At 40.1% G+C, this 72089-nt stretch overlaps 2 protein-coding genes and 8 non-coding genes across 12 annotated transcripts in view; 1 reads left to right on the top strand and 9 right to left on the bottom strand.

Annotated features, from left to right (window-relative positions):
- The window catches only part of LOC123501875 (V-type proton ATPase 116 kDa subunit a1-like), a 31184-nt gene extending 24430 nt beyond the window's left edge, over positions 1 to 6754 (bottom strand). For all 3 annotated transcript variants that reach the window (XM_045250915.1, XM_045250916.1, XM_045250917.1), the window contains exons 1-4: positions 6599 to 6754; positions 3642 to 3792; positions 2822 to 2998; positions 1 to 19 (exon numbers count right to left, since the gene is read on the bottom strand). The exon at positions 1 to 19 is cut by the window's left edge and continues 110 nt beyond it. In XM_045250915.1, coding sequence (XP_045106850.1) covers positions 1 to 19; positions 2822 to 2998; positions 3642 to 3758 — 313 coding nt within the window. In that variant the 5' untranslated portion in view covers positions 3759 to 3792; positions 6599 to 6754. The remainder of the gene's footprint in view (positions 20 to 2821; positions 2999 to 3641; positions 3793 to 6598) is intronic.
- Positions 6755 to 8202: 1448 nt separating this feature from the next.
- LOC123502231 lies at positions 8203 to 8364 on the bottom strand. Its single transcript, XR_006673830.1, has one exon. It is a non-coding gene; the product is annotated as a U1 spliceosomal RNA (small nuclear RNA).
- A 2061-nt stretch (positions 8365 to 10425) lies between these two features.
- Positions 10426 to 10541, bottom strand: LOC123502225. Its single transcript, XR_006673824.1, has one exon. It is a non-coding gene; the product is annotated as a U5 spliceosomal RNA (small nuclear RNA).
- A 1391-nt stretch (positions 10542 to 11932) lies between these two features.
- Positions 11933 to 12094, bottom strand: LOC123502230. The gene has a single exon (XR_006673829.1). It is a non-coding gene; the product is annotated as a U1 spliceosomal RNA (small nuclear RNA).
- A 2047-nt stretch (positions 12095 to 14141) lies between these two features.
- LOC123502226 lies at positions 14142 to 14255 on the bottom strand. The gene has a single exon (XR_006673825.1). It is a non-coding gene; the product is annotated as a U5 spliceosomal RNA (small nuclear RNA).
- A 1388-nt stretch (positions 14256 to 15643) lies between these two features.
- On the bottom strand, positions 15644 to 15805 carry LOC123502229. The gene has a single exon (XR_006673828.1). It is a non-coding gene; the product is annotated as a U1 spliceosomal RNA (small nuclear RNA).
- Positions 15806 to 17854: 2049 nt separating this feature from the next.
- On the bottom strand, positions 17855 to 17970 carry LOC123502224. Its single transcript, XR_006673823.1, has one exon. It is a non-coding gene; the product is annotated as a U5 spliceosomal RNA (small nuclear RNA).
- A 1394-nt stretch (positions 17971 to 19364) lies between these two features.
- Positions 19365 to 19524, bottom strand: LOC123502218. The gene has a single exon (XR_006673819.1). It is a non-coding gene; the product is annotated as a U1 spliceosomal RNA (small nuclear RNA).
- A 1789-nt stretch (positions 19525 to 21313) lies between these two features.
- Positions 21314 to 21506, bottom strand: LOC123502221. The gene has a single exon (XR_006673820.1). It is a non-coding gene; the product is annotated as a U2 spliceosomal RNA (small nuclear RNA).
- An 8570-nt stretch (positions 21507 to 30076) lies between these two features.
- Positions 30077 to 64184, top strand: LOC123502050 (uncharacterized PE-PGRS family protein PE_PGRS20-like). The gene is made up of 13 exons (XM_045251202.1): positions 30077 to 30218; positions 37570 to 37707; positions 38406 to 38584; positions 39320 to 39436; positions 40001 to 40151; positions 41775 to 41954; positions 42495 to 42602; positions 44533 to 44667; positions 57956 to 58058; positions 58594 to 58950; positions 60110 to 60161; positions 60507 to 60712; positions 63818 to 64184. The coding sequence occupies exons 1-13, from the start codon at positions 30161 to 30163 to the stop codon at positions 64182 to 64184; spliced, it is 2151 nt and encodes a 716-aa protein (XP_045107137.1). The 5' UTR covers positions 30077 to 30160.
- The last annotated feature ends 7905 nt before the right edge of the window (positions 64185 to 72089 follow it).

Below are 72089 nucleotides of genomic sequence, written 5' to 3'. Positions count from 1 at the left end.
CCAGCTTCTCAAAGGTGGCCTGTGTGTGGCAATGGTGATGTGGTGATGGGATTTTGTTGTTAAAGTTGTTTTATACCTGAATCTGTCTCACTGGTTCATGTGTACGTAAAGCCTCATGGTGCTTTAAAATATAAGAACAAAAAGAAAATTTGGTAATGTACATAAAGCAGTGAGTCTTACATGTGACACTGCTTGTTTTATGATGCTAGTAAGATTAGTTGATTATTGTTCTGTACTAGTGTAAGGTCACTCCAGCTACTTATTCTGAACACAACTCTAGTTTATTGCTAAGTAAAGCATTAGAAAAAGGGACAAAAGTAATGCTATACCTTATTTACCATATGTGATAAATTATATTTCCTGTAAGATTCATGCATCACACCCAACCTTATGCATAATTAATCTATCTTTCTATCTATCTATCAATCTACACCCAGCCTTATGTATAATTAATCTATCTATCAATACATGCATCTATCATTCCTCACACACTATTGCCTGCATGTTGCAAGAGGTGACCATAAGGGTTAGAGTGCAGTGTCTCATGAACAGACAAAACAGATAATACTATAGGAGTCTTGTATAAGGTTCGTGCATTACACTTGCCCTTAGGAATACATGAGGGAAAAGAAAATGTTTTGCTTAGGTTCATATGTAAGACCAGCCTTATGAAGAAATAATACCTAAGCATGTGTTTTATATAAGGGTCAGTCATCAGAACCTGCCAAACAAAAAATGGAAAATGAAAGACATTAATCTTGTTAACCCTGTCAATCCAGTAGCATTTGTATATAACCTTATTTCAGGTACATCTACATACAAGACTACTCTCCTGAAATCAGTGAATTACATAATGAATCAAGTATAACAATCACCTTAAAAGTCTCTTGTTTCATGTAATTCTTACTTGCAATGGACTGTTTCATCAAGTTCCAAGAGATTCTCCAGATTGCAAAATGCTGAATATTTCCATACATCATATATGTACTTAACTAAATAATAAATAAAAAGGTGAGATATTTGCACACTAAGTGATTCACCACAAGTGTCTTAAATTAATAGACATATGATATACCTATCTGTTTTAAATGGAATATATTTCAGCAATATGTACATGCAGTGAGTGTAAGATATGTTACGTAATTTTCAGTGCTGGCCAAGGCTGCACCACCTGTGCGGGACACAACTCAAGTGGCCTGGTTGTATGAATCATCTACTACATGTGCAATAGAAAGTGAGGCATACATAACCTTGTGTGGTGTTATCCTTTCTCTAACTCTTGGCTTGTCTTTTCATCGCACAGAAAACACACACACACACACACACACACACACACACACACACACACACACACACACACCCGGCTGGGGAATCGAACCCCGGTCCTCTGGCTGGCTTCACAAGCCAGAGGACCAGGGTTCAATTCCCCGGCTGGGTGGAGATATTTGGGTGTGTCTCCTTTCACGTGTAGCCCCTGTTCACCTAGCAGTGAGTAGGTACAGGATGTAAATTGAGGAGTTGTGACCTTGTTGTCCAGGTGTGTGGTGTGTGCCTGGTCTCAGGCCTATCTGAAGATCAGAAATAATGAGCTCGGAGCTCGTTCCGTAGGGTAACGTCTGGCTGTCTCGTCAGAGACTGCAGCAGATCATACAGTAAAACAAACAGTGAAACACACACACACACACACACACACACACACACACACACACACACACACACACACACACACACACACACACACTTTCAGAAAAATTTGGATAAAATTAGATGTGGAGACAGATGACTATGAGCCCTGTTTGAACCCTGTAATATACAACTAGGTAAATACACACAATATAAAAAGTTTAACCCTAGGCAAGACTTCTGATCTTAAGATTTCTGATAAGGGAAGAGAAAACTTAGTAGTGTTCAATGCCTCAAAACTTCAATTCCTCCACATATCAACTCAACACAACCTTCCAGACAACTATCCCCTCTTCTTTAATGACACTCCATTGTCCCCCTCCTCTATGCTGAATATCATCAGTTTGTCCTTTACTCATAATATAAACTGAAAACTTCACATCTCATCTCTTGCTAAAATAGCTTCTGTGAAGTTGGGTGTTCTAAGGCATCTCTGCCAGTTTTTCTCATCCTCTCAGCTGCAAAAATTGTACAAGAGCCTTATCTGCCCATATATTGAGTACTCTTTGCATGTATAGGGGCTTCTACTCACACAGTTTTATTACATTGGGCAAAATCAAAAACTTTTTGTCTTATCAGTTTCTCTCCTCTGACTGACTGACTGTCTTAAACTTCTTTCTCACTGCCAGAATGTTGCATCTCTTGCTATCTTCTATTGCTATTTTCATGCTAACTGCTCTTCTGATCTTGCTAACTACATGCCTCCCCTCCTTCCAGCATCACTGCACAAGACTTTCTTCTTTCTCTTAACCCTATTCTGTCCAACTCTCTAATGCAAGAGTTAACCAGTGCTCTTAATCATTCATCCCTTTCTATGGTAAATTCTGGAGCTCCCTGCCAGCTTCTGTATTTCCACATTCCTATAACTCGAACTCTTTCAAGGAGGTTTCAGAAAAAATCCTGAGATTTTTGACAACTGCTTTTGGCTCTTTTTATATAGTAATGGCACTTGACCAGTGTCCTTCCTATATAAAAAAAAAAAAAGAGAGAAAAGAAAAGTGGAAATAAGTAGGCACATTTAATACAGGGACTGCAATTTGTAGACTAGGTGGCTTCTTGCAACTACCCTTAATTTCTTGCATTATTGAAAAGAATGACCACTGGAATGGCTACCCTGCCACCACCAAGCCAGGCTCACCTCCAGATCAATCATCTCTCTGGGCTGAGGTGCAGCAGGGTTCTCTCCAGTGTCAATGATCTGCAGCTTGTCCTTGAGTATCTCCTTCTCCAGGTACCTCAGCTTGCGGTCCATCTCATCACACCGCCGCACCTCGTGGACAAACTTGCGTTGGAAGGCATTCACATCAGGGTTGAGCTGTGGGACGAGGATAAGAATTAGTAACTGATCCTTTCCTGCACTCCTTTGTGTATATTCATAAGAGTAGTACTGCAGATACTTCTACAAGGGCTTATATATTAAACTTTTTTCACAGAATGATAGGCATAACAATAGAAAAACAATAATGTATATAAAAGGATATGAATATAGCTAGGATAAAATACTAATACTAATTATTAATTAATCAATGATAATTTATGTGGTTTATAATAAGGCCTTAGTAGGAGTGAAGTGTTTTATTTAAACACAGAGCATAAAGTAGGCTCACTTCATTTTATCTATTCCTTATCTTATTTCTCTATCAACACCATCTTAACTTTGTCCTACTATTGCCATCTTCATCCACACTATTCTTCACTACATTTCTCATATAGACTTTATCTTTTGATATAACCCTCTAAATTCACCATTCCTCATCTCATACTTTTATTGATACCACATCAAGCTTTTTCCTGCTGGAGCTATTTTCAACCATTCCCTGCATTACAATTTCACAACCCCACTTAATTTGACCTATTCCTCATTACATACTCAATTATAACCATCTCAACTTTCCCTATTCCTTCCACCTTCCCTCACACTTCACTGACGTCATCTCTTCACACCATACACTACTCACATCTCTGAACTGCACCAGGCCGACCTCGCCAATCTCAGACACACAGTTGTAGGCCGCCTCACTGGAGAGGAACAGCTGGCACAGGGCCATCTCCTCACTCCGGAATATGGACCCCATGGTGAACTGACCCACACCTGGGCTGCCTCACACACTGTGGGGGAAGACAGACAGGTGGTAAGCTGTGTGTGTGTGTGTGTGTGTGTGTGTGTGTGTGTGTGTGTGTGTGTGTGTGTGTGTGTGTGTGTGTGTGTGTGTGTGTGTGTGTGTGTGTGTGTGTGTGTGTGTGTGCGTGCGTGCGTGTGTATTTACCTAATTGTAACATACGGGAAAAGAGCTATGCTCGTGTTGTCCCGTCTCCATATCTATTAATGTCCAGCTTTTTCTTAAAATCATGAATATTCCTTGCGTTGACCACTTCCACGTCTAAACTATTCCATGCTTCCACCCTTCTGTGAGGGAAGCTGTGTGTGTGTGTGTGTGTGTGTGTGTGTGTGTGTGTGTGTGTGTGTGTGTGTGTGTGTGTGTGTGTGTGTGTGTGTGTGCTTGCATGGATGGGATATGACAGAGGTATGTAAGAGAAAAAAATGACAACGCTCACTCCTGAAAAGTATACATGTAGTATAAGGAATAATACACATGGGTAGACCAATTTAGTTGCTAGTGTCTCGCTGCTCCTCTCTTGAAGCAATGTTGTGGCCAGGAGTAACAGAGGCCCCCTAGGTTATCTTGTGAAGTGTCTGCACAATAGTACGACCATTTTCTTTTTTTTCTCTAATTTTTTTTTTTTTTTTTTTTATTGAAATATATATTTAAGCATTTGCTGAACTGTCACCTTGTAGTAGTGTTGGCCAACAGCCTACCTGTCTTGCACTTCTGAGCTTGCCCTCCCTAACCCAATCTTGTCTGGACACGGGATTCCAAAATGTCCATCTTATTAATGTAAGATTTAACTAGACTCTTCATTTTTTTTTATCTCTTTTACTGGTAGGCAATGCAATTGTCTTCCTATTTCATTATTTTCATCACTTGACTTGAACATTGTGGGTGACCCTTTTCTATGTAAAAATGTTTGTGCTCTTGGCCAGTCTCTCTAATGCAGAGTGTGTGTCAAAATTCCCTTTACAAACTAAATTCTATAAAAATGTTCCAGGATGAGAGCAGCCTACTCAAAGGATCCAAGGAAGCAGCCACTCTGCTCATTACACCACACGACACGAGCAGTCTCATGGACATCTCTGGTCAATGTATCTGTATCTCTCCTGACTAGATTGGTGGTGCACTTTTCCCTGTCCTACTATCTACCTTGCAGAAGTGTTTGTAAATTTTATGGAATTAAAAAAGGTCAGCACCGCAGCACACTCACTAATACAGTATTGCCACTTATTTTATTCACTGAGCATTTCTTCTTTTTGTGCCATGGAGTTTGTTTCCCATACAGTGAAAAGGTGAGCCTCAGACAGTGAAAAATTAAACCCACAAGGTGAAGAGGTGAGATCCACAGGGCATAGAGGTGACCCCCAGAGTGAAAAGTTAAACACCACAAGGTGAAGAGGAGAGATCCACAGGGTGAAGAGGTGAGCCCCACACAATGAAAAGTTAAACCAAAAGGTGAAGAGGAGAGATCCACAGGGTGAAGAGGTGAGCCCAACACAGTGAAAAGTTAAACCCACAGGGTGAAGAGGAAAGCCCCACACAGAGAAAAGTTAAACCCACAGGGTGAAGAGGAGAGCCCCACAGGGTGAAGAGGTGAGTTAGGAAGCTAAGAAAGCTTAACATGTAAAAGAAAAAAAAAATTAAATAAATGAAATGATAATAACAATAATAATAATAATAAATAGGTATTTTATTTATTCCTTATTTGTTGTGTGTGTAACCTTTTTTATAATGAAAACTTAAAAAAATAAATCTCATATGTGGAATTAAGAGTTTTTACTAGGCAGGCTATCAAACTTTAAAAAATACAATAAAAGCATTTACTACAAATAATAATTAAAGAAACAAAATGGACCGTGTCAACATAGATGAGTGGGAATTGTTGCAGTTTCAACCAATACACCAAACATAACTATACACATTCTCACAGTCACTTTTGTGAGCATTTCTAACCCCATTTTACCCTATCAGAAATTAATAATAACTTCAGGACAAAATTTCTAAGATTTACCTCAATTTTAGCTCTGGATCCTTCCACAGCAGTCAGTCAGAGGCTACTGAGTGTGTTTGTTATTAATATTGTGCAGGTGCTGTAGCAGTCTGTCAGTCAGGTTAGGTTTTGAGTTTCCCCACCCTAAAAACCCCACTTTCCCAGGAGGCCCCCAAGACATAGGGAGGAAAAAGTATAAAATAGGGTATATTGGTTGAAACTGCAAATTTACCACCGAGTGTAAATATTGTCCACAAATACAAGGTGTAACACTTCCCAGTATCAAAGCAAGAATACCACCACTAGCACTGCAAACCCGTGGCTCCTCACTGTCCCGTGACACGTTTTTAAGCCTTGTCAAATTAAAGAGACAGATTTCAAGACTTTCAGCCCATTCTTTTGGCTAACTCTCTCAGACCTGCACAGGGACTAGCATATAAGTGGGCTTTTTTTTTTTTTTTTTTTACTTTCTGTTGCGATAAGCCAGCTTTTCCCTTATAAAAAAAATTAAAATAAACAAACACGTAAATAAAATACTAAAAGCAAATACAACAAACTAGAGTACAATGTTATGAATAATAGAGACAAACTTGAGAGATGAACCCCTACAGCAACAGATCATGGAAATACAAAGCCTGCCTCAATATACTCTGGCAATCAAATAATACAATAGTAGATACTTATTTTATACTAAAGTCTCACAAATATATATTCCCTGTATTCATCTATGTCTATATATCTATTCACCAATGTCTATCTTCCTGGCTCTCTTTCTCTACCTATCTATCTTACATACACTAAATCTAATACTTACAATAATAAAATGAAACACAATCAAAGAGCAACAGTCCTTTCTGCGTGCTCTCCCTGTCAGCCCTAAACAGTACACAGTGTGTCGCGGGTGATGGAGCGGTCCACAGATGCACTGAGCCAACCAGAAAGCAGCATGTGGGGCGTGAGGAGAGTCATGCTGTATTCTGATTGGTTAGTGTGATCCCCGCTGAGGCTACGCAAACCTCCAGAGATCAGTCATATGACGACCAGCTGACCGCCAGCAGCGCCACCTATGAAGTTCGATTTTAGGTTTTGACTCTATATTTCCCCTTCAAATACTATTCTAAGATCAATGTTGTACATCTAAGCGGTACATTACAGCATGGTTTATGTACAAAATGGTACGAAACAATGTTAAGGTGACTGAAAAATTAATCATTTATTGCGCAATGGATTTCCATGAAGCTTAAGTCAGAATAAGTTCCGAATAAATGGTGGGAGTTTAAAATCTAACTAGTTGAGTTAAGCTGTCGAGTTCTAACACCTGTTGCTAAGTTTATCTCGAAAGGGAGAACCATATACAGTATATATATATATATATATATATATATATATATATATATATATATATATATATATATATATATATATATATATATATATATATATATATATATACCGACTTCATAATGATATAATAATACTTTTACCGACAAGCGCATATTCTGAAAGTGTTACATTTTAGATCTAGTGAGTGAAGTATTTCAAAAGAGAAGACAGTTCCGAATCTCTCTCTCTCTCTCTCTCTCTCTCTCTCTCTCTCTCTCTCTCTCATTTCCTTTCGTAGGTGTAAATATATCTTTGAACCTTTCTCTCACGACTGTTATGCCAATCTGCTGTGTTGTGAATCGGCACTGGCCAACACAAGACACAGATGTTCAAAGTTCAAAGTGTGTGTGAGAGGGAAAGGGGACGCACGATGGCCGCAACTATTCTAATTACTCTTATCATCGCGCCCTCCCAGATTATGTCAGCTGTGCTCATCAAACTGAAGACCGAAGACATCAAGGTCGATCGTCTGATTTGGAACTGAATTATGAAACACTTTTTGCTGAACCGCCACTATCATAAGACTAGTTTATTTATTAATCTAGTTTTTGAGAGCTTTTATTCTATGGTTTTAATAACAGGCTGACAAGACTTCTATACTACTAACAGGATAAACACATTAGAAAAGACGTCTGATCTTCTCAAGTCCTTTGAAAACACGATGACAATGTTTCTGAACACGGGCCAAGGTAATTCTGCCTAGCAGGTTTTAAAACAAAAATTACATAAGTTGCAATTCACGAAATGAGCTATACAAGAAGGAACACAACTGGTGAACGTTATCTTTTTAGTCACTGTACTTATTTGTTGTCCACAGTGTGTGTATGCGTGGTGTGGTTGGTTGGATGTCCTCCATGATAGTTGTGTGTGCCCCTTGACGGCCACAGCGCTCCTCGTGCCGCTCACAAATTCCACAGCAAGGTTAATGACCTTTAGTTTCCGTTCAGATTTCCCTAGTAATCGCTAATGGAACACAACACAGCCACGCAATCACGGTTATATATATTGAAGCACTATTACTACATTAAGATTATTGAGGGGGATGCGCGAACGCAATCCCCGCTAACAAAAATTTCGCACTCGAGTTAACCACATTTGAGTTAATCGCAAGGGTCAGCACCGCCGGAGTGCAATGGCAGGCCTCGCCCTGGGAAAACCGCCTTTATGATCACGGTATCTCCTGTGCCAGGTAAGTATGCTTTTCTATGTCATTTCCGCACCCCAGTCCTGCTACACTCAACACAACACCACACTCACAAAACGATATGGAACTGTTGTATGCAAAGCAAAGCGTTATAAATGTTGTCTTCATCATTCCCTCTGAATATTAATTCAGCAATACACACGCTAGTCATATAAGACACAGATCATGGCCCAATCCTTTTACATCAAGAAATAGCTGCTGCTGCTGCATTTTCAGGTACGCAGGCTTGAGTCCTTGACGAGGGACCAGCTCAGTATGGCTGCGCCTGGGACATCAAAATCCCTCTCGTGGTTCAACCGGTTACATCAACACACCAGTGTTTCAAATTAAGAAGAATTACTCCCACAAATATAATCCCAAGGACTATAACACGTTAGTCTGCAAGTATTCCATTATACATATAGCCTATGTAAATGGGTCCAGCGTGACCTACATGGCACATGCACTGAACCAGGAATGTCAACAAAAATACACTCAAGTGACTGAAGACATGGCATTATCAAAACCATCATTCTAGCCTGGAAAATTCATTTGTCTCATTTAACAAGTATTTATCTGTTTCAGCGTAGACTTCAAAAAGTGTGAAGGAGCACAGACTGATGAAAAATCAATGAATGCTACTGGCACATGCACATAACAGTTCAACAATGCTGCTGCATGATCATTCCCCTATCAGTAACCGGAGCATCCTGCTATAAAACGACTCATGCACAGGCATCCTTGTGATATCCCTAGAATGCAACACGTGCCCACGACAGAAACAAACGATCTGGCTGGGGCTTCTTCGATCGTGTCTTGCAATACACCGACTCAATACACACACTGATGTCTTTCATGTCTTGCCAGTTGATTGTTTTGTAAGCCTGGTGAGGAATGATATTTAGGATCAATTGAATAGTATTGTATTCTAGCAATAACGATAAGATGAAACGCTCTCTCCTACCCCTGTCACATGCGTTCTCTCCTACATGTGGTGTTTTCAATAGTCACCGACACGTTTTGCTCGCAAGGCATACGCAAAAAAATGCGCCCAGGATATCTAGCCGATTTTCTAATAAGTCTCCGCATTCTAATGGATCCTCAATCTCTCTCACACACTACTATGAAGATTAAAAGCGTAATTTTAACGGATTCTGTTAATCCTAGTGTTGCAACGCATTAGAGCCGAACATTCCATTGCCAGAGCGGAAGCATGAGTGTACTATGTAGAACATAACCCTAGGAATATTTTACAGACGAGTGTTGTACCTCCACATGGAGAAAAGGAACTGCTCGTGCGCAAAGGTGCAGTAACTTAAGCCTTTCTTCTGTCATTGTTTCACTGAAAATGATGAGCCTGACATTATCCCTGGAGATGATCACTGATTCATGATACATAAAGCCCCACACAGGTACCCGTCCCAGCGTTATTTATTTATCCTTTTTTTTTTGTGTGTGTGTGAACCTAGAGTTACCAATGTTGCTTCTAACACTACTATTGTATTTCAAGCTACGGCTCTCTTGGATAATGTGGAATGAAAAGCTTTTCGTCATGTGGACTCTTCTTTGATTGTCTTTTAGCCTAGCTATTTCTCACTGTCGTAAAGTTGCATCTCTTGTTATCTTCTACCGCTATTTTCATACCAACTGCTCTTCTCATCTTGCTAACTGCATGTCTCCTCTCCTCCCGCGGCCTCGCTGCACAAGACTTTCCTCTTTCACTCTTATTCTGTCCACCTCTAACGCAATAGTTAATTAATAATCTCAATCACTCATTCCATTTTCTGAAAAAACTCTTGGAACTCCCTGCTTGCTAATCAATTTCTATCTACTTATGATTTGAATTTATTTTAAGATCAGTTTCAAGACATTTACCCCATTCTTGTAGCTAATTGAATATTTTATTTATTTGTTCGTTATTTTTGTCCTTGGTCAGATTTCCCCCCTCTCATAACTTAAAAAGATATGTAAATAAAATACAATAGATAAAGTGATAAAAGAATATCAGTCTACCACTAATATGTGACTGCTTGATGCGAAACAGTATTCACGATTCACAATGTTCGGTTAAAGTTTTGGCCCATAAAGGGCCATTAAAAAATAGCCTTAAGACTCATTGAGTTGCTCCCCTCCACGGAAATCTTTAGTAAAAGGCGAAAGATTTATGCGTTTTGAAGGGAAACCAGAGCTACGAGAAGAATCACAATTTTTAGACAATATCTTTTGAACCAAACACCTACAAAGGCATTACCTCCGGCCAAGAAAATAACACGTTCTGTCAACCTAGAGTAAATATATGCTCCATGTGGTCTACTTTTCAACTGCGTCATGTTTCTCTGTAAACTTATCATATGTATATACAAATTAATGATTTTCTCACAAGTGTAGTGATGAACGCGTCAAATATGTGATGTTGTATTATCCAACGTGTCCTTCTTACCTGGAAAGTCTTCAACTTAAAGATGATTTTCAAAGTATTAGTGAACTCAATATTTGTGCAATTCTTCAATAGCATTTACTATTTTATTTTCATATTTCAAGTTACTAACGACGGTTTCGTTTTATAATTTGTTATAGCTAAGGTTAAAGGTAAATTGACATTTCCAATAGATTACCCAACAATCACTCGAAGAATGTGTCTTACACCAAATAACACAAAATTTGTACACAGGAAATAAATACACTTACTTTAGCGTGACAAAACAATTTCCAAGTGTTAATATATATTTAGTCCAACAAGAAAACAAAAACTTTGAAGACAAAAGGCAGTTTTTTTTTTTTTCTTGTTTTAGGGGGAGGGCGGGAACTTTGAAATCCAAACACCTCAAGGGAATGGAAATGCTCGAAAATTCATACAATACTAAATCTAACAGACCGCCAAGCTGAACAAATAAGTAGCTTCTTTAATTAACAAAATAATTTGTAACTGTCATTCATTTTTATATAACTTGTTAACTTTTGTGATATGAAATATTAAATAAACGTATCTTGTTTCCGCTCCTCATCTCCACCATAACCATTACGTATTTTGATCATTAATTTCAGCCGTTAGTAAGAAGCTGGCCACTTCAACAAGCCGTTAATACCACTATAACGGATGTATGATTCGTTTCACAGTCTGCTTTACGACAAATTTCACGCAAATCTGTTTGAAAACTTACCCATGCTTTGGCAACAACATCTAAAAACAAATGGCATCTTTGATCCTTTTCCTTCAAATCAATAATGTTACGTATATGTATACAGTATCTTCAAATGTGTCGAATGTGATCACGTGATATAGATGTGTGAATGCACTGTCTCAGTCAGAGAATGCGATCAACCATATCAGATGCGGATCTGTTGGTTCAATACCTGAGCAATATTTGGTAGCAGGAAGAGGACAAGAAAGGCAAGACTTACTCATTATTGATGAAGAAAAGCAAGAATACCAATCACTTGGTACTTCTTTCGATGGAGACCAGAGGCAGAGGGGCTGAGAGCAGCAAGGTCACTCGCCGACTTTATTCTGGTTGGAACACAGCCAGGCGAGCCCAATCACTCATGTCCTACGGGAGAACGAATACATTACACTCAGATTATTGAGGGGATGCGCGAACGCAATCCCCGCTAACAAAAATTTCGCACTCGAGTTAACCACATTTGGGTTAATCGCAAGGGTCAGCACCGCCGGAGTGCAATGGCAGGCCTCGCCCTGGGAAAACCGCCTTTATGATCACGGTATCTCCTGTGCCAGGTAAGTATGCCTTTCAATGTCATTTCCGCACCCCAGTCCTGCTACACTCAACACAACACCACACTCACAAAACGATATGGAACTGTTGTATGCAAAGCAAAGCGTTATACATGTTGTCTTCATCATTCCCTCTGAATATTAATTCAGCAATACACTCGCTAGTTATATAAGACACAGATCATGGCCCAATCCTTTTACATCAAGAAATAGCTGCTGCTGCTGCACTTTCAGGTACGCAGGCTTGACGAGGGACCAGCTCAGTATGGCTGCGCCTGGGACATCAAAATCCCTCTCGTGGTTCAACCGGTTACATCAACACACCAGTGTTTCAAATTAAGAAGAATTACTCCCACAAATATAATCCCAAGGACTATAACACGTTAGTCTGCAAGTATTCCATTATACATATAGCCTATGTAAATGGGTCCAGCGTGACCTACATGGCACATGCACTGAACCAGGAATGTCAACAAAAATACACTCAAGTGACTGAAGACATGGCATTATCAAAACCATCATTCTAGCCTGGAAAATTCATTTGTCTCATTTAACAAGTATTTATCTGTTTCAGCGTAGACTTCAAAAGTGTGAAGGAGCACAGACTGATGAAAATCAATGAATGCTACTGGCACATGCACATAACAGTTCAACAATGCTGCTGCATGATCATTCCCCTATCAGTAACCGGAGCATCCTGCTATAAAACGACTCATGCACAGGCATCCTTGTGATATCCCTAGAATGCAACACGTGCCCACGACAGAAACAAACGATCTGGCTGGGGCTTCTTCGATCGTGTCTTGCAATACACCGACTCAATACACACACTGATGTCTTTCATGTCTTGCCAGTTGATTGTTTTGTAAGCCTGGTGAGGAATGATATTTAGGATCAATTGAATAGTATTGTATTCTAGCAATAACGATAAGATGAAACGCTCTCTCCTACCCCTGTCACATGCGTTCTCTCCTACATGTGGTGTTTTCAATAGTCACCGACACGTTTTGCTCGCAAGGCATACGCAAAAAAATGCGCCCAGGATATCTAGCCGATTTTCTAATAAGTCTCCGCATTCTAATGGATCCCTCAATCTCTCTCACACACTACTATGAAGATTAAAAGCGTAATTTTAACGGATTCTGTTAATCCTAGTGTTGCAACGCATTAGAGCCGAACATTCCATTGCCAGAGCGGAAGCATGAGTGTACTATGTAGAACATAACCCTAGGAATATTTTACAGACGAGTGTTGTACCTCCACATGGAGAAAAGGAACTGCTCGTGCGCAAAGGTGCAGTAACTTAAGCCTTTCTTCTGTCATTGTTTCACTGAAAATGATGAGCCTGACATTATCCCTGGAGATGATCACTGATTCATGATACATAAAGCCCCACACAGGTACCCGTCCCAGCGTTATTTATTTATCCTTTTTTTTTGTGTGTGTGTGAACCTAGAGTTACCAATGTTGCTTCTAACACTACTATTGTATTTCAAGCTACGGCTCTCTTGGATAATGTGGAATGAAAAGCTTTTCGTCATGTGGACTCTTCTTTGATTGTCTTTTAGCCTAGCTATTTCTCACTGTCGTAAAGTTGCATCTCTTGTTATCTTCTACCGCTATTTTCATACCAACTGCTCTTCTCATCTTGCTAACTGCATGTCTCCTCTCCTCCCGCGGCCTCGCTGCACAAGACTTTCCTCTTTCACTCTTATTCTGTCCACCTCTAACGCAATAGTTAATTAATAATCTCAATCACTCATTCCATTTTCTGAAAAACTCTTGGAACTCCCTGCTTGCTAATCAATTTCTATCTACTTATGATTTGAATTTATTTTAAGATCAGTTTCAAGACATTTACCCCATTCTTGTAGCTAATTGAATATTTTATTTATTTGTTCGTTATTTTTGTCCTTGGTCAGATTTCCCCTCTCATAACTTAAAAGATATGTAAATAAAATACAATAGATAAAGTGATAAAAGAATATCAGTCTACCACTAATATGTGACTGCTTGATGCGAAACAGTATTCACGATTCACAATGTTCGGTTAAAGTTTTGGCCCATAAAGGGCCATTAAAAAATAGCCTTAAGACTCATTGAGTTGCTCCTCCACGGAAATCTTTAGTAAAAGGCGAAAGATTTATGCGTTTTGAAGGGAAACCAGAGCTACGAGAAGAATCACAATTTTTAGACAATATCTTTTGAGCCAAACACCTACAAAGGCATTACCTCCGGCCAAGAAAATAACACGTTCTGTCAACCTAGAGTAAATATATGCTCCATGTGGTCTACTTTTCAACTGCGTCATGTTTCTCTGTAAACTTATCATATGTATATACAAATTAATGATTTTCTCACAAGTGTAGTGATGAACGCGTCAAATATGTGATGTTGTATTATCCAACGTGTCCTTCTTACCTGGAAAGTCTTCAACTTAAAGATGATTTTCAAAGTATTAGTGAACTCAATATTTGTGCAATTCTTCAATAGCATTTACTATTTTATTTTCATATTTCAAGTTACTAACGACGGTTTCGTTTTATAATTTGTTATAGCTAAGGTTAAAGGTAAATTGACATTTCCAATAGATTACCCAACAATCACTCGAAGAATGTGTCTTACACCAAATAACACAAAATTTGTACACAGGAAATAAATACACTTACTTTAGCGTGACAAAACAATTTCCAAGTGTTAATATATATTTAGTCCAACAAGAAAACAAAAACTTTGAAGACAAAAGGCAGTTTTTTTTTTTTTTGTTTTAGGGGAGGGCGGGAACTTTGAAATCCAAACACCTCAAGGGAATGGAAATGCTCGAAAATTCATACAATACTAAATCTAACAGACCGCCAAGCTGAACAAATAAGTAGCTTCTTTAATTAACAAAATAATTTGTAACTGTCATTCATTTTTATATAACTTGTTAACTTTTGTGATATGAAATATTAAATAAACGTATCTTGTTTCCGCTCCTCATCTCCACCATAACCATTACGTATTTTGATCATTAATTTCAGCCGTTAGTAAGAAGCTGGCCACTTCAACAAGCCGTTAATACCACTATAACGGATGTATGATTCGTTTCACAGTCTGCTTTACGACAAATTTCACGCAAATCTGTTTGAAAACTTACCCATGCTTTGGCAACAACATCTAAAAACAAATGGCATCTTTGATCCTTTTCCTTCAAATCAATAATGTTACGTATATGTATACAGTATCTTCAAATGTGTCGAATGTGATCACGTGATATAGATGTGTGAATGCACTGTCTCAGTCAGAGAATGCGATCAACCATATCAGATGCGGATCTGTTGGTTCAATACCTGAGCAATATTTGGTAGCAGGAAGAGGACAAGAAAGGCAAGACTTACTCATTATTGATGAAGAAAAGCAAGAATACCAATCACTTGGTACTTCTTTCGATGGAGACCAGAGGCAGAGGGGCTGAGAGCAGCAAGGTCACTCGCCGACTTTATTCTGGTTGGAACACAGCCAGGCGAGCCCAATCACTCATGTCCTACGGGAGAACGAATACATTACACTCAGATTATTGAGGGGATGCGCGAACGCAATCCCCGCTAACAAAAATTTCGCACTCGAGTTAACCACATTTGGGTTAATCGCAAGGGTCAGCACCGCCGGAGTGCAATGGCAGGCCTCGCCCTGGGAAAACCGCCTTTATGATCACGGTATCTCCTGTGCCAGGTAAGTATGCCTTTCAATGTCATTTCCGCACCCCAGTCCTGCTACACTCAACACAACACCACACTCACAAAACGATATGGAACTGTTGTATGCAAAGCAAAGCGTTATACATGTTGTCTTCATCATTCCCTCTGAATATTAATTCAGCAATACACTCGCTAGTTATATAAGACACAGATCATGGCCCAATCCTTTTACATCAAGAAATAGCTGCTGCTGCTGCACTTTCAGGTACGCAGGCTTGACGAGGGACCAGCTCAGTATGGCTGCGCCTGGGACATCAAAATCCCTCTCGTGGTTCAACCGGTTACATCAACACAACAGTGTTTCAAATTAAGAAGAATTACTCCCACAAATATAATCCCAAGGACTATAACACGTTAGTCTGCAAGTATTCCATTATACATATAGCCTATGTAAATGGGTCCAGCGTGACCTACATGGCACATGCACTGAACCAGGAATGTCAACAAAAATACACTCAAGTGACTGAAGACATGGCATTATCAAAACCATCATTCTAGCCTGGAAAATTCATTTGTCTCATTTAACAAGTATTTATCTGTTTCAGCGTAGACTTCAAAAAGTGTGAAGGAGCACAGACTGATGAAAAATCAATGAATGCTACTGGCACATGCACATAACAGTTCAACAATGCTGCTGCATGATCATTCCCCTATCAGTAACCGGAGCATCCTGCTATAAAACGACTCATGCACAGGCATCCTTGTGATATCCCTAGAATGCAACACGTGCCCACGACAGAAACAAACGATCTGGCTGGGGCTTCTTCGATCGTGTCTTGCAATACACCGACTCAATACACACACTGATATGTCTTTCATGTCTTGCCAGTTGATTGTTTTGTAAGCCTGGTGAGGAATGATATTTAGGATCAATTGAATAGTATTGTATTCTAGCAATAACGATAAGATGAAACGCTCTCTCCTACCCCTGTCACACGCGTTCTCTCCTACATGTGGTGTTTTCAATAGTCACCGACACGTTTTGCTCGCAAGGCATACGCAAAAAAATGCGCCCAGGATATCTAGCCGATTTTCTAATAAGTCTCCGCATTCTAATGGATCCTCAATCTCTCTCACACACTACTATGAAGATTAAAAGCGTAATTTTAACGGATTCTGTTAATCCTAGTGTTGCAACGCATTAGAGCCGAACATTCCATTGCCAGAGCGGAAGCATGAGTGTACTATGTAGAACATAACCCTAGGAATATTTTACAGACGAGTGTTGTACCTCCACATGGAGAAAAGGAACTGCTCGTGCGCAAAGGTGCAGTAACTTAAGCCTTTCTTCTGTCATTGTTTCACTGAAAATGATGAGCCTGACATTATCCCTGGAGATGATCACTGATTCATGATACATAAAGCCCCACACAGGTACCCGTCCCAGCGTTATTTATTTATCCTTTTTTTGTGTGTGTGTGAACCTAGAGTTACCAATGTTGCTTCTAACACTACTATTGTATTTCAAGCTACGGCTCTCTTGGATAATGTGGAATGAAAAGCTTTTCGTCATGTGGACTCTTCTTTGATTGTCTTTTAGCCTAGCTATTTCTCACTGTCGTAAAGTTGCATCTCTTGTTATCTTCTACCGCTATTTTCATACCAACTGCTCTTCTCATCTTGCTAACTGCATGTCTCCTCTCCTCCCGCGGCCTCGCTGCACAAGACTTTCCTCTTTCACTCTTATTCTGTCCACCTCTAACGCAATAGTTAATTAATAATCTCAATCACTCATTCCATTTTCTGAAAAACTCTTGGAACTCCCTGCTTGCTAATCAATTTCTATCTACTTATGATTTGAATTTATTTTAAGATCAGTTTCAAGACATTTACCCCATTCTTGTGGCTAATTGAATATTTTATTTATTTGTTCGTTATTTTTGTCCTTGGTCAGATTTCCCCTCTCATAACTTAAAAAGATATGTAAATAAAATACAATAGATAAAGTGATAAAAGAATATCAGTCTACCACTAATATGTGACTGCTTGATGCGAAACAGTATTCACGATTCACAATGTTCGGTTAAAGTTTTGGCCCATAAAGGGCCATTAAAAAATAGCCTTAAGACTCATTGAGTTGCTCCCCTCCACGGAAATCTTTAGTAAAAGGCGAAAGATTTATGCGTTTTGAAGGGAAACCAGAGCTACGAGAAGAATCACAATTTTTAGACAATATCTTTTGAGCCAAACACCTACAAAGGCATTACCTCCGGCCAAGAAAATAACACGTTCTGTCAACCTAGAGTAAATATATGCTCCATGTGGTCTACTTTTCAACTGCGTCATGTTTCTCTGTAAACTTATCATATGTATATACAAATTAATGATTTTCTCACAAGTGTAGTGATGAACGCGTCAAATATGTGATGTTGTATTATCCAACGTGTCCTTCTTACCTGGAAAGTCTTCAACTTAAAGATGATTTTCAAAGTATTAGTGAACTCAATATTTGTGCAATTCTTCAATAGCATTTACTATTTTATTTTCATATTTCAAGTTACTAACGACGGTTTCGTTTTATAATTTGTTATAGCTAAGGTTAAAGGTAAATTGACATTTCCAATAGATTACCCAACAATCACTCGAAGAATGTGTCTTACACCAAATAACACAAAATTTGTACACAGGAAATAAATACACTTACTTTAGCGTGACAAAACAATTTCCAAGTGTTAATATATATTTAGTCCAACAAGAAAACAAAAACTTTGAAGACAAAAGGCAGTTTTTTTTTTTTTTTTCTTGTTTTAGGGGGAGGGCGGGAACTTTGAAATCCAAACACCTCAAGGGAATGGAAATGCTCGAAAATTCATACAATACTAAATCTAACAGACCGCCAAGCTGAACAAATAAGTAGCTTCTTTAATTAACAAAATAATCTGTAACTGTCATTCATTTTTATATAACTTGTTAACTTTTGTGATATGAAATATTAAATAAACGTATCTTGTTTCCGCTCCTCATCTCCACCATAACCATTACGTATTTTGATCATTAATTTCAGCCGTTAGTAAGAAGCTGGCCACTTCAACAAGCCGTTAATACCACTATAACGGATGTATGATTCGTTTCACAGTCTGCTTTACGACAAATTTCACGCAAATCTGTTTGAAAACTTACCCATGCTTTGGCAACAACATCTAAAAACAAATGGCATCTTTGATCCTTTTGCTTCAAATCAATAATGTTACGTATATGTATACAGTATCTTCAAATGTGTCGAATGTGATCACGTGATATAGATGTGTGAATGCACTGTCTCAGTCAGAGAATGCGATCAACCAAATCAGATGCGGATCTGTTGGTTCAATACCTGAGCAATATTTGGTAGCAGGAAGAGGACAAGAAAGGCAAGACTTACTCATTATTGATGAAGAAAAGCAAGAATACCAATCACTTGGTACTTCTTTCGATGGAAACCAGAGGCAGAGGGGCTGAGAGCAGCAAGGTCACTCGCCGACTTTATTCTGGTTGGAACACAGCCAGGCGAGCCCAGTCACTCATGTCCTACGGGAGAACGAATACATTACACTCAGATTATTGAGGGGATGCGCGAACGCAATCCCGCTAACAAAATTTCGCACTCGAGTTAACCACATTTGGGTTAATCGCAAGGGTCAGCACCGCCGGAGTGCAATGGCAGGCCTCGCCCTGGGAAAACCGCCTTTATGATCACGGTATCTCCTGTGCCAGGTAAGTATGCCTTTCAATGTCATTTCCGCACCCCAGTCCTGCTACACTCAACACAACACCACACTCACAAAACGATATGGAACTGTTGTATGCAAAGCAAAGCGTTATACATGTTGTCTTCATCATTCCCTCTGAATATTAATTCAGCAATACACTCGCTAGTTATATAAGACACAGATCATGGCCCAATCCTTTTACATCAAGAAATAGCTGCTGCTGCTGCACTTTCAGGTACGCAGGCTTGACGAGGGACCAGCTCAGTATGGCTGCGCCTAGGACATCAAAATCCCTCTCGTGGTTCAACCCGTTACATCAACACACCAGTTTTCAAAATAAGAAGAATCACTCCCACAAATATAATCCCAAGGAGTATAACACGTTAGTTCTGCAAGTATTCCATTATACATATAGCCTATGTAAATGGGTCCAGCGTGACCTACATGGCACATGTACTGAACCAGGAATGTCAACAAAAATACACTCAAGTGACTGAAGACATGGCATTATCAAAACCATCATTCTAGCCTGGAAAATTCATTTGTCTCATTTAACAAGTATTTATCTGTTTCAGCGTAGACTTCAAAAAGTGTGAAGGAGCACAGACTGATGAAAAATCAATGAATGCTACTGGCACATGCACATAACAGTTCAACAATGCTGCTGCATGATCATTCCCCTATCAGTAACCGGAACATCCTGCTATAAAACGACTCATGCACAGGCATCCTTGTGATATCCCTAGAATGCAACACATGCCCACGACAGAAACAAACGATCTGGCTGGGGCTTCTTCGATCGTGTCTTCCAATACACCGACTCAATACACACACTGATGTCTTTCATGTCTTGCCAGTTGATTGTTTTGTAAGCCTGGTGAGGAATGATATTTAGGATCAATTGAATAGTATTGTATTCTAGCAATAATGATGGATGGAACGCTCTCCTCCATCCCGTCACATCAGTTCTCTCCTATATATGGCGTTTTCAATAGTCACCGACATGCGCCCAGGATATATATAGCCAATTTCCCAACACAAGAGTCTTCACATACTAATGGATCCCTGAAACTCTCCCACACACTAATATGAAGATTAAAAGCGCATTTCAACGCAGTGTATTGATCCTAGTGTTGCAACGCACTAGAACTGACCAATCAATCATTCCCTTTTGTTACCGATCAATGGTCATTCATTGGTCAGCAATCAGAAATTAGGCAATACTGAACACACCGGAAAAGCAAGCTGCAGCAGAGCAGGTGGAAGGAGGCCTTTGTAAAGCAGAGGTCACTGAGTTACCGTGGCCTCATCCAAACCACGAAAGGAAAGTTGTAAGTTGTAGAGAAAGGGAAAAAGAAGAAAAAAAATGACGTGGGGTCGAGCGACAGCCTTATCTGGCGCTTTTTGAGGAAAAAGGAACTCGCGAGGGCAGATAATACTGCCACTGATTGATATAAATATATCCGGGGTGCATAAGTCATGCCCGCAAGCTATGCCTTAAATCGAGCCAATTTTGTATGTACAACTTATATATTAAATATTAATTACACAATTAGCCTTAAAGAACAATCGAGTCAATCCACGGCTAAGGTATCACAATCTTATTACTTATTTTTTTTTTTTTCGTTTACATACCCGTAAGTGCCTTAACTCAAGCCAATTTTCTATGTACAACTGAAGAGTATATTGATTATTTATTAAATACACAGTTTACTTTTTTAAGGTAACATTCCGTGGCTGATGCATTAATGAATACCATACACGAGTTAATTATTTCCACTATGAATTATTATTTCCCCGAGGGGAGTGGACCGATCCCGGAAGTACTGCAATACCGGGACGATCCGCGGCAAAGGTGGAGCAAGCCCCTAGCACTTCGCCAAAATCCAAAAATCAGTTTAATATCGTAGATCCCACATGGGGATCGTATCAGATATTAAGCTGATAAGAACAGATACTACACTTTGATCTTAGCCAAAAGGCCGAGAAGCGATACCGCAAACTACCACACCGCCGCCCCAACCACTGCTCCCTGCACACCTGCACCAACCGCCCAACACACATGCGCTCCACGGCTACAACACACACTAACACAACATTTACGCCAAATTTCTTCCTCATTATTTCTTTTACTAGTACACTGTATAGTCAGAAATCATGATTATTAAAAATACAGTCTTCCAGAGCCTCATAAACTCTTCACTCCTAAGATCTTTGATATCCAGTCGGCAGTCGGGTGCGGTGCCGCCACACACACAAGTGTAGACAGGGAAACAGTGATCCCTGTCTCAGCACCACTACTGCTACCACCATGCCCTGCATCCATTACACCACTGATGTAAGCTGTTCTGACGACTGCAGCGTTTCCTTACTGCTGTAAACCTCTTTACGCACTCCATGACAGCCTCATGTAGTACACCACCATCACTACCACCACCAACAACCGCCTCACCTTCACACACCCTCCCAAGACAACAATGCTGCCTCTATCAGTCCTCAGATACATGCATCAGCCTGCCTTGGCAACTGGCGAGTCTTAAGACTCGAGGGAATTCCCTCAATAAAAGAAATACTACACAACCCAGTCCCCGATGGTTAAAGAAATATTTCTGGCGGCAGTCAAGAAAAGAACAAGCAAGCAAGCAAGCAAGAAATCACAGGACAGTAATGAGAAAACGATCGTGGCGATAGGTGACTGAACTGTTTTTATGGAACACACCCATATTCCTACAGCCAATACCCACATCGCTGATTGCACTGATCTTGGGGTGTTTCATTTGCATGAGTCAATGAATGAGTATGATTGTAAGCAATGTGATCTAGCCCACGCTTTAGCTTTCACTTATTTTTTTTTCTTTACCCCTTTTCTTCCCACCCATGCCCTTTCTCTTAGCTTGCTTTCTTCATTTTCATCCTACCTAAAAAAAAGATAAAAAAAAAAAATCCCCATCAGTATTTATTAAGGTATGAAATAAACCTACCACATTTCTTATTTATTGTTATTCAAATATTCCTACGGTGTGTATGGGGAGGGGCGGGATGCAGGTATACTCGTTTATCAGTAAGACGACAGAACCCCCCAAAATAAGCCCCTCCCACATCTTTTCCTGATTGGCAGGTCAGTAAATGAGGTCTAATCTCAGCCCTTCCTCCTCTTCTCTCTGACACACACACACACACACACACACACACACACACACACATATGCTGCTTGTGGCACATCACGTTATACAATATAATGTATGAAACGTAACGACGGTGAATGTGTGTGTGTGTGTGTGTGTGTGTGTGTGTGAAGATTCAATTACATCCTCATATAAGGAAAGGATACAAATATACAATAGATATATGTATATACTGTACATGGTTTATGAAGAAACGTTACACAAATTATTATTATTTTTTTAATATTCATTTTGTTGGGAATAAGGAGTGGTGAGTGACTGACTCATTCTCTCTCTCTCTCTCTCTCTCTCTCTCTCTCTCTCTCTCTCTCTCTCTCTCTCTCTCTCTCTCTCTCAGACATAAGCACACAAATCCACACAAACTGAGAGAGAGAGAGAGAGAGAGAGAGAGAGAGAGAGAGAGAGAGAGAGAGAGAGAGAGAGATTGTCTCGGGATTTCACCGTGTTAGGTCCCTCACCACTCTTTTTTTCCAAACAAAATTATTAAAAAAAAAACTTTTCGTGTAACATTTCTTCATAAACTATGTCATGTACATACATATATCTATTATAAATGTACATATATCTATGATAAACTTATATTATATCCTTTCCTTAAATGAGAATGCAGTCTCTCTCTCTCTCTCTCTCTCTCTCTCTCTCTCTCTCTCTCATTTTATAGTTAGGAATAAGGAGTGGTGAGTGACCTGACACGGCGAAATCCCCTGAGACATCTTGGCTATGACAATGCTCTCTCTCTCTCTCTCTCTCTCTCTCTCTCTCTCTCTCTCTCTCTCTCTCTCTCTCAAGGAGAGAGAGAGAGAGAGAGAGAGAGAGAGAGAGAGAGAGAGAGAGAGAGAGAGAGAGAGAGAGCGCATTGTCGTAACCAAGATGTCTCAGGGGATTTCGCCGTGTCACCACTCCTTATTCCTAACTAAATGAATATTGAAAATAAAGAAAAAAACTTTTCGTGTAACATTTCTTCATAAACCATGTACTGTACATACATATATCTATGATAAATTTATATTATATCCTTTCCTTATATGAGAATGTAATCTCTCTCTCTCTCTCTCTCTCTCTCTCTCTCTCTCTCTCTCTCTCTCGGAAAGAAAGAGAGCGAAGTTGTCTCAGCCTATAGGTGTCTCAAGATTTCACCGTGTCAGGTCACTCACCACTCCTTATTCCCAACAAAATGAATATTAAAAAAATATTAATAATTCGTGTAACGTTTCTTCATAAACCATGTACTGTATATACATATATCTATTATATGTTTGTATCCTTTCCTTATATGAGGATGTAATTGAATCTTTATATTATCACAGACACACTCACACACATACGTACGCACACACACGCACACACGCACACGCACACATTCACCGTCGTTACGTTTCATACATATATTGTATAACGTGATGTGCCACAAGCAACATGTGTGTGTGTGTGTGTGTGTGTGTGTGTGTGTGTGTGTGTGTGTGTGTGTGTGTCAGAGAGAAGAGGAGGAAGGGGTGAGATTAGACCTCATTTACTGACCTGCCAATCAGGAAAAGGTGTGGGAGGGGCTTATTTTGGGGGGTTCTGTCGTCTTACTTAAAAAATGAGTATATCTGGTCGGGGGAAGGGCAGAGAAGGGAAGAACAAAAGGACAGCACTACTATGGAAGAGTGTATACATATTTTGGGACATGCATGGTTAAAGATCACATCAACGTTACGAAAGGATGAGTGGGCGGTGATTTTATCATGACGACACAGGTCTATATCTGCTGATCGATGACTGTTTACTTTAGCTAATTTTACCATGATTTTAATCTTATAAAAACTTAAATAATAGCATCACTGTCCATCTGCTCGTTAGAAATTAATTTGAAAAAAAAAAAAGATCCCATGATCCACAAAAACTAAGGAAGAAAAATAATCATAATGCAGCACATCATAATATGTTCATCACTTTGACAAAATTGTAAACTAACCAACCATAGCCTAGAACAAACCTTAAACTTACAGTAGTTCTGTACTCTACTGCATTAATTACAGCACACACAAGTGTGTGTGTATGTTTCAGTTTGGCTCTCCGAAGCTACTTGAGCAACCTCTGGTCAAACCCCACAGCCCGTGACAAAGGGAACACCAACTCACATGGCACCATTCTCCGCACACCTTCCTGTACGGTATGGCCTTATTTCACCCGGCAAACCGTACCATGAGAGAGGCACCAAGCAGCATGAGGATGATGGGAATGGAATGAAGACAGGGCGATGACCGGTCGTGGTACGAGGAGGCGCCGCCATGATAGGTTAGGGTGAGCATGCTGTTCTATACTCTATGCCTTCCTAAGGTGGTCCAGCTATCAATATCTAACTCTTTATCAAGGCAATACTACTCACCATTACTGCGCTCGCTGGTAGCTTTAGGTATTCACGGTGATGACTAGATAAATGCAAAAATATCATCCTCGACAAGCGCACACACACTCTTAGTAGCACTCCGCCAGGCACACTGGCCGCGGCCGGGGGCCCGGGGACTGGGCCGCTAAGAGGTGATTTGAAAGGTTGTCTGTGTTTGTTTGCATATCAAATAGTATTAGTAGTGCATTACGCGGAAGTACATTTCGCGATTCATACATTACGCAGCTAAACCGAAATAAGAGAGTGGGTAGCCTACGATACGTAACTCTGTAAATGTGGTAGCTACGTACTTACGTAACACGGAAAGCATGCCAGAACCCATTTTTCATTTTTTTCAGAATTTTCATAAGTAATTCATAATTTTTCATTTTTCGTAATTTTCACGCTGAAGACTTTACTAATAAAAGAAGGCGAGCAGCCATTCACAGGGGTCGCCTCTATAGCTGTGGTTCCACTACATTTGCCGACATTGAATCGTTGCTTCCTGTGTCATTCTCGGCCGAGACGTCCTCTGATCATTGCTGTCGCTCTTAACTTCATCGGTCGTGGCCAGCTCCTGGACATTTTCTGCAGCTGCTGCTGCTGTTGCTGCTCTCCACTTCTAATTCTGTATAGGTAATGTCTGAGAGCCGTTCCCCCACAGCATAAGGTCTTTTCCAGGGTCTGTAACTTTGGCAATTGCCCTTTCTCAATTCCAACACTCGCGTCTTCCTCAGGGCTTCTCTCTTGTATCGTCTTATTCCCTCTTCCCCTTGTAACACTCATTTTCCTTGTGTCTCACCTTCTCGCAGTACCAACATATTCCTTGGAATTCGTCTGCCTCGCTGACTGCCCCCCTTTCGTGTCTTGAAGCCAGAGCTCGAGTCGTCTTTGTAACCTGACGAGCAGGACTTCACCAGAGACTTGAACTCTATTGCACTCGTCAGAGTTTTCTACACGTAGGGATCATGGTTTAGCCTGCTTTACTTGTATCTTTAGCTGGGGGCAGTCCTGAGTGTTGGTGAACGGGCCGTGTAGCAGAAACCTTCATCAAGTCAAGGTTGGCTCCTGTGTAAGCCTTGTGCGCTATGCCCTCCAGGTCCTGAGCCGACTCAGGGACTCGCCACACCTCCTGGCGTGGGTCCGGAACCTGGCCCTGAAGACTTCATCTTCGTATCTCGTCCTATACTGCTGCTCCAATGTTTGTGCCAATTTGTAGTAGCTACCCCCCGCCACACCGTCAAGCTGTACGCGAACCTCCAACACCTTGAGACTGTTTACCAACTGGACTGCACTCTCCTCGTCATCCCATCCATTCCATCTTGCCAACATCTCACTCAAACTGTGCTCTATAGGCTCCCCAGGAAACCGTACCGTCGAACTCCTGGGGTTTCTTCCTAACTAGCACCCCCACATGATCCGTGGCACTGACGCTGGCACTGATGGCACTTTTGATAGGGCTAATCTCAGGTGCACTTAGATTAGAGTTACTCCCAACAAGCTAAAAACACTCGATTGGGGCACAACCATCCTCCATAGGCACTGACTTGCTCCTTACTCTCAATCAAACAGTTTTCAAGGGTCCGCACTCTGTCACTTATGACACTCACTTTGTCATCCACCTCCTTTACCGCCAGGAAAGTTTGATGAGCTGTCTCCTGCACCCTATAGGACCATCTCCTGCATGACATCCAGCTTTTCTCCTAATCTTGTCTGTTCTTCCTTAATTCATTCTTGTCTGTTCTTCCTTTATTCTCGTCTCTTCTTTATTCACTCTTGTCTATTCTCCCTTCACTCTTGCCACTTCTTCCCACATTCTTGCTGGTTCTTCATTTGTTCTTTCTTGTTTTTCTTCATGTTTCTGGAATATGTCCTTCAATTCTTCAGTCTATCTCTCTCCTGTTGTTTTTGTAATTGTTCCTTCTGTTCTTCTTTAAGCAATCTCTACACTTCGAAAAGTTTTGCTAACATGTCTTCCATGTCTTCCTCCATGGTTGTCCGACCGCGAGTCTCCATAGTGACGAAAGTATCTCACTCCTGACACCAGTGTAACGTTGTGTGTGTGTGTGTGTGTGTGTGTGTGTGTGTGTGTGTGTGACATCCTCCCACAAAAGATTTGTTTATTACCATGTCGTCGCCGAGAGACAGGTAACAGTCGGTAGAGAAAGGATACGCCGGGCAGAAATTGTGAAGTTTAATTCCTTGTTTAAGTGATCTAGAAACAACATCACTGTCTCTGCTCTTAGTACTCTTCTTCTCACTAACTCGTCTTTGACTCTTCTCCTTTCTGGCTGACTCCTCACAGACTTATTCCTGTTTAATATTGACTACATGACTAGTGTTACCCCAATACCTCCTTTTATATAATATCTGTTACATAGATTACAGAACCTCCTCAATCATATTTTGGTCACATTACATAAGAGCCACAGTACTACAAAAACAATAGAAAATCAGGCAATACAGAACAGGGCTAGACTAGAGCGTTGGTAGACGCTAAGGGGAAATTGAAAGAAAGGGAGGGAGGGAAGGAGGGGAAGAAAAAGTAAGGAATATATCTGTATGTTGGGAAGTAATATGTGTTTTAAGGAGAAAAAATGGGAGGATATGGGGATGGTGATGAGGGGAAGTGATGGAAAGATGGACTGGGTTGGTAATGGGTAATGTAGGTGAGGGGAAGTTTAGGTTCCGCCCACCTGCGGACTGCGGCAGGGAGTAAGCCAAGGCATGCTTCGCTCGGCTCCCTCCCCTAATGTGATGCAACTCCCGTCAGGTCTTCCCGAGAGCTTTCCAGGTTCTTCCCGGCATACCAATATTCTTCCCGGGAGATTTCATAAACAAGCTAACATTTCTTAACTTTTTTAATCAAACTGACTGAAAAAAAGTCACGCATTAATATCAGCAGTGAAGAATCTGCAATGTTTTCCATTTCTACTCTGACAAGCAAACAACCAAACCTATTTTGTACTAGCTTACAACTCAGTAATGGTTTTAAAAATATCATACATGAATATAAAGAACTAACGTGATATGTTTTGCCTTCACATAAAATATTATGGAGATGGCTCATTTCTTGGCATTTTTTTTTATTTTCTTTATATGTACGGTATTAAGTCATCACTGGCCGCCTGTACGCACATTTCCAACCGTAACCGGAAAAGAAAAAGGAGAAGATATACACAGGTAGGAAAAAAAAAGTGAAATGGATGCAAGGGAAAGACACTAAAAGAAGATTAAAATGATAAAGGAGACAATCACAAGACATGAGAGAGAGGGGGGAGGGGGATGACGTGATTATTTCAATTCATCCATAACCTTTCCTAATTTTACTAATCTCGATCTTACTCATATCAGATTAATAGTCAGATCATGCAGTCACCGTGCACTACATCTAAAAATAACTGTGATGCAACAAACTTTTCCACAAGTATATTGTCTTAGTTAAAAGGCAAGACCCCTTTCCGGATTTTCTTCTTGATTTCTATTGTCTTTTTTTTTGGCAATTCACTCATTCTCGAATCATCAAAACTTTTTTTATAGTGATCTCGCCGATAGGGTCAACACGTTGGGTCATCTCTATTTATGACAGTGATATTCATGTAAAGCACAGACTTTTATCTCAAAACACTAGTCATTCGTAGCTCTGTTTGATTTGATAGGCTAAATCATCCATATGAAATTCTTGAATTTCAATGAAAAAAAAGTAAAAAGAAATGACTTATCAACGACAAATTAAGTGATATGTCAGCGTATAACTGCATGCAGGGTCTCTCAGAGACCCTGACTGCATGTATTCAGCCTGCGCCTAAACGATCTTTCGATAATGAAACGACTACAGCCTAACCTTAGACTGACCTCACAGCTCAAACCTCACCTCAAGCAGGGCGCGGCGCGAGGGATGGAGGAGGGAAGGTAAGTCCCAAAGGGGTGAGCCAGTTGGGGAAAATGTAGAGGGTGGAATTTCCTTCATCTGAACTTCAATTTTCTTCCTCTCATCTCCTACCTTTGTCTTCTCAACCACATCATCTCTATTTTTCTTCTTAACTCATTCTATTTTTCTAACAAAGCCATTCTCCTTCCTTGTAACTCCAAATTCCCTCTACCCCTCCCACACAAACGCGCTACCGGTACACATGCTTGGGCGTATCAAACCCCAGGCCGCCAGGCGGCAGGCAGAGGTAGCTGCCTACTTATTTGTAAACATTATTTTCCTTCCTTTCTTCTTTATTTTTTTCTTTTTAATACGAAAACAAAGGATGATGAAAGTAATGTGTCTTTTTAGTGTCATATATGAATACGTGACGGCCGAAGAGATGTGTAAAGACGAAACTGACCTGAAATAAAAGCTTTAACTATTATCATTATAATAAAGGTCTTTATTTCAAAAGTCGAGTTTTATCACTAAGAACTACAAAAAGTAAAATTATAACGCAATGGCTCTATGTATCGAAAGTAAAGGATACATTTTGGAACTAGCTTTCAGTGATCTCCAGAAGAAACAAATTACCGTACGTAGGACTTTGCAGAAAAAAAGAAATAGATGAACTAGTTCGATTTAATTAAAATAAATTATAATTTAGAGAAAATAAGAGAAGAAATGAGAGAGAAAAGGCTATAAATAAAGCAAGTCATCAAAATTAAACGGCCGAAAGTAAGTAATCAATGAATTACGAAAAGTAAAAGTGAACACTGAGAAAAAAATGAGAAAAAAGAAAATTAAAGGAAAATAAAAGTGAAAAGGACGAGAAAAAAAGAGGAAAAAAAAACTATAAATTTATATACCTGAGAAGAAACGCTAAATAAAAGACAAACACAAGCACATTACAATAAGAAATCACACAAAAAATATCCTATCAATTTCCTCTAAATAATACACCATGATATCTCCTACAAATAGAGGTTACAATAATTTAACCCCTTAAAAATCTTGTGCCGAGAAAGAAGTTTGCGCCGAAGAAGAGACTAGGCAGACCGTCATGTCGTCTGGAGGTGAGTACGTGTGGGCGGCCATGTGCTGCTCCCGCCCGCCGCCCACGCACTGCCCACCACGCCCATACCTTTATAGAACTACCAGAGACATCACTAAGGGGGCATGGTGGCCGGAAATAAAACGAGAAAAGGAATAGAAGTGTATAAATCCCGCATCCCGAGTATGCCTCGTTTCCTCAGCCTACCTTGTTTATTTGTTATTAATTTGACGTGTTTTTCGGTCCTCTGGTTCAATTTTCCTGGGTGTGTTGGCATCAGTTACCTTACTTGTTTATATTCCTGGGGTCGTGTGTGTGTATTTCCAAATATTCCCCGTTAACATTCCAGTCATGCTCATTCCATTCTATTTGTATGCTTCGGTTGACCTGCGCCATTTGGGTTGCATATTACGAGTTCATATGTGTAATTAACGTCTTCCAGTTATTTTTGTCTTGATTCCAGCAATTTTCAGTTTGCATTCCAGGCCTACATTCCATTCTTTGCATTCCAGTCTATTCCTGTCCCGGTTCACGCTTCCTGATTAACTCTCACTGCGATACTTAACAATTAACAACACCAAAAGTAATGGAAGAACTATTTTTAAGCCCTTCAATACTAGGACGCATTTTCATATTCATTCTGCTTACTATTTTACGATTTTACATAACTTCAGAAAATTATGTGGGGGATTAAACTATAATGTATAATGAAGACTGTGGCCATTAATCTTCTGACCTCCATAGACCATTCCTAGTGCAAATAAAATCGTCTAATCTCACCAGAAACTCCATATAAAAATGCGTCTCAGTATTGAAAGCATAAGATAGAAGGGGACAGGAGAGAACATGTCTTACAATTTCTACCGAGTTTATAGCTTCAGTGTAGCTGTAGAACAAGTAAAAATACCTCACAGTGATGAACAATTCAAGAAAGGTGTTCCAAATAGCAGCCAAAGGGTTAATACATTTCATTCATCATTGGTTTGCCTATTTCTAGCTGTGTTTTCCAGTTGCGATAAGTTTGCATTCTAGTAACTCTTCAGTGTGCTTTTCATTCCTTTCAATCTATATTCCTGCCTTGGTGTTCTTGGTAACTGATATATTCCAGTAATTATTGATTTGGGTATCTTAGTCTTGTTTGCCTATTTCTAGCTGTGTTTTCCAATTGCTACAAGTCTGCATTCTAGTTACTCTTCAGTGTGCTTTTCATTCCTGGCATTCCAATCTATATTCCTGCCTTAATGTTCTTGGTAACTGATATATTCCAGTAATTATTGGGTGGGGCATCTTAGCCTGGCTTTTCAGTATCCACATGTGGATGATGAGTGAGGAGGTGCAGAAGAGGGTTGGGGGGATGGAGAGGGAGGGTGCACGTAGGTGGGAACGATGTCAGAGCAGGTGGGTCGGAGGAGTTAGTGGCAAGATTTCGGGAGATGTTAGGCAAGATAAGGGAGAGTGGTAGGAGGTGTGTAGTGTCAGGAATCTTGCCTCGTGTGTATGTTAGCAGGGAATGGTTGTCTAGAGCCATTGGTGTGAATGTTCGGGTAAAAGGGATGTGTAAGGATGTGGGTGTCAGCTTTGTGGATGTATGGGATAGGTTCTATGGGCGAAGGGATTTGTATGCTAGGGATGGTGTGCATCTGAGTAGGAAGGGTGTGGATGTGCTGAGTGGATGTCTGGAGGGGAGTTGGGATGGAGTGTAGGGGGTGAGGTAGCAAATGCATTCCAGAAGAAAGATGCTAGACATAAATTAGATAGGATAAACAGAGATAGTGAAAAGATTAGGAAAGATTTCCAGGTGCAAATAGGAGAGAATAAGATTAGGATTCCAAATAAGGAGACAGCATCTAGGAAGGTAGCAGGACTTAAATGTTTTTATGTAAATGCCAGGAGTCTTAGGAACAAGAAGGACGAGTTATCTAGTTATATAGTTGAGGAGGACTTAGATGTTGTATGTGTCACAGAGGCATGGGTAAATGAGGAAAAGTTTAGGAAAATAGGAAAGAATATGAAGTAGATGGATACATTATGTATTTACACCAGAGAATTGGTAGGATAGGTGGAGGAGTAGTTATTTATGTAAAAAATCCTTCATTTCCAGTCAGGTTAATGGTATTAAGGTAGATAACAGAGTAGAGTCCTTATGGCTGGATGTTAGAGTAAACAAAAGTAAGGTTATTAGAGTAGGAGCTTTTATAGACCACCTAACCAGTCAGCAGATGTAGACAACCTTATGGTAGATGAGATAAATAGGGGTGTACTAGTCAGACAATTATCTTAGGGATTTTAATCTTAAGTCAGTAAACTGGGAGAGGATGGTAGGAGATGCTAGTGAAAATAAGTTTATGGAAAGTTTTCAGGATAACTATTTAGTGCAGATGGTAGATAAACCTACTAGGGGGAGGAAGGTTTTAGACATAGTACTAACAAATATTGAGCATTGTTTAAAGGAAGTTGAGGTAGGAGAGACTTTAGCAAACAGTGACCATCATATAATTAGATTTATCATTAATTCCAGTAGGGATAATATAGTGAATAAGACTAGAGTCCCAAACTATCAGAAAGGCAATTATGGTAGGTTACGTCAGTTATTAGGAGAGGTAAACTGGGAAGATAGTTTTGGAAATAAAACTGCACAGGAGATGTGGGATATTTTTAAGGTTGTAGTAAAGGGTATAGTGATGCAGTGTATCCCTTACAAAGATATAAGGCAGAGAAACAGGAAGCCATTATGGTGGACTCATGAGATAGGTAGCCAGATCAGAGAGAAGAAGAGGGCATACAGAGAGTTGCAGAAAAGTGGGAAGATGTAGATTTGATTAGGTACAGACAGGTCAGAGATGATTTGAGTAAGGTTATAAAAAAAGTAAAAGGCAGGCAGAGATAAAACTAGCTAGAGCTGGGAGTAAAGATCCCAAAAATTATATAGTTATTACAAGGTCAGTGATAAAAGAAATAAGGATAGGATTGGACCACTCAGAAAAGATGGTGTAGTAGTGGATCAAAATGAAGACATAGTAGAATTATTGAATGAACAATTTTCTTCAGTATTTACTAGGAAAGAATAGGAAATCCTGTTACAAACAGTGCGACGAGTAGTTTAAGAGCTTTAGAAAATATTGATATAAAACCGGGAATTATTAGGAAATTTATTCTTGAACTAGACGATAGGAAAGCTAGTGGTCCTGATGAGCTACATGCCAGAGTACTTAGGGAGGGTGTAGACAGTATTTCTGAAGCACTTAAGTTAATCTTTGAAAGATCACTTAGGTTTGCTGAGATACCTCAGGACTGGAAGTTAGCTAATGTTACTCCAATATTTAAAAAGGTAGGAAGGATGATGCGAATAATTATAGACCGATCAGTTTAACTAGTATAGTATGTAAGATACTAGAGAAAATCATTAAGGGTAGTATTTGGGAGCATTTAAATGAGAATAGATTAATTAGAGATACCCAACATGGCTTTAGATCAGGGAGGTCCTGTCTTACAAATTTGCTCGATATCTTAGAATATATTACCAAGGAGTTAGATGATGGAAATAGCATAGATGTTATATATCTAGATTTTAGCAAGGCGTTTGATAAGGTACCGCATAGGAGGCTAGTGTACAAATTGAGACTACATGGGATAGGGGTAGGTTAGTTGATTGGATTAGTGAATGGCTTTCTGATAGGAAACAGAGAGTAGTATTAAATGGGGCAATGTCTGAGTGGAAGGAAGTGGTTAGTGGGTACCCCAAGGATCAGTGCTAGGACCTCTTCTTTTCTTGGTGTACATTAACGATTTAGATATAGGAATTAGTAGCAAAGTATCAAAGTTTGCAGATGATACTAAGATAGCATGTGCAGTACAGGGTGAAAAGGACAATTACAGAATACAACGAGACCTGGACAGGCTGATAGCATGGGCAGACAGGTGGCAGATGGAGTTTAATTCTAAAAGTGTCAGGTTATGCATTTAGGTAAAGACAACACAAACTTTAACTATGAGATGGAGGGATGTTGGCTAGAGGCAGTAGAGGAAGGAAAGGATTTAGGAGTAGTGATAGACAGGACTATGAAATTTTCAAAGCAATGTTTAGAAGCAAGAAATAGGGCAAATAGGATCCTGGGTTTTATAAATAGAAATGTTAGTTATAAAAGTAAGGAAGTGGTGCGTAGCTTATATAATTCCTATGTTAGGCCCCATTTAGAGTATTGCATACAGGCCTGGTCACCCCACTATAGGCAGGATATCAACATGTTAGAAGCAGTTCAGAGAAGAGCAACTAGGATGATACCAGCATTAAAGCGCCTGGAGTATAGAGATAGATTAAAGGAATTAAACATGTTTTCATTTGAGAGGAGATGTATAAGAGGGATATGATAGAGTTATTTAAAATGTTCTCAGATACAAACTACATAGATGTGAGATCTTTCTTTACCTTAGAGGAGGGAAATAGGACTAGAAATCATGGCAGGAAGATTAGAAAGCAAGGCTGCAGGTTAGATATAAGAAAATATTTCTTTAGTCATAGGGTGGTAGACTTCTGGAATGCATTGCCAGAGACGGTTGTAAATAGCACTAGTTTGACAATGTTTAAAACAGATTAGATAAGCACTTAAATTTATTAGATTTATAATTATGTATAGCACTGCATGATAGTTTTTATAAGAAATTTACTATAGTTAAACAAGACATGATCCCCATGTATGGGGACCACAAATTGTAGAGGAATTCGCTGCAGGACTTAGCCCTGTTAATGGGCCAAATATTTAGAATTAGTATATAATGTATTGTGTACTTGTAAGTGTATCTTTAAGTACTGATGACGAGGTCGCTGTGCGACTGATACAGGATAACCTAGATGGGCCCTGGTGGCCCTTTGTTATCCTATTATTTATGTTATGTTAGTTTGCATTCTAGTGTTTCATGAGTGTACATTGCAGTCTGTTTCTGTTCTGCCTTACTGGTGGTGATTAATGCATTAGATATTATTGAGGTATGTCGATGTAGAGTGGAGCTGTAATCTTTGTAACGGCAGTTCCTGATCTCTTGTTATTTTTTGTTTGTTACTCTTGTTGCTGTATTGTTGTCTTGTTTTCTGGCCTCTACAAATTTACGTTTCAGTCAGATTCCAGCTTTTCTTGTCTTAGCTTATCTCAGTTTACTCATCTGGCTACCCTGTTACTCTAGCCAGTCAGTCAAATACAGTAAATTGCCTCTGAAATACTAGGGTAGCTCAGGTCTGCAGCTACATCAGTCCCTTGGAAGTAGTGCTACAGTAACGTTCGCTGGAGGGATGGATTGAGTTAGGTATCTTGAACAGAACCAACACACACAAGCAGGGTGTGGCTTACCCTGAATCCTTTATTCTTCGGATTGCAACCATGAATACAGTCGGCCAAATATTCTAACCCGTTTTGTTTGCTTAATTACAAGAAGAGAATAAAGGAAGCTGCAGGAACCATCAGGCCCAAATATTGCAGTCTCTGTATGAAATATAATTACGTATTTATATTCCAGGCGTTCTCTAGCTCACACATTTTGGTCATATTTTCAAACAATTATTGATTTTACATTTCAGCCATTACATTCCTATAATCACTTAGCAGGCACTAGCTGTTTTTATTCTTCCCATCATGTACATTCTAGCCATGGTTAATTCAGTAAGCATGGAAGTTATTGACCAGAAAATGCCAGTAAGATATAACTCAAACACAATAAAGTGATTATAATATTTGTGTATGATATTCATAGTCCAATATCTTTTAGATATGATGATACTTATTTAAGAATACTATAATACAAAAAGGAATGTTTACCAGGCTTGTATATCTGGCTGATCAAGTTTACATGTCTGTCATCCACCCCTATATATACAATCCAGTCATGAATAATGGTTACCTCTGAACACATTCACTTTCCTGAGCTTACGTGGCCTAATAGATTTGCGTAAATATTCAGGTCACCTGTTGTGCAAGCAACCTTCTGAGTGTTGAAACCTGCTTGATGATTTCCTCTCACTCATTGCTGTTTTCAGTTTCTTGATGTTAGATTAAGTTTGTACCTCAGATTTGTGGTGCTTATCAAGGAGACAAGGATTTTAAATTTATATATGTATATATATATATATATATATATATATATATATATATATATATATATATATATATATATATATATATATATATATATATATATATTTTTTATTTATTTATTTATTTATTTTTTTTTTTATTCATCCTCAGTGGTTAGATATGATTTACTCCATATACTTAAGGTGAAATGCAGGGTGTGGAGATTGATCTAAACATCCATCTGATACGTACTCCAGAAAACTTGAGAGTTATGGCATTGACTGTAGCTACTCCCCTGTGTCTGCAGCACATACCGGCATAGCTAGTACACTGCATTATTACAAGACGACTTACAGGATGCTAATGAAAAATTAATCATTTCATGATGTATAATCACAACCTCTTGGCTCATGTACTTCCTGTACTTACTTGCTGCTGCTGAACAGAGCCTTAAACCAAACACAAAAACTGGACTAAAGAACAAACACAAAAATCCAATTCCTTGAAAGAAAAAATGTGTAAGAAAACCAAGAAAAGATGATCTATTTATTAAGTTATCTTTATACATACTCTTCTTGAAACAGTTTGTCATAGATTTGGAGAAATGCAGAAACAAAAAGAGAGTTACTGACAATAGCAAGATAATGTAATGGAAGTGTAAGGTAGCGGAGAGATGAAGTCAGTCTACATTGATCAGGGTGGATATATTATTTTTAATTAATGGAGAGACATAATCCAGTCTGCAATGATTAGGATGGGAACGTTGCCAGCTGGCCGCAAGGTCTTCACTGATAGAGCAGCCTGTGTTCGGAAACTGATCTCTCACCACAACTATTTTTGAACATCATAGAGATGAGTAGCCAGGTTCTTAAGAATGTTTCTCTTGTTAGTAATGTATATATTTTGTTAATTTGTTGCCACAACCACAAAAACCCACTGGAATCTTTTGTTTCTTCAATTAGAGTCTTTTGAAAATATTGAAGATGTGGATGGAAGTGTTTCAGAATATAGTCCAAAGTCTTACAACAAGATTTTGTGTCTTATTTGGCTCTCCCTCTCATCACTAGATTCACATTTTATTTGGACTGGGTTTTATTTTCCTTAATAACAACAAAGGGAAAATGTAACAGTTTGGGTGAAAGCCTGAAGTTTTTGTGAATTCTTTCATTCCCATAGCAACACACATTCCATTTTGTGCCTGCAGTAAGAGTTGCTAGATTCTTTTCCCTAGTAAATCCATAAGAATGTAAGAAGACTTTGGTATTCTTGACAAAAGCCTGAAGTGTTCCCCCATTTCCTTAACAAAGTGCTCTTCGTTTTGTGGCTGGAGGTGAGAGTCACTGAATTGGTGGGCTTTCATCTGGACTGAGTATTGTTTTCTTCAGCAAGAACAAAGATCACAATAGTCCTGATGAAAGCATGAACTTTTCTCTCATTCCCATAGTAATATGCATTTAATTTTGTATCTCCAGGTAAAAAAAGCAAGAAAGGGAAGGGGAAAGGAATCTCCCTGTCCCTCGGGGAGTTCCTGGGAACCTCCAACACAAACACCGGCTCCACTGTGGTGGTGAACAAAGGCAGCTGGGCCGATGAGAGCGAGGACTTTGAGGGTGAGTGTGACAAAAGGCAAAAGGAAGAATATACCAGCTGTTCCACTGCCACACAATAACCCATGATCACTTACATTTGAAACACTTCATGTAGGTCATTATGACTTAAACACTAATGCAACTTTGAAAAAACTAAATTCTTACTCTCTTTTCCTTACTCTTACTGTCTCAGAACATTTTGTACACTGGTCTGATTGTGAACTTAGGATAATCATAACTGCTCAAGACTTTCTGCTTTCTCTCACTGCAGATCTGTCCATCTCCCTAATGCAAGAGTAAACCAGTATTCACAGTCTTTCACTCTTTTCACTGGTGAAACCTGGAAGTCTTTGCTTACTTTTGTATTCCCCCCTTTCTTCAACTTGAATTCTTTTAAGAAACTTTCAAGACACTTCAGATTATTTAAAACTTTTTGCCTCTTTTGTAGGGACTGCCTCCTCAGTAAGCCCCTTTTGGCTTCTTTGTAAACCACATATTATATTTTGTTGTCCTTGGCCAGTATCCCTCCTTTGCACATACTTATGTAGTAGCTACTGACTGTAGGACATGCACAATAATTTACATAGCCAGGACATGTAAAGACCTCCTAAAGGCTTACATTCACTATAGCTACAGGACATGCAATAATGTAAGTAGCCCAAACCTATGAAGAAACTTGCCACTGTACACCATGCTATAATGTGTACCTTTCCCTGCAGAGGACCGGTACCAGGGTCCAACTGAGAGGCTTGTGCTGCCCACCGCTCCCCGCACCGCCCGGGAGCCTGATGTGGACCCAGAGAGAGTACCCAGGGATCCACCCTTCACCGCCTACATCGCCAACCTGCCCTTTGAGGTGGATGACAATGACATCACCAGATTTTTCCAGGACCTCAAGGTGGGGCTAGTGTTTGTGTCACTTGTATTGCCTGTATTGTCTCTGTCAGTTACTTAGTGTTTCCATTTTGACTTCATCTTATTTGTCAGGTAATTTGTGTTTTTCTCCTTCTTCAAAGTGTATTTGGTGTTTGTATCTTATGTATTCTGTGTGAATTGATACTACAAATATTTGCTTGTTTTTATTTCTATTGTTTAGTTGTGTAGTTTTATCTTACCTGTCTGACTTTGCTCATCAGATTTTATTTATTTATTTAATTTTATTTATTTATTTAATTAATTATTATTATTTTTTTTTCATTTTCTGTATATGATTTTTTCTGTTTTGTTTCTTTGTGGTCTTTTTGTCGTGTTTGGTCTTACTCATTAGACTTTTTTTTTTTTCCTATCTTGTTTTATTCCTGCTTTTTCTTCTCTTCCTTCTTTTCTTTTCTCCTCATCTTCTTATGGTGCTGTAAGAAATTATTATTTCTTGTAGCTTAAAAAAAAAAAAAAAATTGATAATCCAATCTTAAAGCCACATTCTTCCCTGTTATTTCTGATTTAGGAACTTATAATAGAGGTGATCATTCTTTGGAAATTGTTGATTGACTTTATATTCTGATCCTTAAAGCCATATTGTATCCTCATCTGCTTTATTTAGAAGCTTGCAGGAACAGTGATTCCTTGCAGATTGTAAGTGAAAAGGAAGGATTGGAGGTGTAGCTGATATAATCTGTCTTGTTCTTCCCAACAGGTCAAGTCCATCCGTCTGCCCCGGGAGGGAGGCGAGGGAGGACGCTTCAAGGGGTTCGGCTATGTGGAGTTTGAGACCCGGAGTGAGCTGTTAGAGGCCCTGGGCAAGAATGAGGATGTGAGTGCTTGAGTGTGGCCAGTGGGAGGGAGTCTTGTGGTCTTAGGAATCTAGGAACATATTTTTGCATTTTGGTGTCTTGTCTTGACTTCTTTTAGTGGACTGCAGTGGAAACTACCTGATGTCACAAAGAATGAGAGCCTGTTTAGCCTATTTAGACATCTATTTCCAGAGAGCGGGAAGTCTGAATTTCAAGTGACTTAGTTTAGTTTTGGAATTGTCTTCACATTCACATTTGACTTGCACTTCTCACTTCTCACATACAGTTTGCTCCAAGTATATGCAAAAATATATTCCCATAAGATAAACTGTATTAAGTAATCAAATATCTCCTTTTTTTATATTCTAAGTATCTTTATTTTCATAAGGAAAACTCTAATCAATATTCAAATACTATCCATTTGTCAACTTGCCTTATGCACTCTCAAGAATGTGTGTGTTTGTGTGTGTATCCTGTCTTTTAAAATTTATTTGTCATATTTATCTTTGTGTGTGTGTGTGTGTGTGTGTGTGTGTGTGTGTTAGCCTTCCATTCATACTTTAGAAGCACCATTCCTCTACCAGGTGATGGGGAACCGTAAGATCCGTGTGGATGTGGCTGAGGGTGAGGGAGGCAGCATGCGAAGGGGCTTCTCAGACCGCAGTGGGCGTGATGATGACCGGCTGGACCGCAGTGAGGGTGTGTCCGACTGGCGTGCTGCACCCCCTAGAGAAGGTCAGTGTGGTGGAGGGTGTGTCAGGGGGGTAGGTGTTGGAAAGTAGACGCTGCTAGGTGTGGCATTGTTAACCCCTTCAGTACTGGGATGCATTATTGCCTTGAGTTTTGGATGTGATTAGACAATTTTATTTACATTAGGAAGGGTTTATGGAGGTCAGAAGATTAACGGCCATAGTGTTCACTATTTTAATTCCAAATAAGTTTCTAAGGCTAATTAAAATCACCAAATAGTAAGGAGAATGAATATGAAAAATGCAGTATGGTACTGAAGAGGTTAATACTTGAGCTGCTATCAAGTTGTAGTGAAATATTTTTTTCTTGTTAACTCTTGCATTAGAGAGGTGGAATGGTCTTTATAGGGAAGGTGTGTGTGGCTGGAGTGCTGTAGTGTGTGGTACTGAGTGTGTCAGGGTGCCAGAGAGCGGCAGACACTGCTGATGAGGTATTGTAAACACTTAGTACAATGATCTCATGTTTATGTTAGGTATGATGGTTTTGTTAGATGATATAATGAAGTGATCAAATATGTATAGTGAAGCTTTTTAGTGTATGTTGTTAAACCTTCAGGGAAGTAAGGTGTTAGTGAGACTTGTCAGTGATTTATGGAAATGAATTAAACACAGAATTTGGCCAAATTGCTCCTGTGTGATGAAAGATCTCTGTTGGTAAATGCAGCTATTGAGTTGATTGATATTTTCCTGTATTACTTTTACCATCCAGGTGATGTGTACAGATTTTCTAATTTATGAATGGCCACTTTATGCTTGTCTGTTTGAGAAAAATAATTTATTGTAGGATTTCAGCTTCAGTTCATTCTTGGAGAATAAAACTTAGATTGTTACAGTATAGAGCAAAAGAAAGTGACATTATATTTTTGTGAGATTAAGACATCAGTTTTAGACAGCTTAGCGAGACAAATAATAATGGTACTTACACTGGTATTGCTCTTCCTTGTAGCTAGAATTTGATGTGTGCCAGTTGTAATTACCTCATGAAATTCTATCTGCCATTTACTTCCTTCAAATATATCATGTCCTTTTGTTGGAGGAGTTTGTAGCAGAAACATGTACCTTTGCATCTGTTTATGTACCCAACCCTTGTAGCATTCTCTCTTTCTTCAACCCAACCCAAGCTAACCCACACCAGCATAATCCCAACCCAATGCAACTCAACCCAGTATAACCCAACCCAACCCAACCTAACCAAACCAAGTGTAACCCAACGCAACCCAACCCTACTCAAACTTAATCTAACTTAACCTAATCCAATTTCCTGACCTAACCTAGCCTGGCTTACCCTAAACCTAACCTAACCTAAGATTTTTATCCTGCCTAACCTAACCTAACCAAAACTTCACCCAGCCTTAACTGAACCTAGTGTAGCCTAACCTAATCTAACCTTGTCTAGCCTAACCTAACCTAACCTAGTCTGACGTAACCTAGTGCAGTCTAACCTAATCTAATCTTGCCTAGCCTTAACTAACCGAGCCTAACCCAACCTAACCTAACCTAACCTAACCTAACCTAACCCAACCCAACCCAACCCAACCTAACCTAACCTAACCTAACCTAACGTAACGTAACTCAACCCAACCCAACCTAACCTAACCATACCCAACAGACCGGGACAGCCGTAGCCCTGTCCGTGGAGGGTTTGGAGATCGTGACCGTGGTGGTTTTGGTGACCGAGACCGTGGTGGTTTTGGTGACCGAGACCGTGGCTTTGGTGACAGGGACCGGGGAGGCTTTGGTGACAGGGACCGTGACCGAGGAGGCTTTGGTGACCGTGACAGAGGAGGAGGTGAGTGGTGGTGATGGTGATGGTAGTGGTAATCTAGCTTTTTTTTCCTCTCATTCCTATTGTATTTTTTTTTCTTTTGTTTTTATTGGTATTTGTCTATTGATTTGTTTAAAGTGAGGGGTTTGTCACCACTTAAGAGTCTTCTGTTGTTTTTATTTCTTTCTCTTTCTTCTACAACTCCCATTCTTTACAAAGATAGATATAGTCTTTTATAGCTGCAAAATCTACTAACACTGGATTGCTGGGTTAAGTGATTCAGTGATTTGCAGTGAAGAGAGGAACATGTTGGTAGCAGTGAAGAGGAAAAAGTTGAAGACAATGTACTTTCTCTCTCTCTCTCTCTCTCTCTCTCTCTCTCTCTCTCTCTCTCTCTCTCTCTCTCTCTCTCTCTCTCTCTCTCTCTCTCTCTCTCTCTCTTCATAATAGATGAAAAAGAACTTGATAAATGTTTATTTTTATTTCATTCTGTTCATTTACATTTATTTTATTGATTGATTGATTGATTGATTGATTTGCTGACTTATTTATTTATTACTCCAGGCTTTAGGGACCGCTATGGTGACCGTGATCGTGACCGTGGTTTTGGTGACCGTGACCGAGGTTTTGGTGACCGAGACAGAGGCTTTGGTGACCGCGACAGAGACCGAGGTAAGGTGTGGTGTGGTGTGGTGTGTGAGTGAGTTGTATGGTGGCAAATGAGAGGTCAGGAGATGGTTATTGTGGTGGTTGTGGTTTGTTTGCATTGTGTTGTGGTGATTGTTGTTTGTGTTGTGATAGAGTTATGGTGGTGGTGGTGCTGTTGTTGGTGCTGGTGGTGGTGGTGCTGCTGAGAGAAAAGATAGGAAGTGACTATTTAAAAGATGATAGTGGTTATTGAGTGGATTAGAATAAAAAATGACGTACAATAGTCGATGTTGATGGATGCATTGAAGGGAACTTGAAAAAAATATACAATGAAAATGATGATGATGGTGATAAGAAGGGAAGATAAAGAATGAAACATATTAGTAGTGTCGGAAGTGAGGAAGGAATGATGATGATGATGAAAGCGATGACAAGGATCAATCAATCAATCATGGGGGAAACACATGACAAGGATGGCTGAAGGGAAAGCGAAAGAGAAGACAGAAAAGAAGAAGGATTGTGAAAGTGTATCGTATAAGTGAAAGATGAAAGATAGCATAGATATTGAGGTCTATTAGAAGTGAGGGTTAGTTTTGAAGATTGAAGAATAGAAAGAATGTATATAGAGAATGATTAATGGAACAGCTAATAGGAAACAGTGCTCCGATGTGTGTGTTTGTGTGTATATGTGAGTGTGTGTTTACGTCTATACCTATTTGTAGTTGGAAGTAATATTATCAGCTTCAGTCACGATAGGTATTCCTGGTCCTAGAAATAAAGCATGAAGGGTATAACACTGGAAGAAAGGAAGTGATCATGCTAAACCCCTTGAGTACCGTGATGCATTCCCATATTCATTCTGCTTACTATTTGGTGACTTTACACAGCTTCAGAAACTTAGTGGGGGATTGAAATTGTGAAGAGTGGCATCATTAATCGTGTGACCTTCATAGACCCTTCCTAATGTCAATAAAACGGTCTAATCATACACAAATCTCAAGGTAGAAATGTGTCCCAGTACTGAAGGGGTTAATAATCAATTTTCCTTGCAGTGTCAAGTGTAATTCTCATAGCTTCTTACATGGGAGTTGCTGATTATTGTGGCCACCAAGGCACATAAGTTTATTTGTACCAGTTATTTATTTATTTTTTTCCTATTATTAATGAGTCAACAAGGGAGTTCCATTCTTTGAAGTGATCAGCAATTCAACATTTCCGAGTCATGACTAACCAAGATTTATATAATTTTTTTTCTCCACATGGTATATTTCCCAGTCAAAAAAATGCATAACACACTGCAAGAACATTTTTCAAAACCCTCACATTTTTCTACAGCAGGTAACACACACACACACACACACACACACACACACACACACACACACACACACACACACACACACACACACACACACACACACACACACACACACACACACACACACACACACACACACACACACACACACACACACACACACACACACAAAGCCAGAGGACCGGGTTCGATTCCCGGCCGGTGGAGATATTTGGGTGTGTCTCCTCACGTAGCCCCTGTTCACCTAGCAGTGAGTAGGTACGGGATGTAAATCGAGGAGTTGTGACCTTGTTGTCCCGGTGTGTGGTGTGTGCCAGGTCTCAGGCTTATCTGAAGATCGGAAATAATGAGCTCTGAGCTCGTTTCGTAGGGTAACGTCTGGCTGTCTCGTCAGAGACTGCAGCAGATCAAACAGTGAATCACACACACACACACACACACACACACACACACACACACACACACACACACACACACACACACACACACACACACACTTTGATATAACCATATCTTATAAGTTTCCCTCCTGCCTCTTTCCTTTCTTCCTTGCTTCCTTCCCCTCCTGTTTCATCTCCTCCTTATCATTGGCCTTCCCTCTTCCTCCTCTTCCTCCTCTTGTGGTTGGTTTTGCAGGGTACAGGGACAGATATGGTGACAGGGGTTATGACAGGGATCGAGGCTATGACTGGGACCGAGGCTATGACAGGGACAGAGGCTATGACAGGGATCGAGGCTATGACAGGGACAGAGGATATGACAGGGACAGAGGTAAGCTGGAGCCTCACTCTAGCAAGGGTTTGAGGCTTGGATTATGTCGTTGTTTGGCTGGTTATATAAAGTAGAGTATGTTGTTATTTTTCTTTTTAATTTTTTTCTTTTTTTCCTTCACTTGTCATTGTTTTTTTGGTTTATATATAGTGCAGTATGATTTTTTTTTTTTTTCATTTTTTTTTTATTTATTTATTTATTTTTTCCCCTATTTTGTTGTTGTGATGGGACTCTTCACTCAGTGTACTTCACTTTGATGGATACCAGATGCAGCTGACAAGATTTTGTGCTCTCGCTGAATGTTTGTAGTATATCAAGGGTTTTTCGTTTAGAGAATTGGATTTTGTGTGATGCATCCAGATCTCATAAAAGTGAAATACATGAAGTTTAGAGTTGAGTGCATTATTATTATTATTATTATTATTATTATTATTATTATTATTATTATTATTATTATTTTATTATTTTTATTATTATTATTATTATTTTTATTATTATTATTATTATTATTATTATTATTATTATTATTATTATTATTATTATTATTATTATTATTATTATTATTATTATTATTATTATTGTTGTTGTAACAGCCTCAGTGGGTTTAGTTTCAAGGGTGGCACAAAAGATAACTGGCAGCCTCACACTTGTACATTACCTTCTCAAAGTATCAAAAGTGTTAAGCTTTAGTATGGGAGAATAGGGCCAAGGATCCCCAATCCTTCCTGTGTTTTGTCCTCTTCTGTCCTTGCAAATACCTCTTGTGTAGCCATGTTAGTGGATCCGTTCATAACTGTGGAGCCTGGCAGGCCTACAGAGGCATGTTTGGTGGTTATGCAGGCTGTGGAGGTCATTGAGGCTTTCCATGCGTAAATGAGGCAAACAAAGCATGGATTGGAATTGAGTTGTGAGCTGGCTTGACTTGGGAAGAGTGTCTCGTCTAAATCATGTTTGTGTAAATTTTCCAGAAAGTGCAACAAAGAGTGTCTAGATGATGAGCATGTATCAGTTTGTCAAAAAAGTAGACTGAAGCATACATAATTTTACTAAAGGAATTAACCTGAAATGGCAGCAGGATTATTTTGTAAAGATGCCTCTGCTTGAAATTCAAAACAAAGAGTGACATCATCCCAAGAGATGCAAATATAGACTGCTTGAGTTACCACCTTCCTCTTTAGCCTGCCGGTCTGTGTCCATCCTTCTAAGCAGCTGCTGAGGAGTGAGGCCAGACCAAGCAAGACATGCTGGCTCCAAATATTGCTTTCTTGTCTTTCTCTTGGTGTTGCTTGCCCTGTTACTGTGGGAAACACCTCAGTTATTAGTGTCTATAGTCTGTATTCTGAAACACTTCTGCATCCTCTCTTCACTATATTCCAAAGGCTCTAGTTGAAGCTGTATGGGGCTTTTAAGTGTGTTTTTATAGCTCTAATAACAGAATAACTCAATATATAAGGAGAAACAGTTTAGAGAATCCGACTTAATCATTTCCATTGGCTTTGAAGAGAGTTGAGATGTGAGAGCAAAGTGTTTCTGAATGTGTCTGTATCTCATCTGTTTGGTTCTGTCTTGGATGATCCTTGACTCTTCACAGATAGATTGTTTGCAAAGTTAAAGTGTGGACCATCACTGCTTGGTGGTGGTGGTGGTGGTATTTGGAGACTAAATTGGTGATAGCTTCATCATCAGTGCTGCCTAAAAAATATACCCACTGAAATTTTTTTTAGTTGAGGTTGTGTTGATAGATTAAAGGAATTTATGGGGAAATATACATTCATTGTTAAGTAGTGTTGTTATTTGTTTTTAATATTTTGCTCTTTTTTTTTTTTTTTTTTTTTTTCAATATATGTACACAGTAAGTTTTGTTATCCACATTTTCCATGTTATATTTATGTGGCTTGCTTAGGTATATACTGTTTATGAGTGTGTACAGTACATGTGTGTTTACAAGTTCACCCTTCACTTTTACATGTTATATTTTTGTGGTGCATTCAGCATTCAGCCCATCTCTTGCTTTGGTCTTGTGGCACGTCACAGTTATCAACACACTACAGGAACTCAGCAAATGCGTAACTCACTCAGCTGTAGAACAATCCCCAGAGTCCAGACACTGAGCACTGTATTGCTAAATGTTGTCTTATGAGTGTGATTTCCTGTCAGCAGGGATGGCTTGTCAGGTTCTTGTAGGTGTTTGTTCCTATTGATGATGGAGACTTTTTTTAATATCACTAGCAAGATGCAAACACCCTTGAAAACCTCAGTAATTCCATGAGTGTCCGTTGAAAGTATGTAAGAAGTTGAAACACTTCGAAATATGAACATAAAAATCAGAGAATAATAAGAAATAACGCTGAACTTAGTGTAAACTGCAAATTTAAGGTTTTTGTGGATTCAGTATTTAGTATTGTCTTTTTTCTGTTAACTATTACTTGAGATAAACAAACACTGTTGAATTGTGCTGTATGTAGTGAGCCTTGGCAGCTGCCATGTAACTGAATATGTATGGCAGTTTGTGAAAAGAAATTCTACTGTTATAGGTTTGGTCAAAGTCAAGATGGTGTCAATTTGACATTGTGATTATTGCAGTGCTTGGTGGTTTGTGGTGATGGTAGTAGTGCATCAGAGGTGAGGAACTTGTGAAATGTGTGGGGAAAAAACTGTTCCAAAAATGAATTCATGATAGTCAGTAAGATAAATTGAACACTTACTATCTCACAGTTCCTCTCATTGCATGAAGGAATGGATGCATGTCTGCTTGGCCTGGCCTGGCCATGTCAGCTCACTGTGCTTGCTTCCCATCTGTAATCCTCTACTTCTCCTTCACACCAGTCTGGCTCATGACCAATGATGGAAATACTTATGTCATTTCAGACCAATAGAAAGTAAACAAACTCTTCACCTAAACATACACACATGGTGAAGATGGTTAGTGTGTTATTGTAAGGCTTTGTTCAAGCATTGTATTGCTTATATGTTCAATGTTGTGTGGAACAAACCATTACACACACACACACACACACACACACACACACACACACACACACACACACACACACACACACACACACACACACACACACACACACACACACACACACACACACACAAAGGTGCAAAGGTCGTTTAGGGAGATAGTAAAAAAGCAGGAAGAGGAAAATAAAGGGATTATGCAGAGGGAAATGGTAAAGGCACTAAAGGAAAATGAGTATGTGGTGAGAGATATCGCTGAAAAGAAAAATGTGTGATCATAATAGGATTGAGGAGGAAACTAACAGGAACTGGCAGGACAGGAGGGATAAGGAAAATGACAGGATTAAGTCTTTACTGAACAAGATCTCTGTGGAAGAAGAGGACCTATATGCTGAGGTAGAAGAAAGTGTGAGATTGGGAGCTTTTGAGGAAGGCAAGAATAGACCATTAAAATTGAAATTAAAGTCTCAGGTGGCAGCGGAGGCCTTGTTGAGGAGGGCTTGGAAACTTAAGGACTCTGAGGAAACCAAAACAATTTACATAAGAAGAAATATGTCACAAGATGAGAGAATGAAAATGAAGGAGCTTGTAACTGAAGTGAAGGAGAGGAATGACGAAAGAACAGAGGAGGAAAAGACCAAGTTTTTTGGAGGATGAGAAATGGGAGGCTAAAGAAGTGGTGGATAAAACAGACGGAATAGGCATTACATGGAAGAATGAGACTAGGAATGGAATAAAAGTGACTTACACGAACATAGATGGATTTCTGTCTAAGAGGCTAGAATGTATGGATTACCTAAGAAATAACGAACCGGACATAATGTGTGTAGTGGAAACAAAGCTAAGGCCGAAATAAAGCTAGACTGGTTTGTTGTAAAACACTACAAAGTATGGAGAAATGATAGAAAAATAAAGGAGGTGGTGGTATAATGGTTCTTACTAAGGAAGATCTGATAGTGAAGGAGGTGAACTATAGTAAGAGAAATGAGGAAGTGATAAGTATGCTTATAACAGATGGCAAGAGGGACATTAATATTATAACAGTATACATACCACCCAGAACCAGTGCTTGGGAATATGAACAGTACCAAATGGTGATGAGAAATACTCTAGACAGAATGAAGCAAGAACTCATCAGAAAGGATAGAGTGATGATAGTTGGAGACTTTAATTGCAAAGAAATAGTGTGGGAAGACTACGAAGTGGTGAACGGTGGTGAGTGGGCAGAAGAATTGTTAAAGGTAGCAACAAATAACTTGATGACACAGTGGGTGAGATCACCAACAAGGTGCAGGGGACAAGATGTTGCAGCAAGGTTGGATTTGGTATTTACCAGGGGCATCTCTCTAAAAGAGGAAATTGAACATGAATGTCCCTTGGGGAAAAGCGATCATGATGTCCTAAGCTTTGAGCTGGATACAGAATTAAGCACGAATAAGATTGTGGAACGCAGGGAGGAAAAATTAAATTATACTAGGGCAAATTATAACCATATAAGGGAGTTCTTTAATGAAATTGACTGGTCCGTGGTATACCAGGAAAGGATATGCAATTGAAATACGATAAATTTATGGATTTGTATAACTCTGCTGTGAAAAAGTTTGTGCCATATTACAGAAAGAGGACTTTAAATAATAAACAGTGGTTTAATAGAAATTGTGAAGAAGCAAAAAAGAACAAAGAAAAGGCATGGAAGAAACTTAAGAAAAACAGTGATGTATTATCAAGAGAAGTCTACAAAACAGCAAGGAATAGATATGTTGAAGTAAGGAGAACAGCACAGAAGGAATATGAACAGAGGGTGGTGGAAAACTGTGATAGTGACCCAAAATGTTTTACAAATTCATAAATGGAAAACTAAATAAAAGGGAGGCAATAGAAAAGGTAAAAAACAGGGAAGAAGTATATGAAGATGCTGGAGATATAGCTGAAATTTTGAACGACAACTTTTGCAAAGTGTTTACAAAGGAGGAGCATTTTATGGGAGGAAGGCCTACGGAAATAAAGCAAATGCAGGACATCATGGTTACTAAGGAAGATGTAAGGAAAATTATAAGCAATCTGGATATTAATAAATCAATGGGGCCTGATGGCATATCTGGGAGGTTGCTAAATGAATGTAAGGATCAATTGTTGAACCCATATTTGATATTGTGGAAACCTCCATACGAACAGGATTAGTCCCGAAAGAGTGGAAAAGAGCTGACATTGTGCCTATATATAAGAATGGTAGTAGAATGGAACCGCTAAATTATAGACCAGTATCGTTGACTAGTATATTGTGCAAGGTATGTGAAGAAGTAATTAAAGCTAAGTGGAGTGAGTATCTAGAAAGTGAAAACATTCTGAGTGAAAGGCAGTTTGGTTTCAGAAAAGGAAGATCGTGTATCCAATTTATTATGTTTTTATTCAAGAGTGACTGACATACTACAACATAGAGAGGGATGGGTGGATGCTATCTACCTGGACTTGAGAAAGGCCTTTGATAAAGTACCACACAATAGACTGATGTGGAAACTAAAGATGATTGGAGGAGTAAATGATAAACTAGCAAAATGGATGGAAAATTACTTAATGGGAAGAGAAATGAGAACAGTGGTGAGAGGAAGGAAGTCCGAGTGGAAGAAGGTAACCAGTGGAGTTCCACAAGGGTCAGTGCTGGGTCCCATCATGTTTTTGATTTATGTTAATGATATGCCAGTAGGAATTGACAGTTACATGAACATGTTTGCGGACGATACTAAAATTATGAGGAGAGTAAAGAATGTGGAAGATTGTAACAAGTTACAGGAAGATCTTGATAAAATATATGAGTGGAGTAAGAGTGGCAGATGGAATTTAATATAGACAAGACCCATGTTATGAAAATGGGAAGAAGTAGATACAGACCAAACTGGGATTACAGGCTGGGTGATGAGAAAATTAAAGAGACCAATGAGGAGAAAGACTTAGGAGTAACCGTGCAAAACACTTTGTCACCGGAGAAACACATTAACAAGATTTTTTGGAAAACATACAACATGCTTCAAAATATTGGCCTTGCATTCCACTACCTAGATGAAGGAATGATGAAGAAGATATTATGTACCTTAATAAGACCCCAGTTAGAATATGCAGCATGTGTCTGGTCACGCATATGAAGAAAAATGTGAAGAAGGTAGAAAGGGTACAGAGGCTGGCAACAAGGATGGTACCAGGACTCAGGGAGTTAGACTATGAGGAAAGACTGAGGAAGCTGGGGCTGACCACATTAGAAGAGAGAAGAACAAGAGGAGACATGATAACTATGTATAAATTGGTGAACAAGATTGACATACTGGATAGAGAGTTGATAAAGGTGACCACAAGTAATCATCTCCGAGGACATGGAAAAAGCTAATAAAGGACATCTGTCTAAATGACGTGAGAAAATACAGTTTCCCGCATCGTAGCATTGATAAGTGGAATAAACTGAGCAGTGATGTCGTTGATGCGGTGTGTGTCAATCAGATGAAAGAGAGATATGACAGGAATGGACAAGGAGACAGGACACAGAGAGCTTAGCTCGGGCCCTGTAATACACAAATAGGTAAATACAAATAGGTAAATACACACACACACACACACACACACACACACACACACACACACACACACACACACATACAGAAAATCAATCAATGTGTGTTCACCTAGCAGTAAATAGGTGATGTAACTTGTGTGTGTGTGTTGTGTTGGTCTCAGTCTCCAAGATGTCATGAGCTCTGAGCTGTGTAATAAGACTGCACACACACACACACACACACACACACACACACACACACACACGGGACATCGTCGTCGCTGAGCTCCAGAGCAATCATCTCTAATTCTACAGTTACCATTGCCTAAGAGTAACCAAGGTGGGAAAGGAGCTTGTAATGTTTGTCCCGTCTCCATATAGTCATGTTAACTGTTGATTAGCAAAATAATGTCCAGGGAAGGTAAATATAAACTGTAGCCTGCGTTTGAGCCATCAGCTGGTTTGTTTACATCTGCGCAACATGGCGGCCGTGAACTCGAAAGATGAATCAGACTTCACAGGATTTCAAGGAATAATGGAGAAGAGCGCTTATGTGAAGAAAATTCTGGAGTTGGAAGGTAAAATTGAAAACTGTTTGAAAAGTATGGGGGCCTGGAAACGAGTTATGACAATGTAGAAAGAGTGTGCCGATATGAAGAAGGAAAATGAAGCACTGAAAGAGGAAGTTAAGCTAATTAAAGTGAATTGCGAAAAATGTGGAGAATCTCTAGGAAAAGTGATGGAGAAGCAGGCTGAATGGAAAAAGTCAGGAAGTGGAAAGAAAGGAGGTAAATTACAAAGTTGCAAGTCTGGAAAAGGAAATCAAAGAGTCTGGGAGAAAACTTTGGGCCTTGCTGAAATTATAGATCAACAGATCATAGAAGAGAAGATTGCTGAGAAAGTGGTGAAGGTTATTAAGTCAAATGAGACATTGGTGAGGGAAACTGTAGACAAAAAGAGATGTGTGGTGATATTTGGTGTGGAGGAGGATAAGACACCGAGTAAAATGGAGAGAGAGAAAACATAAAAAGGTGATAAATAATATCATTAATGTGGTGCAGGAGGAGGAAAAGACCTAGTACAAGAAATAGAGGACTTCCATAGAATTGGAAAGTTCACAAGAGAAGGTATGAGGCCAATAAGAATCAAACTTAAGTCACAAAAGGATGTAGATGAATTGGTGGAGAAGTCATGGAGGCTAGCCCAGCAGGAAACAACAAGGAAGATTTGGTTGAGAAGAGATCTCGGTGAAAAGGAAAGAGAAATGTTAAATGAGTTGAGAAAGGAGGCTTTGAAAAAAATGAAGAGAGGACAGAAGAGGAGAAGAAAGAGTTTTTCTGGAGAATCTTGGATATGAGACTGAGGAAGTGGTTCATAACCCAGAAAAGTACAGCAAGAAAGGACTAAAGAAACTTACGTATGAGCGAATGTAATGTATTCCAACATAAATGGAGTGATATCGGGATTTTAGAACTCAACGATTACTTGAGGACAAGAACCCAGATATTGTGGGTCTTACTGAAACAAAACTGAGAGAGGAGAAGACCTGATGATGGTTGGAGAAGGGAAATATAATGTTTGGAAAAGAAATAGAGTAGGTAAGATGGGAGGAGGAGTGATGTTGCTGGTTAAAAAAGATATAAAGGTGGATCAAGTGAAAGAAGGTATGGGAAAGGCAGAAGTGCTAAAGATCAGAGCAGAAACTAATGAAGGAAAAAGAGGCACTACATAGTGGTGTACGTACCACCTAAGACAAATGCATGGTCAGTACAGGAATATGAAGAAATGATAAGTGATACAGGAACATGTCTGGAAGAAATGTTGGGTGGCTGTGAACGAACTATAATGATGGGAGATTTTAATTGTAAAGAGGTGTGTTGGGAGGACTGGTCAATGGAAGGATCAGAGACAACATGGGGAAATACACTATTGACACTGGCAATGGAAAATGTGTTAACTCAGTGGGTCAAAGAAGATACTAGGTTTGGAGGAGAGGGAGCATCGTCAAGACTGGACTTGGTCTTTAGTACAGAGCCAATGGTCATTGAGGAGATGAGGGTGGAGTGCCCTTTAGCAAAGAGTGATCATGCAGTTTTGGAGTTCAAGGTGATAGATGAAGAGAAATCTAGAAGAAATGAAGAATATAAAGTGGGAAGATGGAATTATGCCAAGACAGATTTTGGAAACCTAAAGAAATTCTTTCAAGAGACAAATTGGATGAAATTCAAGAGTGCTAAGGAGCAAATGAAAAGTGGAAGGAATTTATAAAAATATACAAAGAAGGTGAGAAAAATTTGTACCAATAAGACAACATAGAGAAGTTGGAAAGCAGGACTGGTTTAACGATAGATGTGAAAAGGCTAGAACAAGAAAAGAGGATGCATGGAAGAGGTGGAGAAGGAAAAGACGGATTAAGCAGTGGGAAAGTTACAAAAGAGCAAGAAATGAATATGTGTTGATTAGAAGAGAAGAAAGAAAGAAACAAGAAAAGGATATAATTGATAAATGTAAAGACCAACCAAGGCTTTTTACAGACATGTGAACAACAACATCAAAAATAGAGAAAGTATTGAAAGTTTAGAAGTAAATGGAGTATGCAGTGAAGATCCCAGGAAATGGCAGAGGCTATGAATGGATGCTTTCGGAAGGTATTCACAAAGGAGACTGCTTTTGACAAACCACTGGTAATGGAACAGAAAGGGATTATGAAGGAGTTTCAAGTAACTGTGGAGGAGATCAAGAATATGATGGGGAGTTTAGAAGTGAGAAAAGCTGTGGGACCTGATGGGGTATCAGGATGGATTTTAAGAGAATGCAGGAGCAACTGGCAGAAAAAGTTTGTGAAGTAATTGATGCCTCATTAAGGGAAGGTGTAGTGCCCCAAGACTGGAAAAGAGCTAACATTGTCCCAATCTATAAATCAGGTAACAAGAGAGACCCATTGAACTATAGACCAGTGTCACTTACAAGTGTGGTAGCTAAGATGTGTGAGAGGGTGGTGAAGAATAGATGGACAGACTTCTTGGAGAAAAATGACATACTTTGTGAGTGTCAATTTGGTTTTAGAAAAGGGCGTTCATGCGACAAACCTGATATGTTACTATTCGAGGGTGATAGATGTAATACAGGAAAGAGATGGTTGGGCTGATGGAATATATCTGGATTTAAAAAGGCCTTTGATAAGGTACCACACGGAGACTGATCTGGAAACTTGAAATGGTAGGAGGAGTGCATGGCAGTTTACTAAAATGGATGGAAGACTTTTGGTAGGAAGAGAAATGAGAACAATAATTAAGGACAGACCATCAGAATGGGGCTTGGTGGAGAGTGGAGTTCCACAGGGATCAGTGTTGGCACCAGTAATGTTCGCGGTCTACATAAATGACATGGTGGATGGGGTGTCCAGTTATGTGAGCCTATTTGCAGACGATGCAAAATTGTTAAGAAAAGTGAGATGTGACAAAGATTGCGAACTACTCCAGGAAGACTTGGACAGAATATGGAAATGGAGCTGTACATGGCAAATGGAGTTCAACACGACAAAATGCAAGAAAATAGAGTTTGGCAAGAGTGAAAGAAGAATCAGGAGTATGTACAAGATAGGAAATGAAGACATAAAACCAGTCATGAAGAAAAAGACCTTGGGGTGACAATTACCAATGACCTATCGCCAGAGAGACATATAAACAAAATAATTGGAGAAGTATTGAACTTATTGAGGAACATAAGAGTGGCGTTCGTATATTTAGATGAAGAAATGATGAAGAAAATAATTACTGCAATGATAAGACCGAGGCTTGAATATGCAACAATACAGTGGGCTCGAACTTAAAGAAACACATAAGGAAACTAGAGAAAGTACAGAGGGCTGCAACAAAATGGTGCCTGACTTAAGAGATTTGACTTATGAAGACAGACTGAAAAGAATGCAACTTCCGACCCTGGAAAACAGAAGAGAAAGGGGAGACCTGATAGCAATATACAGAGTGATGATTGGCATGGAAAAATGGATAGGGAAGATCTGTGTATGTGGAATGAAAGAATGTCGAGAGGGCATGGGAAAAAACTAAAATGGCCACTTATAGGAGAGATGTGAAAAATATAGCTTCCCTCATAGAAGGGTGGAAGCATGGAATAGTTTAGACGTGGAAGTGGTCAACGCAAGGAATATTCATGATTTTAAGAAAAAGCTGGACATTAATAGATATGGAGACGGGACAACACGAGCATAGCTCTTTTCCGTATGTTACAATTAGGTAAATACAATTAGGTAAATACACACACACACACACACACACACACACACACACACACACACACACACACACACACACACACACACACACACACACACACACACACACACACACACACAAAGCCCAGGCCCTGTAAAACTACAACTAGGTAAATACACACACACACACACACACACACACACACACACACACACGTAGCCCCTGTTCACCTAGCAGTGAGTAGGTACGGGATGTAAATCGAGGAGTTGTGACCTTGTTGTCCCGGTGTGTGGTGTGTGCCTGGTCTCAGACCTATCCCAAGATCGGAAATAATGAGCTCTGAGCTCGTTCCGTAGGGTAATGTCTGGCTGTCTCGTCAGAGACTGCAGCAGATCAAACAGTGAATTACACACACACACACACACACACACCAAGGAATTTAAGTCAATATGAAATAAGGATTTACAAAAAAGATGTAATTTTCTAAGTGGAGAAGTGGATCATTGGGTGCATTACCAGAGGAGGTGGTGTGTGGAAATATTTTACATAGGTAGCTATGTCAAACAAAAATATGACAGTCATCTTTTATGAAACATGACACAGCAATCCTCAATTGTCCCATAAAGACCAATATGTCTACATTTAAGGCCAGCAGTCCCTCATGGGGTATGCCAAACACGACATGCCACACACACATACAAGACAAATAAGTTTCATTTAAACCTGTTGACATCTAAACAGATAGATAGATTATATAGTGGAACCAGACTAATGTGGTACCCGGGGTGTTGGCTGTATCTCTCTGTGCTATTACCACCTCAACCCATGTGGGGCCTGACCTGACAGTGGCCAGGATGGCTTAGCCCATGAAATTCACGTGTCAAGGACATGGGTGGCAGCATTGCTCAGCCTCCACACCTTGCCAGGTGTGCCGGAAGATTATAAAGTGTTATTTGCTCCATTATCATATTGAAAGACATTGAAAAGAATCATGTATTCATATATAACTACTTATAATTTTGGAATGATTGAGGTAAAGAATGACAGTAAGAGAGAGAGAGAGAGAGAGAGAGAGAGAGAGAGAGTGTTCCTATGCCTATTGACTGTGAACGCGACACCAATGTGGGACAGAAAGATGCAGGGGCTCGAGTACCAAATGAGTCTGGTTTCACTATGCCATGTTAACACACATGCTAATGAGGCTGGCCATGGTAGGCAGTGTGGATGCCTTTAGTGCTGGGTCTATGGTGTATTGCTGTGGCTGTTGTTTGGCTCATATGTGTCATCTCCTAGCTGTGTTGTGCTGTGTTGAATTACCATCATCCTGAAATTCCAGGGTTTTGTTATATTGATGAAGGTTGAGCATCTTGGAATGTGTGCTTTTATGGAACTCTTTTTCCAGTTGTTTCATGTCAGCTTGTCATATTTTCTTTAGTGTTGGCATTTAAGAAGCTTCTATAGGTGAGCACCGTTCAGTGTGTGTTTGTCTGCTGTAATGTTCCTGTGGGCTGTCACTCAGTTCTTACATGCTGTCCTCTGTTGTGTCACGCATGTCTCTTTCATATTTGTTCTTCGGTATTTTCATTCTACAAGTTCATTTTAAGGATGAGCGCCACAAAATGCTTGCTTCCCTGCAATTGTCATGTGTTATTCAGTACCTCCTCTCCTTTGTTGTGTCATATGTGTGTCTTTGTGTTTTCTTCAGTGTTTGTATTTTGTAACTTGTAAGTCCATTGTATAGGGGAGCATTGTTTTTTTTAACCTTCCTGTTTGTTGTCATTCATTCCTTGCTTCTTCTCCTGTGTTGTCTTGTATGCTTATGTGTTGTGTTTTCTTCAGTGTTTGCATTTCACCCGTGGCACATCAGATGATCATTAGTTTTAGATTTCCTTAGGCTGAAATAGTTGGTGTAGGAGTTGGAATATACAGTAATTGTTGCACCGTAAAGAACTGAAGGGCTGAATGAACATTTTGGCACCTATTTGATGGCTGTTTTGTTTTTCTTATATATATCCTGTAATGTCTTGTGTATGTTCCAATTGAAAAGTTAAGGGATGAATATTTCTTGAGTTGTGTGACTTTATCAGCATGTGTTATATGCATAATCTACTTGTGTTTTCTTCCTTTGTATTCTGTGCTATTTTGTTTTGCTATCCTTCACTTTATAAGGCAAGCTAAATGATACTCCTTGCCACCTCTCATCTGCACCTATTGTTTGTATTTTCAGCACTTGTATATTCTTCCCATGTATCTTGTGTATTGTATTGTGTGTACATTATGCTAAGCACCAAGCTTTCTTCTTCCTCTTTGCCACCTCTCATCTGCACCTGTTGAGTGTCTTACCAGCTTGCATCTTCCCTTGTATCATGTGTTGTGTTACCCATACAGCACAGGATAACTTGCGGAATGGTCATCTACAACACTCCACTCCCATGCCCTTGTCTCAGTCACTTGTGTGTTATCTTGCACCTCTTTTGCCTGCTTCTCTCTTCCCCCCACTTTGCCTTCCCCCCTCCCCTGCGAAATGATCCATGCTAATTTCCAGGGCGTTATATGGGTGGGTCAGGTGGATTTCGTGATGACCCATGGAGAAGGGATCGTGACGGCCCAAGTCGTGGCTCTGATTCGGGACCAAGAGAACGCCCCAAGTGAGTAGCTGCTGTCTTACTTACTGACTTGTATTCCTGTGTTCTGCCTGGGAATTGTGTGTGCTTTGGTATTTTCTCTGCTTATAGGGAGAGTGAAAGATGAAGTCAGTTAAAATGAAAGTCTTTAAGAGTTTGGATATTTTCTTTGCTTAGTTGTGGCTGCTCTCATTCCATTTTGCCTTCTACCATTATCTTTCTCGTCTCTTACTCTCAGTCATCTCTCTCACCCATCTGTCTTTCATAACTGTTCTTTTTTTTCCATGTCTTTTCTTCACCTTTCCATCTCATTATTCCCTTGTCACATTCACTCATTCCTTCTCCATTCCTTCAGGTTCTGTCACATTAATTTTCTTACATCCATCACCTTCCCCTCATTCTTTCACTCTCATTCCATCTTCATTTTGTCATCCCATTCACCATTCCTTAATTCCTTCCCTCACTCAGTCATCCTCTTACCGTTCCCTAATTCCTTTCCTCATCGTATTATTCCTTTTATTTTCTCATCTTGTTCACTGTCACTCCTTCCTCACCTCAGGCTGCAGTTGATCCCAAGGAGCAGAGGCCCAGAGGCTGAGGAGAAGAAGGATGCTGGAGGTGGAGCTGCCAGTGGTGGTGGTGGTGGAGGAGGTAGTGCTGGGGGAGGAGCTAGTGGAGGAGGAGGAGGAGGTGGTGTTGGTGGAGGAAGTGGAGGTGGAGGAAGTGGAGGTGGAGGAAGTGGAGGTGGAGGAAGTGGAGGTGGAGGAAGTGGAGGTGGAGGAGGAGGAGGAGGAGGAGGAGGAGGAGGAGGAGGTGGAGGTGGATCCAGTATCTTCGGCGCTGCCCGACCAGTGGACACAGCTTCAAGGGAGAAGGAGATAGAACAGAAGCTCCATGGAAGAGAGCTACCAAGGAGGTTAGTATGTCGTGGATGACCTTAGTACAACATAGAAACACTGAGATAATCTGTAGTTGAGATAAGTTTGAAGGTTTTCAGTGTAATATGCAATAATTCACAGCACTACCAAGCAATGGGGAGATAGATTTTAGCTTTTTCAATATGGTATTCAATGATTCACAAAACCAAAAAATAATATTTGGAGTTTAAAGCATTTGCAAAAAAGATGGGGAGAGAAATGAATAGATTTTGCAGTTTGTAGTCAGTTCAGTGTTTGGTGATGAGTGTAGATATCTCAGTGTGGTTAGTGTTCCAGGATGTGTGAAGTACAAGTGCAAGGGTTTAGACAGAAGAGGCTGTAGCTGGGGATTGACCCTCTAGCCACAACAAAACACAGTGCCTTGCATGTTATGAGAACTGAAGGCTAGACCAGAACAAAGTATGTATAGGGTCCTGAATGTTGTAGGGAATTGAAATAAAAGTGCCATACATACTTGTTACAAACATAATGATCATCAGACCCTAAGATCAGTTTTTGTGGAACTTGTGCCCTCACTTAGCACAACTACTGCTGACACCAACTTCTTTATTCATATAGTTAAGTTTGAACAAAAGAGAGTTGAACAAAAAATAAAAATTTAAGTTTGATGCAGATAGATTTAGGAATGAGAGAGGAAGACATTGGTTCCTTACTGTGTTTTTAGCAGAATAACCTTACAACATGGATCCATATGGGAAAAGTGAGGGAATGGCCTGCTTGTCAGAATTATGGGAGTGTTTGCTGCAGACTGCCAGAGATTTTTAATTTGATTTTAGGTAATAGCTAATGAGCTGTTTGAGGTTTTACACTATGACATTGATAGTGATTACTTTTAGATTTTATTGCATAATTTTGACACAGAAAAGAAAAAAAGAACTTGAAAATATCAGACAGTTACAGTGGAGTATGTTGACATGGTGTGTCTATGACACAGCTGTTGTATCTGTCACTCATCCATGCTTGAATTACAGAGCCTCAAAATGCACATGTGTATACAGTAGAACAATTTCTATCTAGAATAACTTGTACTTTTGTCTCTAGCGATATTTACAAAAACTTGTGCTATGTACTGTATATTTGATTTGAATGGTGATAATCATGAACAAATAATAACAAGTTTTTCTCTTACAAAAACAGAGATGGAGGTGGAGGAGACAGAGGGGAAAGAGGTGGTGGAGACAGAGGAGAAAGGGGTGGTGGAGAACGAGGAGGAGAACGAGGTGGAGAAAGAGGAATAGAACGAGGTGGAGAAAGAGGAATAGAACGAGGTGGAGAAAGAGGAATAGAACGAGGTGGAGAACGAGGTGGAGAAAGAGGAATAGAACGAGGTGGAGAAAGAGGAATAGAACGAGGTGGAGAAAGAGGAATAGAACGAGGCGGAGAACGAGGTGGAGAAAGAGGAATAGAACGAGGCGGAGAACGAGGTGGAGAAAGAGGAATAGAACGAGGCGGAGAACGAGGTGGAGAAAGAGGAATAGAACGAGGCGGAGAACGAGGTGGAGAAAGAGAACGAGGTGGAGAAAGAGAGCGAGGTGGAGAAAGAGAACGAGGTGGAGAAAGAGAGCGAGGTGGAGAAAGAGAGCGAGGTGGAGAGAGAGAGCGAGGTGGAGGAGGAGGAGGTGGTGGTGGTGGTGGTGGTGGCGGTGGCGGTGGCATCTTTGGAGCAGCCCGACCTGTGGACACGGCCGCCCGGGAGCGACAGATTGAGGAGAAGCTGAGGAAGATGGAGCCATCTGTGAAGTAAGTGTTGTGGTGCAGGAGTGAAGAGGTGGTCTGGTCCGGTCCTGGTGGTGACTTACTCTCTTTCAGTTAGATGCCATTTTCATCAGGTTGTGACAGAATGTACTGCCTGGTTGCTGCTCTTTAGGATTTGCTAATCCTAGTTTTAGTCTCATTCACTACTACAATTTCCAGAGCCTAGGAAACTCATTGTATCTTCCTTGGCATGATAAGCGTTCCTGTCATCTCCAGAGTTCCTTTAGTGTACACAAATTATGAAGAACAAACTCATTAACCCCTTCAGTACCAGGCCACGTTTTTCATATTTATTGTGTTTTTTTTTATAGCTTCAGGAACTTATGTAGAGATTAAAATAGTGAAGACTCTGGCCGTTGATCTTCTGACCTTCATAGACCCTTCCTAATGTAAATAAAATTGTCTAATTAAACCCAAAACTCAAGGTAAAAAATATGACCCAGTACTGAAGGGGTTAAAGTGTGAAATTGCAATAGTATCAATAAGTAATTCAACTTTACCACAAGCCACAGGGTGTAATAAGATGACTCACATATTTAACCTTTGCTTTGCCATGGCTTCCTTTACTCAATGAGAGTCACTTGAGGTACTATTGGCAAAACTGTTATCTTATACATGTATAGTAAATGCTTGAGAAAAACACAAGGCTGGTGAACTATTTTGACAGTGTACAAGAGTCTAAATCTTCAAATGAAACACACACACACACACACACACACACACACACACACACACACACACACACACACACACACACACACACACACACACACACACACACACACACACACACACACACACACACACACACACACACACACACACACACACAGTGGTTAGAGCTCTGGCTTCACAAGCCAGGGACGAGTTCGATTCCCGGTCGGGTGGAGATATTTGGGTGTGTCTCCTTTCACGTCTTAGCCCCTGTTCACCTAGCAGTGAGTAGGTACGGGATGTAAATCGAGGAGTTGTGACCTTGTTGTCCCGGTGTGTGGTATGTTCCTGGTCTCAGGCCTATCCAAAGATCGGAAATAATGAGCTCTGAGCTTGCTCCGTAATGGTAACGTCTGTCTGTCTCGTCAGAGACTGCAGCAGATCAAACAGTGAAACACACACACACACACACACACACACACACACACACACACACACACACACACACACACACACACACACACACACACACACACACACACACACACACACACACACACACACACACACACACACAGCGTAATGTAGTGGTTAGCACACTCGACTCACAATCGAGAGGGCCAGGTTCGAGTCAGTGGCGGCGAGGCAAATGGGCAAGCCTCTTAATGTGTGGCCCCTGTTCACCTAGCAGTAAATAGGTACGGGATGTAACTCGAGGGGTTGTGGCCTAGCTTTCCTGGTGTGTAGAGTGTGTTATGGTCTCAGTCCTACCCGAAGATCGGTCTATAAGCTCTGAGCTCGCTCCGTAATGGGGAAAACTGGTGAGGTGACCAGCAGACGACCTAGGTGAATTACACACACACACACACACACACACACACACACACACACACACACACACACACACACACACACACACACACACACACACACACACACACACACACACACACACACACACACACACACACACACACACACACACACACACACACACACACACACACACACACACACACACACACACACACACACACACACACACACACACACACACACACACACACACACACACACACACACACACACACACACACAGTGGTGGTTGCACACTCGACTCACAATCAGGGGCCAGGTTCGAGTCAGTGGCAGGCAAATGGGCAACCTCTTAATGTGGCCCCTGTTCACCTAACAGTAAATAGGTACGGATGTAACTCGAGGGGTTGTGGCCTAGCTTTCCTGGTGTGTAGAGTGTGTATGGTCTCAGTGCATTTCTTTCACTCAGATGCATTCCATGTTGAAGTTTCCTCAAATAGGGGATGTGTGTAAGGTGAAAGTCTATCTATCTACTTTGAGTGAGCCATTGGGAAAGGTATTTGAATGAGTGTGGATTGAGGAGGAAAATGAGAATGAATGTGAGTAGTCATGGAGTTGTTGATAGTTGGGTCTTAGGAGGATGAAGGTACAGCTCTACTCAAAATTCATATTACCTCAGTCTCAAATCCTTTAGTCATTGAATTTATTTGCAAGGTTGTCAGCCAGTGCATCAGGGAACTCGAGATTTAGGATAAGTGTACAATACCAAGGGAGTGTTCAGTGTATGTCACTTGTCTTCTGGTTGTGACTATTCCATTCCTTTCTACCTTCTTTAGCTAGCAGGGAAGGCAAATATTACCATGTTCCATTTGCATTTTCAAGTATATTTTAAGTTTAGGAGCATAGTTTTTGCTTTCAAATAGAAGAGAAAAATGTTTGAGCATTATGTTTTTGTGTGATTTTAGTTTGATTTGAACTTTTCTGCATATAGTAAACGAGCAGTTGATCTAAGTTTCATCTGTCCAATGAAGAATTTACTATCATACACCAACAGTGCAATATGATAGTCTTTTACATTTTTATTGTGGTATAAATCTTTGTTTATTAATTTTATTTGTTTTTAAAAAGTGACTTTTCACAAATTGGAAAGACAACAAAAATGTAGCTGTGCTGAATTAATCATTGTTCTCACCATCAGCTCTTTTAGAGAAGAATTTACTCTGACTACCCAAATGTAAAATGATAATTTGTAACACACTCAAAAAGTGTTGTGACACATCCAGCACAGAACAGACTGACTCCAAGGACAGGTCCATTGATAACAGGATGCTCATGTGTGTTTAGTTGTTATGCTTGCATGAATCAAGTGAGCAAAATTTGCAAATCAAGAAAGTCAAGCAACACAGAGTTAGCTAGATCAATCTACTAGTTATAGTCACTACTTTTTCCATACATGAGACTGCTGAGTCCTATTTGCCAACCTACACACTGACTTGCTCACAAATCCTGCTAGGGCTGCTGTAAGACTCTTCAGACCTCACTGTAATGCAACATTTTTGAGGGAATGTACATTCTTATCATGGTACAAACCTGTTCATTGTGACATGTTCTGGTGTCCAGAGATGAGCCGCCGCGCCGCTACACCCGTGAAGACGGCATGAGGGACATCAGGAGAGATGAGGGCACCAGGGACATCAGGCGAGATGAGGGCACCAGGGACATCAGGCGAGATGAGGGCACCAGGGACATCAGGCGAGATGAGCGCAACAGGGACATAAGGAGAGATGATCGGCAAGATGACCGCAGGGATGACAGGCGAGATGATCCCCGGGATAGGGATGGCCCTCACAGTAACAGGGATGACATGAGGGACAGGGATTGCTCCAGGGACAGCGAGAGGAGTGGTGGGCCCACCCCCAACAGGGACCGCAGGGGACCTCCAGTGAAGGATACATCCAATGAGAAGGTAGGAATGTGTGGCTTGTGAATTGTGTTTATTGTGACTGTACTAATAGAACATAGTAAGTAATGGTTCACAAATAGTGGGGTAGATGAATGGAATAATGAAGTAATCCAGTCATTAGAGAGTTTTAAAAGATCAGACGTGGATGGTAGTTGGAAATAGGTTGGTATGAGAACTGCCACATGCCTGATGGCTTCTCACAGTTTCCCTTGTTTTCTTGTGTTCTGATATTGTGATGTTTGGTTGAAAAATTAGAAAGTGTGAGTGAGCCATTGGGATAGATGTGTGAGTGAGTGTGCATTTAATAGGTAAGTGACAATGAATGAGAGTAGTCATGGAGTTGTTGTTAGTGGGTCTTAGGAGGGTGAAGGTGGGATTGAATGGTGGCTGATAGAGTTTGAAAAGGCTTGTATAATGGGATGAGCTCCATTCATTTTTGCTTTTCAGATCTTTGATAGAAGTAATTAACTTGGGTAATTATTTGTCCCTTGTCCCTTCAGAGCCTTGATACTTATAGCAAATTTGCACCACTATTTCTGAATCATGTCAAGTTGCCTCTTTTGAGCCCCCTTGTCTTTCTAGATCCTAGATAAAAGTAACAACTTATGCTATTATTATTTAACCAAATCAAGTTTTATCTTTTAATTTTCCTTTACTCTTCCAGATCCTTGATACCACCAACAAGTTTGCCAGCCTTGATTTTGAGGCTGAGGATTAGGAGCTCAAAGCTACATAGTGTGCAAGGCAGGCCAGAGCTATCTAGCCTGCAGGCGTTCCAGAGTGTGTGGCTGCCTCTCTGACGGCCTCTCACTGACCTCCCCGGCACGGTCCTCGCCACCAGCTCAGCGACAGACACCCTGTGGTGGCCACCAGTATCCCCGGCCCCTCGGCGAGTGCCCCGGCGTGGCCCTCGCTTGCACCACACCCACATGGTCACCTAGAGCTGCTCACCAACTAATGTGTAGACTGTGTTATGGGTCACCTCTGTGCTGCATGTAGGAGTTGTGGCATTCTTCCCAGCTTGTGTCTTGAGGGTGTTGCTTGGAGGCATTTCCCTTGTCCTCTAACTTAACTCTTTGATGCTTGTTAGCCGAGTAACCTTACATGTGTTTGCCAGATACAAGAGCACGGGCACTTCATGAACTGCTCAATCACTTCTGTCATAAGTGGTTTGGCTAAACATGCATTACATCTTTATATTAGTCCTTTTATTGGTAATGACAGGAAAACACATGTTGCTTCATCTGAGTAACCTGTTATATTTCTAACAAAAACTCAGGCAGTTAAAGTTTTGAACTGCTTTGTCAATGTCTTTGTTGTGTTCTTTTTAAATTATGGTGCAAAGTTGCTCCACAAGTGAAGTGTGATGGATTTAGCAGCCAGATGTTTCTTGGGTCACAGCTTGCAGGAAGAATGTAAGCAGCTTTGACAGCATGCAGCATATGTGAAGTGGTAATTTAATTCATGCATGATTTTCAGGTCCAGTATCCAATTGAATAAAGGAATAACAGTGTAGATTTATTGTGACTCATGAAGTGTTTTGCTATGTGTTATCAATTCAGCATTCACTCCTGTATGTTTTGGTTAGACTTTTGGGTTTATTTTTGCCAAGTTCATAACTTTTTTGTTTGAGTGACTGCTTTGGAACTCAACCATGATGTGCAAGCAGACTGACAGATACTGGATCCTGTTTACAGTACGTGTCACTCATTAGTTAGGACACTGCATACAGCTGCTCACAGTAGTGATATCACACTTTACAAAACATTTCAGATGAATACCTCCACATATCATCTCCCTATTCCTGTTTTATCTTTACTTAATTCATTCATTGATAGTTAATTTCTATTTCATTTGTAGCTGAGCAGTTCACTGGATTGTGTGACACGAGTACTTGTGGCAGCTGTACAGTTGTACCACACATGTTGGCCTTGGGTTGAGTTGGCTCCAGAGGAAAACCTCCAGGTCTTCCTGGTTGTGCCAGGTGTTGGGTCACGCCGGGGCGCAGCAGCCAGCGGTTAGCAGTGTATCTCTTCCAGTCAGTCTGTCAAATAAATCAGTCAGTCAGTCAGTCAATCAATGTGTCGATCAGTCTTGTGACGGCAATGATGACGACGAGCTGTGGTCTCACCCAGTGGCAGCAGCATCATGTAGCCTTCTCTACCTGTGATGATGACCTCTCCATGTGGCTGTGTTGACCTCCAGGTGCTTATATATTGAGCTGTTTCCCCCTGAGATTGAGACAGGGAGAAAATGATTTGTACCAGAGCCAGTAGGAGGAAGCGAGACCAGTTGACCAGATGATCAGAGAGCCAGGCAGTGTTCCCTTCCAGTTGGACCGCTCGTGTGTGACTGGTGCACTCAATGCTGTGGCTGTCTGCATGCAAACACTGACTGTCCCTCACGTGGAGGGTGTGGCAGGGAGCCGAGAGGGCGAGAGCGAGCGACAGGCAGGAAGGGCCGAAGGGCCGAAGGGCAGGAAGGGCCGGGTGAGGTAGGAGGGGAGTTGTCAGGGCAGGAAATCAGGCACTTAGTTAATGTTATGACTTATCATTATTGTATTGTACTGTGTAGCTTAAGTATGCAGCATGTCTGGCAGTTAGGACAGAGTAAAGTTAAGAGATCTTTATGAATATACTACTATATAAATATAAATTAATTTTTGTTTTGGCCAAATTGAGAAAAAAGCATCCAGATAAGCTAAATAAAAAAACATGAGTAGTTTTTATAGATTTAGGTGATTGTTGTCCTCTTGGAGACTAGGATAGTTAAGTATTACTAATTGCACATTGACATCACTTGCTGTGAACCTTGAATAGCACTAATTCAGTGAGAGGTAGCAGAGATTAGGTTATAATTTTCTAATCAGCTTTTTCCTGTTTTATCGCCTTTACAAAAAGTGTGTTAGATTGTAAAGTGTTGGTACTGTAAGGCATCTTTTTACTCCTAAGCCCCGGAACCTGGCGCTGGCCGGGGCTGTGTTGCTTATTACTGATTACTTGAATTGTGTTATAATTTGGCATAATAAACCTAATAAAGCAATGCGAGTTTTGGTTTTGTATGACCACTGGAGAGGCGTTCATTATTTCTATGTAAGGTAATTAGACCACACTCAGGCTAGCTATTGTCACATTATCATTTCTGTGTAAATTCTCTCTCTCTCTCTCTCTCTCTGTAGTCGAGGATATGTTAATGAGATCATTGAGATAGCTGAAGACTCTGATAGTGAACACCCAGTAAAATATGAAAGTTGCAAATATTGAGTAATAATTCAAGAACCAGTCGAAGATAGTTTATTAAAATTAGGTAAAGGAAATAACATGAAATAATAATGTGTAAATGACAAGTAATTGCATAAAAATGTGTAAATCATGAACAATTCAGTCAAACTAATCACTAGAATAAACAAGTATCGAAGACAATGGACACGTTGCAAATTAGTGAACTAAACATGATTACTATAACAGTATGTAGCGACACCTGAATCCAGTTCATACAAAATATGTATAAATGGCATGGCAAATCTATAACACTGGTGTCACTTATGCAAATAATTAGATGAGAACATGAACTTGTATCAGAAATAGCAAATATCAAGCAAATTTTCGAAAGTTACACTGATATTCCGACGAAATAATATTTCCATATTTATTTAATTTCTCTACATGTCTTATTTAGTTTTTAATTTATCGAGATGCGCAGAGCGCAGGTGCGCCATATAAGATAGGTGGTGACTCTAGTGAGCGTGAGAGAGATATTTCTGACGTCTCTATTGTGTTATTAGCTGCTAAGCTTGTAACGCACGTGTTCTCAATTGCAGTGTAAAGATATTCCATACATTGCTTTGGGAAGAAACGACGGCGGGGTGAGGCGTGGACAGCACAGGAGGCGGCGTGGCGAGGTGGCTGGGTGTTGGCACGGGACTGCTCCTGAACAATGACACATGACAGGTGAGGTGAGGGGGGGGAACAAGAATCAACCATGAGGTGAGGCTGTCACTGGGGAAGTGACTACCGAGTCTCAACACCACCTTGCTCGACTTTCTTTCGCTTCTATTAATTTTTTATGGTTGTTGTTGTTGTTGTTGTTGTTGTTGTTGTTGTTGAAGGAATACTGAAAACAACAATTAACTAACAACTTCCACTTCAGACGAGACACCGGTGCTGTTCCTGATAGACTTGTAAAAAGGCCACGGTCAGGCTAGCGCGCAAGTAGATAGGCTTGGCAGGAAGGTATTGCCACTTGTTATCTCTCTCTCTCTCTCTCTCTCTCTCTCTCTTAAACAAAAAAGAACAAATATAGTTTTATTGTGAGCATTTATACATTTTCATAGCGTACATTCCTTAAAAAACTTGGTTTTGCTGTCTGGGTGTTGTGCATTTAGTTCTGGAGAGACATGCAGCATTAGATAACAGAGGAACTTATATAAATAGCTCCTTGGAAAAAAAAAAATAAAATAAAACTGAGCGGTAAAATTCTTATTCGCAATTTAACCCCCTCAGTACTGGGACACATTTTTTACCATGAGTTTTGGTATGATTGGACGATTTTATTTAGAATAGGAAAGGTCTATGGAGGTCAGAAGATTAATGGCCAGAGTCTGAAGCTGTATAAAATCACCAAATAGTAAGCAGAATAAATACTAAAACGTGTCATAGTACGGAAGGGATTGATTTATATTCGTCTATCAGTATACATTTATTGTTAATTTTCCTATTTGATACTTATATAACTTAGAGCGGACATCCAGCGATAGGTAACACGGATTTATGAGATTAATGTCTTGACAGAAGAAAAGAAGAAAAACAGTCAACAGCATTAGGACACGTATTAAAAAACGCTTTGCTCTCTCACGACGACTATTTCTAGAGGCTCCAGTTTAAGATACTCATGTTTTTAAGGGTATTTTTTAATGGTTCTAGTGATTGTGTTAGAGAGACACGCTCTGCCAGGCATCCCGCTTGCCTTTTGTCTGACTGGTTGTCCTGTCCTGCACAGCCAGTCCTACCTCTATACAGTCAGACTCCAGTTGTCTAGACTGTAATTCTCATCACGGCCACTCGCTTCAAGCCTCACCCCGGCCGCCCGGCTACAAAGTTTCATCGCCGCCGGCTTCTCAAGCCTCATCACGCTCGCTACCAAGCCTCCACGCTTCCAGTAAGCCTTGTATTTCACAATAAACACCAAGGAACAGACCCACGTGTTTCTTCTTCAACCGCACCAGGACATGATGAATTAGCAAGATTTCTAGTTGATCATTAGGAGAAACTCTTGAAAATCCGGCTAGTCGTCTCAGGGGACTTGAAAAATTATCGTGGTGAAAGAGCAAGACGTTTCGGAATATGGCCGCTACTAGAAGCAATGCGTCAATTAAGTGTTTATAGCATCTACAGGAAAATTAGTGATGGAAAGAATAGCCATTTCTCCACAGTTAGTGTAATGGATGTGGCTGCGGAACAAGTAAAGATGATTCAGAGTGATTGGGGGAAAGGTGTGCCAGGTGGTTAGTCAGAGTTAAAACACGCACAATATAGGAAAACATTGGATTGTTGTTGTTTTGTGAAGTGATGCATTTTGATGTACATGTTTAACTCAGAAAAGACATTTGACATTGATCAACAAATGAGAGGTGTTTGTGAGGTGCAATAGCTTGAAGAAGAATGAATAGCAGTAGAAGAGAATGCGACAGGTGAAGCAAGATAGAAAAGAAATATATGTATAAGTCGTTAGTTAATTTTTAGTATCAAGATAACGAGACAAAATTGGCGTATTACAAATTACAAAAATGAAGAAAGAGAGAGAGAGAGAGAGAGAGAGAGAGAGAGTGGACACTTTTTTTCCTGACTTTAAATTTCCTGATGTTAAACGTCAATATTCTACTCAGGATCAACACACACACAACACACCGCGCAGTGTAGTGGTTAGCACACTCAGCTCACAACCAAGAAGTTTAAGTCCCGGGCACGGCAGGGCATATGGGCAAGCCTCAATGTGTAGCCCCTGTTCACTTAGCAGCAAGTAGGTATGGGATGTAACTCGAGGGATTGTGGCCTCGTTTTCCCGGTGTGTGGAGTGTGTTGTGGTCTCAGTCCTACCCGAAGATCGGTCTATGAGCTCTGAGCTCGCTCTGTAATGGGGAAGACTGGCTGTGTGGCCAGCAGTCGACCTTGGTGAATTAGACACACACACACACACACACACACACACACACACACACACTCTCTCTCTCTCTCTCTCTCTCTCTCTCTCTCTCTCTCTCTCTCTCTCTCTCTCTCTCTCAGGCATAAGGAAAGATGGAATTTTTTTATCATCTTTTAATGTTCGTTGTCTCTCATGGTTGTGAAATCCAAGGAGTCGGAATGTCAGGTGGTGCCTGTGGGCCACTCGCGAGGTGCACTCAGCCTACCAGTCAACAAACAGTAGTGGTGATGGACCGACAACAGGGAATGAGTGCGGATAATGTGAAGGAAACCTTGAAGCCCCCAGAATTGTCTTGGGTGATATTCTGTTGCGCGTTCGCTTGTTGAGACAGATAGGGGCGCATCACATCACATCAATTAGGTATTTATGAAATTCAAATCAGCTGCCACCAGATGTCACTGGGAGTTAATGGACACCTGAGCCAATCAAGGCATTTACTATCGCGGTTTTTCTGTACTTAACTATGAAGTTATGTGGCATCGTATCATTATGTATAAGTGAAGTAATGAAATAACGTCTTAAGACTACGCCACACTGCCACTTTTTCCGTTGTTGTCGACGATTTCCGTTTTTTTTTTTTTTTTATACTGTTCCGTGAATTCTTCCCGTCATCTTGAACCAGACGAAACGCACCGTTTTCCTCTAGCATCAATTTTTAGTTAAATTAAGATCTATGGTTTCTAAGCAACATTTTTTTTATAATAAAACTTATTTTCTTGTTAATTGGAATGATACCATAAACTCAACCTAATAGAATCTTAATATATATATATATATATATATATATATATATATATATATATATATATATATATATATATATATATATATATATATATATATATATATATTTTTTTTATTTATTTATTTTTTTTTTTTAGCCTAGCAGTGAAAAGTGGCTGAGTTGTTTGTTTACATTTCTGTGGGACTGTGACGCTCCAAGGGAGAACTTCCAAGTAGCAACTGGCCAAGATGAGCTGCTTTCTTGTTTACCAGTGGACAAAGCTGTCTGAAGAGTTTCTCATAGAGAACATTAGAGGCCAAAAATAGCAACGAAAAAAATAGCAAGGGCTTGCTGGGGTGAAGGGGCAGTCATGTTTGTTTACAGTCGACAAACGTGACACAGGCGGAAGCGAGCTTGTGTGTGACGACGAACGTGGACAAAAGTCCACGGAAAAGTGCTAGTAAGACACCGCCTTCAGATTTATCAGGAGACCGCCCCTTATACAAGAGCCGCCGTAAAGAGTGTTTACAAGCTGGAAAGCAGGAGGAGCGAATGTGGACATACAACCAACTGGCCAAAACGAAGTAAGTGGCGATGTTTCTGTTCTAATTAGGGTAATATGTAATAATATAATGATATGCAGTTAAACTAGACTAAGTTTAACGGCCTGGGGCTGGGTACACCCGTCAGGGATTGGATGAGGTCAGACTTCCTCCTCTGAAGAAACACAAACAAAAATGAGTCCTGATCTCTGATGACGGACGGTTTCTGGGCTCGGATATCCGCTGTTGAACTATTCAATATTATTAACATTAAGTTTCTGCCGAAAGAAAAGTTGACATTTGAAACGCATATTTACTTTTCATACTCTATAAGTCTATAATGTAAATCCAATATCTAGAGAGGCCTGACAGTGCTGATCCTGCATTTGTAGTGTTTATAAACCTCAAAAGGCCGAGATGAGAGTGCCACTGTTGCCAAGTTTTTCAGGGAATTGTTTCTCA

The sequence above is a fragment of the Portunus trituberculatus genome, chromosome 10 (genome assembly GCF_017591435.1).
Source record: "Portunus trituberculatus isolate SZX2019 chromosome 10, ASM1759143v1, whole genome shotgun sequence".
Lineage (NCBI taxonomy): Eukaryota > Metazoa > Arthropoda > Malacostraca > Decapoda > Portunidae > Portunus > Portunus trituberculatus.
The sequence above is the reverse complement of the archived record's forward strand: the minus strand, read 5'-3'. Positions and strand labels throughout refer to the sequence as shown.

Excerpts from the sequence above, each read along its gene's own strand:
- LOC123502050 (XM_045251202.1), top strand. The coding sequence starts at position 30,161 with ATGGTGGCCGGAAATAAAACGAGAAAAGGAATAGAAGTGTATAAATCC. Across the intron at positions 38,585-39,319 it reads GATTTTTCCAGGACCTCAAG|GTCAAGTCCATCCGTCTGCC; the intron begins GTGGGGCTAGTG and ends TCTTCCCAACAG. Across the intron at positions 60,162-60,506 it reads GTGGTGGAGACAGAGGAGAA|GGAGAAAGAGAACGAGGTGG; the intron begins AGGGGTGGTGGA and ends AGAGAGCGAGGT.